A 65,038-nucleotide genomic window follows, 5' to 3' on the forward strand; every position below is an offset into this window, starting at 1 on the left:
ACCCATTTCATGTTCAGCTTTGATCACAAGTTTAGGACAGCAGTGCAAGGCTGGGATGCACCTGGCACTGTCATGATGCTGAAAGCTGCAACAGGCCTTAGAAAATTCTCTGTCAGACACCTACTGTAAACTGGAACAACACTGAGACACAATACCCACCCTTGTTCATTGGCATAGGGGGAGAAAAGATTAAATCACACTCGAGAGACATCTGTCTCCCTGCCTCAAAAAAATTCATTCTCACGCTAAGTCTGGTTTTAGAATGTCACCTTGAAAATGTGTGACATTTTAATGGGCTGATTGCCGAGATTCTCAAATCCTTTAATTAGCATATGAATCACAATGTTAAATATTGTGGGAAAAGCATAAGAAACCAGAATTATGAGAGAATGCCTTGCATTTCTCTTGGTTAAATGTGTCTTGGGAGGACTCATGGAAATCTAATATTACAAAGACAAATGAGCTTTAAAAAAAATACTGTGGTATTCCCATTTATACCATTAGCTGCTGGTGATTGCATGTTGGGATGGTTTTTTTCTTTTTTTATTTTACAGTTGCCTGTGAAAGCAGCCTGGGTGTTGCCTGTTCTTTCAATAACCCTCACAGCACCATTGCAGCACCACTGCAGTCACTACTGCAGCCCTGAGGATGGGTTGCATTCTCTTTTTCCACTTTTCTGATGCAGCTCCAAAAAAAAAAAATTCAGCGGGATTTCATCAATGCCTTTTGTTCATCTCTCTCCAGCAAACAATTTTTTGGTTGCTCCTAAAAATGGTGGAGGCCAAAACAAACCACCAACTCCCCCCAAATCCTTCATTTAGAGAAAGCCAAGGAGCCTGCACTGTGCAAAGCTCCTTTGTGCCAGGGTCCATGGCTCTGGTTGGAGCTGAGCACATGGATTAGGCTTTGTGGTTAGAGAAAAATCCTTCCAGCTGAAACAAAGCTTCCTGTAAGGATCAAACCCTTCAGAAGTTTTCATGGGAGGAGGGTGCAGTCAAGTTTGGACAGCAGGTTTTCTCATCTAATGTGAGCAGCTCCGTGCAGGAGCTGGCAGGACCTAAGCAATTGTTCACGGCTCATCTGCTCTGGGAGCTGATTTGTGACGGAAATCCGCCTGAGTGGAGATGGTAAAATTGATTTATTTGTGCCAAAGTAGTGAAGAACTCCACAGAGGAACAATCCAGGTCGCAACGTGCTTTGGGTTATAAGATTCAGGAAAGAAAAAGGGGCACAAACCACATAATTCAGATTCAACTTGCAAGCATCAGAAGTTTGAGGCTAATCAAAACTAGGCTGTAGTTCATCCATTCATGAAGATGTCTGTGTGAGTTGGAGCTGACCCTACACTTGGATCTTTCCATTTCCCTTGGGATCTGTTCAAATCCTGGGATCAGAGCCCTTTCCAGTTTGCAGCAGAAAGCCCAAAACCACACACAAAAAGCTGCTTAAAGGATGAGGCACCAGCAGACAGAACTAGCTGTGAGTCTGTCCTGGGTCTCTGGAAACTTCCAGGTAGGAAGAGAGTAGAGGGATGGAAGTTTTGAGGTAATTTGGATCTCCCTGAAGGACTGGAGAGTGACTGAAATAACAGTTTTGTGCTAATGAAAGAGACCAAACATGGGAAATGGCACTGGGGGAGAAACGAGAGTTAAACTCAGGATTAATGTGCAGAAACAACAGAAACAGGGCAGAAAGGTTGGCCCCCTCTTGCTCATCTTTCTGACAAACCAGCTGCAGCTTTGGGCTTTGCAGAGCTGGGGAGCCAAGGGGAACCTCAGCAACATCCATGGCTGTGGCTGCCAGTGTGGGAGATGCCAGCACACCACGGTGCAGGGAATCCCTGCTCCCAGCAGCCACACCACGATGGGAGAAACCAGGTGAGCAGCATGGCTGTGCCTTGGTTCTGGTGAGGGATTCATCCCAACCCTCCCTTTGGTGAGGTGATGCACAGGAATCAATCCCAGCACTGTCTGTTCACACAGCTGCAACACCCGGGTAGAGCCACATCACAAAACCATCAATGGAACTGAAGCTCTTCATGAAGTACCACAGGAATAATTTTAAGGCTTCTACTCCAAGGAAAACCATCCCTCCCCTCTCCTGTACAGCCCCTTCCCTTGTATCCATCATGGGACATTAGTCTTTAGGAATATGGGCAGTTCTCATGTCAACACATACACAAAATGAACCAATAACACCCATTTCTGTAGAAGAATATATTATTTAGCAGGTCGGTTTAAAAGTAATAATAATAATAATAAAAAAAAATTCTGTACATCTTGAAGGTGTCTCTTGTTGGGTGTTTTTTTGTTTTGTTTTGGGTTTGTTTTTTTTTTTGCATCAACAAGGATAAAAATGTGTTTGCACCATCGTTTTTTCAGCTTTGTGCTCCCTTCTCTGCTCATGCTGAAGGATCCCATGGTGTCCATCTGTACCAGGTCACAAAGTGACCCTGCAAACTCACTATGGTTTCTTCTGATTTCTTCTAGTGCAGGAGAAAAAAAAGAAAATTGCATCGCCTATGCTGGGCTTCTGAACGTACTGTGAACACTATAAAATTCAGGGAATAACGAGGAGAAATGTGTCACTAGGGCCGACCAGGCAAACAAAAATGTGTGCCAGGACCCTTGTCAGTGTATAAGCATCTGGTGAGCTATGCTGTCATTAGCATACTGCTGTACACATTTAGAGAGTATCTTGACTAAAGCAGCTCCTGGTGCCAGCGGATCATTTCCCAGAAAAGGCTCCTTAGCTAAATTCTGGTTTGTCTCTGCGGACTGCAGGCAGCTTGGTCACCAAGAAGGCAGATCTGCTGAAGGTTGGAGTGTCCACAGGGAGAATCCTGCCGGGAGGCTGTTGTGGGAATGCTGGAGCCTGGGGAATCCTGCCAGGAGGCTGTGGAGGGAATGCCAGAGTCTGGGGAGCGTGCAGTGTCCGACGGCAGCAGCACCTCTCTGAGGAGGCTGTGGATCCATCCCTGCCACCTCTCCCTGTATGGTCCCACTTGGAGTTTGACGTAGCCACCACCTCTGCTTGGCTAATACAGCGTTTCTCAAACCAGAGCAGAGCCTCGAGGCTTGTGGTTGATTTGTTCAAGGGCTGTTTGGTCTCACTTTTCGGTGCTGCCGGTCGTCAAACCTTCACTTTTCTGTTTCTGCAGCTGGAATGAAGAGCAGAGCAGGATTAATCCCCCCTGACTCACGCTCAGCTCTCCACAAGGCATGTGCAACATTTCCTGGGAAATAATAGGCAGCAGCTTGGAATATCACAGGCATTGTTCCAGCCAAACAGCTCTGGATGAATGTCCTGGGCAAACAGAACTCAGTCTTTCTCATCAGCAATTGTACTAGGCTCTCAAATTATTAATTAAGTCCTCTTGTTTCAGAATATTTCTGAATTCAAGCACCTCCTATTTTTTTTAAGACCTCTTGTGCCAATACACTGCAATTAAAGCTCTATCAGTTTGTATAAAAATGCTGTTTTGACAGCTTCTGTAAACCAGAAGTAAAATCTCAGCTCAGCTTGAAAGATGAGTAAGACTCAAAGTCTGGCAGTCGTATTTGAGTTCTTTTGCCCTCGTTTGAGAAATGCTCCTGTCTAAATGGAAAAATGCCTAAAAGACTTTGTTCTCCTTTAAAATATACTGCCCTCAGAGCCTGAGCTCTTTGATCAACAATACTTGAGCTGCTGAAGGACTTTTCCTCCAAAGCACTTGGGAGGAGATGGGAGCTACAGCAAAGCTCCTGTTCCACTCAATGGATGATCAAGTGAAGGAACCTTCATTACCCACACATCAAACAATATCAGCACAACTGGTGCTCCAGGGCACTTCCCAACTCACTCTAATGATGGAGTGGCTCACAGCACCCTGCCTGCATGATGAATTTCTTCATGTCAGAAATCTCCCTGCTCTGTGATTGCCCTTTGGTCAGGTCCTGCCATGGATCTTGGCAAGGAAAAGAAGCACTGGGAGAGGTGGGCAAGAAAGGAGTGCAGGGCCATTGTCACAGGGAGCTGGACCAGCACTGGCTGCTGCCCTGGGCACTGGTTCCTGCCCTGCCAGGCTCCTGAGGCAATGCAGACATGCTGAGAGACAGCAAATGCAGTTACCTGGACTTCCCTCCTCCCCTGAGCCATACAAAATGAGGGATGCTCTGTACATAGAAGTCCCCACTGGGCAATTAAAGGACTTCAGTGGTTGTGTGTTTAATCCTCCTGGGTGCTTTGCCATAACAGGGTGATTCCTCATAAAATGCCAAGCACATCCTTGATGACAAACGCGTGACTGGAAGCTCCATCCCAGAAAATAAACTCCTGCACTGAGGCTGCAGAGCCTCGAACTGCCCAGCCCCAGAACATTTTGCTGCAGTGCAACCCAGGCAAACTCCATCCCAAGGGAGGTCAGATCCCTCCAGGGAGTGGTGTTTGCCAACGTGCTCTCTTCAGGGGTTATCCCTGGGGTCTGTGCCTTGCAAGCAGCTGCTTTCCCATGTCCATTCTTGTGTGGTTCCTGGTGGACTCTGCAAGGACAAGCTTTTACTGCTCGTGGCACACACTCCTCTCTAGCCAGGTGTAATGAATGTGTTTCTCAAAATAATGATGACACCACAAGCATTCCCACTGTTACAGAATTAAGCTGCTGCTTGATTATAATGTTTGGCTTATTCAATTATAATGTTTGCTGTATCAAGGAGATAACTGGAATTTACCTCTTTCATAGCATCATCTATCTGTTTTAACCCCTCGTAGTGGTCCCTGGATTCCCACAGGGGCTGGAGCATCACCTCCTCCACTTCTGGGAATAGCTAAGTGGGAACAAGAGAGAGAATATCAGCATTTCCTTTTGCATTCCTTAACCTGTTGCATCATTTAGCTGTGCAGGCTGAAAAGGGGCTGGCAGGTGGGGTGTGGAAGGCACAGCCCCTTTTCCCTGGGTAACCAAACACTTGGTGGGGCAAACACCAAAGCTCTGCTCTCCCCCCTCTCTGGTTTCTGGCCTTACCTTGGTCACTGTCTCGAACATGGGGATGAGGACAAACTTGAGGAAGCCGATCTGCGCCGTTGGTTTGGTCACTTTGTCGCGGTCCATGAACGGGGCCACCGGGAGCCCCTCGGACTTTTCTCGGTCGCTCTGGAACAAACCCAGACACACCAAATGTTAATCCTGCCTAGGAGGCTGCCAGGTGCACCAAGGAGATCAGCAGCCCTCAGATACAGATCACAGAGGTGTTTGAAGATAGCACAGAATAGTGATGTGGTTCCCTCAGGCCAATGTCTGTGCTTTGTGGAGCGCAATGTCTGAATAAAGAGAATTCTGTTCAGTCATCTCTGCTCAGCACCAGCATCAAAGTGTTCACCTCCAGGCTTACAGGGCAGCTGATTCCCTTTGCAAACCCACTGGACTTGTGAGGTAAAATGTATCAGAGCATTCAGAAAGCTGGTAATGGCTCTTGCTGCTCTCAAAGAGAGGGAATAATTCTGTGGTTTCCTCATCCTTCTCCAGAGACTGATTATTTTCAGGTATTCAACCAGAAACTACATCTTCTTCTTTACTAATGATTAAAAGAAAAAAATCAGTTGCATCCACTTGCTTACTGAGCAGGGTCTTTTGCTGGCATCCTTCTTGGACTTTCTGGAGTAGAAGCTTTCCGTGGAAATGGAAATTCCATTTCCGTGGAGTAATAGAATTGTTTGGGTTAGAAAGGACCTTAAAGATCACCCAGTTCCATCCCCCTGCCATGGGCAGGGAGATTTCCATTAAACCAGGTAGTTCAGAGCTAGAACCAGACTGGGCTGTCAGACAGTGAAGCACACGTGGGATTTGAAAATAGCAGAAAATGGTGAAATTGTGCAATTGCATCTCTCCCTCACTCTTACCTGCATAAAATACTCCTCCAGTAAGCAATCTACCCAGGGCTCTGCTACTTCCATCGGGCGGACTTCGTTGGAGATGTCACAGCATTTTATCAGCACCATCTTCAGCTGAAAGAGGATAATACTTTAATGCTGCAGTCCTAAAGCCAGCCCTTTTCTCCCCATCCACAACCTTACAATGCAGTGGGAGGCAATGCTTTCAACCAGGAAGGGCAATTTCAGGATTAAACCAGGGGTTTTAAATGATCTGGATCCTTTTTCCCTCTCTCAGTTGCTCTGTGTAAATCACTTATCTCCTCTCTGCTTTGGTTTCCCCCTCTGCAGCACTGGGATGTGCCACAGTGGGACTTGCACTTATCTGCTGCATGAAGAGATTCAGTCACAAGTGACCATTAAGGTTTTTGTGGAGCACTCAGAGGCAGCTGGGAAGAGATTTCTCTGGAAATTAAAGACAACTGCACTGGGAAATAGAGGAGAGTAGAGGTTTTACTCTTAAGGTTTGGGTTGTTTTTGTTTGTGGTTTTTTTTTTTTTTTTTTTTTTTTTTTTTTTCCCACAGTAAAGAACAATAAGATTTTTTAGCCTAATAGAGCAAAATTTTTTTATTTTCCTGATGGGACTTCATGATTCCTAAAGCTGGAATAATTTATTTAATATAGAGCACTTCCAAATTCTAGTTATTCTTTGGTGGGGCAGAGAATATGGGAAGGATTCTTGTTTGATAATACATATTAAATCTTGGTTTTTAAACAAACAAATGCTAATCTACAAGCTTTCCCTCCACGCACAGAAAAATAACAATCCACAAAACCTCCTTACACAGGTCATGTGTTCTTCATTTGTGTAATCAAAGTTTTCCATTTTTTCCTTGAAAGAGTCCAGTATTTCTGCGTGTCTCGCCATGTCTGTAGCCAGGATTAACGTAATTATCCCCTAGCAAAGAAAACATGTTCACATATTAACTTGACATTCCTGACAAAGTCTGCTAATGCAAAGCCGAGCAGGGTCTGTCTTGCACACAAAATGCCTCAGATGCACTGAATTGCTCGTGCTGGAAAGGGAAATTTCTGACTTGGAACTGCCAAGGAAATGGGAAGAGGGTTATAAAGAGTTTGTGGTACATGAGGATCATGGTTTTATGTGATATTCCAGAGACACTGAGGTTTTGCCTCTCTGATTGACTAATTGTAGAAAAGCAAACTGTACAACAGGATGTTAAGAGCCACACTCTGGCTGCCAAGACCCACTTTCATCACTGTGGGTTTTGCTGCTGACTCTTAGTGGCCCTGAGACAAAAATCACGGTGTGGATGCCAGCTGTGCCCATCCTCTTTGGGATTAAGGGCTTTGAAACACTCAGATGTGGACAAGGAGCTCTGTATCCTCCTCCTGTGCAGAGTTTATGATGGGAAAACATGTGGTTAATTTAAAGTTGTGGGTTTTCATACAGAACAGTCCATTTTGAGCCCATGCCAGTTTCCCACACACTGGCAGAATCAGGAACTCCAGCCAGCCCTTATACTGCTTTTTCAGTGGGTGTGTAAGGAAGGTGTAACGTGGAAATTAAGGCTGAATCTTGGCCCTTAGAGCCCTAATGGGAATTGTGACATTGTTCAGTGCCTCAGAGATAACTGTGATGACTCCCAGTGCACCAGGGCCTCTTCCAACACTACCAGTGATCTGCTGTTGCAAATCTTTTCCCCCTTTGAAGCCCCTCTTAAAATTAATACAGTGCCCTCCTTAAAGCATATACTTCTGCCGAGAGAGCTTAATCCTTCCCCAGTCAGAGCTAATTGGCTCCTCCAACAATCTAAATATCTACCCCCAAAATGTCATAGGCTTTATTAGTCAGGGTGTACTCATTATTCCTCAGCAAAGCATTCCAGGGAGCGCTGCTGTGGAAATTTTCCAAGAATCCCTCTCGGATCTTTCCAGTGTGAGGGGCTTTTTCAGCCCTGCCCTCCAGGGAGGATGAAGTGGAACAAGGAGGTCCGTGAGTGTTAATAACCTCAGGGACAGCACGTGCAGGAGCAGCATTCCTGACCTGTCTGATCTGCTTGAACTGGTCCTGGTCCACGTTGGAGAAGATGTTGAACTCTGGCTGGGAGATGATCTGGAAGGCCACGGCGCAGTGGTGGTTCTCCAGCGGGGAGATGTCGTTGTAGCGCACGGCCAGCTCCGTCCGTGCGTTGATCTGGTACCTGAGGGCAGCAAAGCCGTGAGGAGAACGGAAAAAACTCCTGCAGACACCCTCCTGTCGTGGCACTTTTTGATATTTCTGCTCCTTTATGGGGGTGTGACACGTTCCCCTGGAGCCCTGTGTGTCCCAGGCAGTCACAGGTGGATCAGTGTAAAGAATGCGGGATGAGCCAACCTTGCAGCTCCGAGATTCGTTTATTATAAAAGCAAAACATAAAACACAACTCGAAGACACAGCAGAAGCTAGGACCTTAAAAAAAATCTCTAAATGAAAAGTGAAAGAAAAAGTTCTCTCTGAAAGAAAAATGAAAGCAAAAGCCTGTCCCTCAGGGCAGGATGGTGAGTTTTTAGGGACTCCTCTGGGGGCCGAGTTCAGGGTAAGAATCCAATAGGGAGAGGGGAACAAGGGGATTACAATACTGAAACCAATAAAGAAGCATAGAGGGAGGGGAACAATCTAAACTAACAAGGCATCAAAAATTGGGAGATTGGTAGGGAACAGTCTGGAAGAAAAGGCAGGATTAGGGAAGGATTGACAGCTGCATAGGTGAATGCAATCTAGTACTTACAGCACAGGGAAGGGAGGGGGATACAATTTAGGACTAAATTATTAATATAGCAAAACAACCCATTTAACATAAAAACATACTGCAATGCCCATCAGCTGCTCCAAACTGTGGAGTCCCTGGAACCTCTTGGGGGAATCCCCAGGGTTTTGCCTTGGAAGGATCTGCCACGGAGTTTCCCTGCCTAGGCTGAAAGAGAGGATTTCCCCCTTGGTGCCCTGCAGAACTACTGCCAACTCACCTTGGATTTCTTCCCCTTTTGGCCACTTAACCCTGCCCAGTCCAACTGTTCATCCATCTCTGTACGTCACTGACCTCTGCCTTGCCCTTTGTAGTCCCTCCATGCCCTTAGACCTTTGCTCCCTTTGGCTTCTTTTTTTCCCTTGCCAAAGTCAGGATGAATAACAAGGGGAACGTAGACGTCGAGTTTGGACTTGGAATGTTTATGGTCTCTTATCTATTTACGGTGTTTAGACTCATGTGCCATGAGCTCCAACTACCATGCTAAGAAAATGAGGCAAAATGGAGAGCTTCTCTATCTTTACCAGGTCTTTTTAAGGACAACGTGTCCAATTATGTAATGCCACCTAAATTATTTTTATTTTAAACCCAATAACTAACTATTTGAAGTCTGCAATGCAGACTCCATCAACCAGTTACAGAAAACCACTTAAACCCATGAAGAAGAAGGAAGAAGAAGGTGAAAAGGAAGGACTTAGACAACTCCCACAATCCTCCATGTTAACTCATGCGTATTACTATATACTAAAATCTTAAATCTAAGTTTCTGGCACTCCAACAGTCCCTGACCCCTATTTAAGCCTGTGCACACCACATGACCAAGTCTTTTTGTCCCTGAGCCATTGGTGTGCTGGAATAAACCTCGCTGGAATTTATCATCCAAAAAAGCCCTTGCAGCTTTGGATGTTTTTGGTAGTTGGTATTAAATTGGATTTTCAGAGAAAATAGATATCATTTTAATATAATCTCAGGCACTGATTCCCCTCAATGGATGATCATTCTCACAAAAGGGTTTTTTTTCCTTCTTTAAATTTTATCACATTTCTAATTTAAAATGACACAGAACAAAACCAAAAGGAACTTTTCATGTCTAATTCAACCCCCACTAATGGCAAATGCAGAGATTCTCACTGATTCTGGTCAGAACTGGCTTCTGCCTTCATTCAATGAATGGTTACAAATAAATGAGATTTTCTCTCTTTCACATGCACACAAAAGTGTCTGTGGGCCAACGGCAATAATTCTCTCACATGAAAATAAATAAAGTACACTTCATGATTTATAATTATGAAATAAAGTGTAAGCTAAATCCCCCTTTGCATTGTAGTGTAATTATTCCATTATAATCATTGCTAGCTCCGTTACCAGCTGTAAAGTATTTCATCTCCTTTTCTCAGGAATTGGGGGGAAAAGTGTTGGAATAGAAATCTGAAAATAACCATTTTCCTTACAGAACCAAGGGCAGCTGGCAAATCCCAACCCAGACCTGAGCTCTGCTTTGGCCCACGTGTGAGTGGCCAGCAGGGCCTTGGGAAAAGGTCAGGCTCTGAGAAGGAAAAATCTACCCCAAAAATGCCAACCAGTGTTACCTTCCCAATAAATTTTAAGGTAAGAGAAAGCAAGAGAAGAGACTCACGTATTGTTATAGCCAGGATGGTCCAAGTCATGGCACACTGCTGCAGTCATGAGAATCAAAATGTCAATTTGGGAAAATTTCTCCTGTAAAATACAAAACATGAGCATAGTATTACGATTTCTACTTCCCTTATCCCTGTAAATTAAAAGAAATAAAGAAATCAGATGTATTTACTTCTTAGAGAAGTGCAAATCTGAGCAAAACCAAGCATTTTTCCTTAGATGAATTTACTTCAGTCAAGAAAGAGAAATCTGCCTTCCCTTCCAGTAAAAATGACTCAGATTTGCCTTTGTTGCATTAAGTAACAGCAGCTCAGAGGAGGCAATTTCCTTGAAACTTGCTATTACTGCAGAGATCATATAAAAGCACTGAGACATTAGTACAGTCTCTTACACGTCATTTGAGCACCCTGACTAGTTAAAGGGAGGGCTGGAGGATGGCAAAGTTGCCATTCCATCCTGCATTAACTGAAGTTAGGAAAAGAGCAAGAAAAAAAATCAAATGTTGTGTTCCCACAGCTTTTGAATAGCATGGACTTACATTAAAGCAAATTTTTCTTCATACTGCTACTGGCAAAAAAAACAGACTTAGGCCAGTAACTGATACGTGTAACTATGGAGAAAAAAGGGGGTTTAAAAGTGAAAAAAAGCAGTTTTGCAAGGGAATGGAATGAATATACGAGTGCAGATTATCCAAGCAGTGAAATTAATTGATCCCTACAGTTTTGGACAAAATAAAGGTCAAATGTGTGTCCTGCACATAATACATGCCAGGCTACAGGACAAGCACTGGCGAAAACACACATCTGGAGAAAAACCTCTCGTGGGAACATTTTGTGTCCCAAACAAAAACATACTTACAGACCATAGTTCAGTAGGGGTTTGTCCATCATTCCCAAATGTTTCACCCCACCACAGTACAAACTGTGGACATCCAGGAGGTGAAGTCACCTTCCCAGCAGCCTCAGAAAGCTGTGCAGGTGCTTGTGGTCAGGAATGGGATGGCTGAGTGAGCAGCCAGAGGTGGAAATGCAACACCTCTCCTTGTGTGCCTGGGGACTGAGAAAGTGCAGCCCCCTCAAAGGCCACTGCTTGCCAGCAGCCTGGTGGCCCATTCTGCAGGAGAAGTGGCTGAGGTTTTAGGATGGAAAAGGAGTGGTGCCATGGAGGAGGAGTGGTACCTGGAGGTTGCAGAGGGAAATCATGCTGTACATCATCTGGGTCACGCAGAAGCAGTGCCGGAAATTGTGGAAGGGGTTGTTCCTATAGTTGTCATGAATACACAGCTGCAAAGAGAGGGAATGGAGCTGTCAGAGGTGGCAGAGCTGCTTTACCAATACTTTATATCCTTGAAGGAGTCCTAGGGGGCCCAGGATTATTCTCTGCTAGCACAGAGTGACAGCACAAGGCCTCTGACACTTTCTGCCTTCCTGGGGGAGATTTCTGTGTTCCAAGAACTCACCAGCAGGTAAAGCTCACAGAAATGGGCAGCCAGCAATGGGCAAACATCCCAGCAATGGGCAAACATCCCAGCAATGGGCAAACATCCCAGCACAGCTGCATCTCACTCCTTAAGAGATGGCTCTCTGCTCTCAGCTGAATTTCTATTTCGAACCTTGCAGTGGCTAGATGGTGACCTTGGGGACAGCAAAGGGCTCAGAGCCCACCCCTGGCCCCCTCTCTGCTGAATACAAACTGCAGCTCTGATACCTTGGGCGCTGAAACACGGCTGTCCTTCCATTTGCCAGTGCTCAGAGGTGGCACTTTGGGATGTGTTGCTTGGCAAAGAGAAGATATGAATGCACACCAGGCTGGAGCACACCTGGGTGGGTTTCCTACACCAGTCAGCCTTGGGAGAGATGAAGCTGTCATGGGCTCACAGGAGCCATTGTTGGGTGGTTTAACTTTCTACAGATGCTGGCTTGGTTGTCCTCATTCCACAGGCAGGATAAAGCCTCTCTGTCCCTGTGTCCTGGACCTGACCCAGTCCCAGCCTGGCTGAGGGAGACTGGCACAGCTGGCTTGACACATGCCACGGTCATTATTCCAATGCTCCTCTGGTTTCCTGTCCCTCACAAAGCAGCCAAGAGTCAGCAGCACTGCTGGACCCTTCTGCTGAATCCTCCTCCATGGCCTGGACCCCAGAGAGCCCTCATGCACATGCTTCAGTTACTGACTCTGAATTAATGACATAGAATTCCTGTCCCCTTCCCCAGCTAAATCAGGAATTTACTTCAGGAATCCTCACACCCAACAGGATCAAACACTTTAACCCATCACCTGACTTCCAGGCAACCTCAAAGCTTCAGATGAGGTCAAGAGAAATGTGGCATTTCAATGCTTATTCACTATTTGTGGGTTTCGTTGCAAGAGCTGCACAGATTGTTCTGCAGCCAGGATTTTAGAAACACGTTTCATTATTTTAAAACGACTTAGGAATGGCACGATGTGGTTGTCAGCTAGGCTCACAGCTGGTGAGTATCTCATAGCCTGCACATGGACACTCATGGCACTGCACAAACCTGCATGGATGTAATGCTCACATCCAGCACTGGAGCCCAGAGCATCCCTGGGGACTCCTGCCTCAGAGCACTGAAGGGATGGAGGGACTGAGTTGCATTAATCACTCTTTCCTCCTCTTTCTGAAAGACTTCAGCCAGTGGATGTGGGAGCAGGAAAGCCAGGATAAGCATGAGGTGGCTTTTTCTCTCCCACTTGAGTTCAGTGATGTCCATACTGTGCCTGGGGAAGTATCCCATTTTGGAGCAGAGCCCTTGAGGCTTTTAAAATTAACCTTTTTTTTTTCTGCAAGGAGACCTCACCTTGTCTTGCCTTTGTGGAAAACACACAACAAACTCCCCTTTTGTTGCTCAGAGTGAGGCTGTCTTAAATGTTAGTGGTGACAAATTGCTTGGAGACACGAGCTGGGGGAAGCTGCCTGCAGCAGTGTGTGTGGGTGGGCTGTTGGTGTGTGTTGACATATCACCTTCCTTTCCATGTTTTGGGGCTGTGAAACAGGAGGAGGAGATCTGGTTTATCTGCTCCGTGTTCCCCTTGTTTGTGTTGGGTTTCATCCCACCCCTTGCCTTCAGCTGCTTTGTAAGGTCAACACCACCCAGCTCTTCATCTGCCTCCTTCGGAGAGAGAGATTTAGCAGCTTTTGATCATTTCTGGTGTCTCTTTTAATGCAGTCGTATTATTTTTCTAAAAAAGGCTTCACCAGTGCTTGGAGTAAATTTCAGGTGAGCCTCCTGCCTTCTGTGGTGACATTTTATCCCTTATTCCAGGCTCTGCTCAGCCCTGTGCCTTGTCTCCTCCCTGCAGCAGGACACCGAGCAGTGACAGCCCCACGTGCCTCCTGCCATTGCTGTAATATGTGATGAACCCAGTCCTTTCTTTGTCCTTTCCAGTTTTTGTGACATTTTGAGGAGTCTGCATCCATCTAAATCGGTGCCCTCTACTCTCTGCAAGCTCCTCAGGGAATTAGAAGAGATTACTGAGATGTAAGTCTTTAGCAGAGGAATCCTATGAAACACCTCTATGATGAATTCACACCGAGAGGTTTGTAATTATTAATCAATTTGTGAGACACAGAGGTAAGTTTTTGCTAGTTATAATTCCTCAGGCTAACTCTAGATGCTTTTTAAACAATGGTTAAAATATTTACTGTTCTGTGGTTCTCTAGGAACATGATGGGCTTTTCCTAAGAAAGCCAATATGTTCTTCAGCTTTTTAGCAAACACTTTCTTATGCTTCTCCTTGGACCTGAAAACTCATTGCTTTTTAAATATTCAAGTGTTTCTTCCTTAGACATCTCACTTTTGGTATGATCTCAGCTTTCTCACATTTTGCATCTCTGCAACGTTCTCACATCAAAGACTGAAGCAAAGAAAGTTACCTTCTCAGCAATTCCTTTTCCTTCCTGACTTGCTCTTTTCTCTACTCCCTGTGATTTAGTACATTGACTGATCACTGCACATATTGGCACTTTTTAGCTGTATCTGAAGGCACTTGTCTTTGCCTCCATTTACAGTAGGTATCAAGAGCATTCAGCAGAAATGATCTGCTTTCAGTAACAGAAACCTCAGCAAATGAGTGCAAAAACAGTTAAAAAAGAGTCATTTGTGACCACAAGAACGCAAACGTTTTCTGAAGTACTTAAATTTTAAGAATTTGTATAGACTGACTGCTTTCATTGGGATTACTCATGCGAGTCATGTTAATTCCCTGACTAAATGCCTTGTTTATTGATTTTTGAATGGGAAAAATTGCAAACGCCAGTAACTTGAAATACTCACCAGCCACCTCTTCAACGTGATGGGATTGATGTTGAAGTCTTTCACCAGCCCAAGGTCATGGTACATGTGCTCCAAACAGCTCAGCATCTGCAGCCAGGAACAGGCAGGTTATTGTTGGCTCTGTAAATATCCCTTGAGGACACCCTGTGAAGTGAATTTCCCTCTTGCAATCATCAAATAATTGCAGAGCCCTCTTTAGATGAAAGAAAGGTCTTCAAAGATGGCATGATTAAAGACAGTGCAAGAGGGGAGACAAGAGAGAGTCTGAAAGCTTTTTGAAGCAGACACGCTGCCGTTGACTTCACAGGTTTTGTGCAGGGCTTTGAATATCACACCAGCGCTCTTCAATAACTGTGATTCGTGTGTGTCACAGCAATTCCTGCTCCCAAATAAAAAAGTATTGCCATTTTTCTAGTTCAGCTGGGATGTGTCCTATGGCTCAGTGAAACCTGTGGGAGCTTTTCCCTGGCTGTGCAGAGATGGATCAGGCTCTGGTTGAATAGAAAATGACAGCAGAATATAAGAGATCCCTAAAGAAACCTTTATTTCAGACATTTGTCAATGCCTTCTTTCTTTATGACTTCTTGTGAGCTCCTAACTCCACTATCTTAACTCATATTTCTTGTTTAAAAGATTTCCCATTTATAACCCTACAAAATTGCAGCAGTTTTGTGATTATCCCCCTCATGGAGACTGTGACTATGAGTCCCAATAGCTGAAATGCAAGGACAGGCACCTCTTTTGAGACAACACCTGCTCTGCAGTAGGCAAGCGGGATGCAAGTCATTTAGCATCACTCCTCACATCTAATCATCCCTCATATTTAACCATTTGGGCTTGAAAGAAGTGAAAAAAACAAAAGATACTGATAAGCTCAAGTGTTTGGGTTCTCAACAAGTCAGAAATGAACAGGTTTCCTGGGGTTCAGGAGTTTATGTGCACCTGCATTCCCATTTCTGAAGGCCACATCTGCAGGGGGATGGAATGTGGCCATTGTTAGAAATTGTTAAAAAATGCAGTTCTCAGACTGTAAAGACATCCAGGGGTTTCAACGTGATGAGTAGAATGTCACAAATACAGCCCTGGAGGCATTTCTAATTAGTTTTCTGTTATTTAGGCTCTTAGAAACTCACCAGAAAAAAATATATTTAATCTAATGAAACTTTATATTTATCCAGGGAATAAATATAAGTCATGGAATAACAACAGGGCTGACTTTGAGTAATCCAAACAAGAAGAGACTTTCCTGCAAGACCTGAGGGACAATGCCATGAGCTGAATGCTGCTCAGATCACACAGACAGCATTCTGCTGAAGATCCCCTTTGTCCTGGTAGGATATATGTTTTGCAATAGTTCCAAAAAAGACTTTCCAAGACAATAAACTTTATCCAGAAGTGCTGAATTACCCTTAGAAATGCAGCTGTTGCCAAGAGAGCTTTGGGTGAGTGACGAGGTGACTCTCTCAGCCCCGAAACTCCTGCCCCTGAGCACAGGGGAATCTCAGTTTTCATGTTTAGCTTTCTTGGTCAGCAGCAAGAGCTTGAACATGAGACCCTTGTAAGGCTCGAAAAGTGAGAGGGCATTTGAGAAGGAGGACCCAGGCTTGCTGCAAAGCTGTGTTTACTGAGATGCAGCAGAGCACATTATTCCCTGCCTTGCAGGTGTCTGTGACCTGCCTGTCCCACACTGAGCACTGAGTGGGCAAACACAGCACTAAACAAGCACTGACAGAACTGAAATATCCTCTGTAAACAAAAAGCAGAGCCGAGAGGGTGAGATAAACCCATATGGTGCTCGGCTTCACCGCAGCTTGTGTGGAATCTGAGCAGACTCCTCCTTGCAGGGCAAGTTTAATCTCCACATCCTCCTGTTTGCCTTGCTCAGTGCCACCAATAATGTTTCCCAGCCCTTTGAAGGAGTCACTGGGCTATAAAGTGCTGTCCCCCAGTCCACAGCAAACCCTGTGGATAGTGGGGTTTGTCTCTCCTCGTTCTTTCTGAATAGTCAGAGCAAGAATAATCCAGCAGCCTTGTGGTGCGCCTGTCAGACTGTCATTCCCTCTTGCTGCAAAGACCTGGCAGGCATTTATGGCCATGGAACAGAGAAAAAGGGCTGCAGAAGGGAAGCTCTGCCAGCCTCAGAGAATGGGAGATGGACCTAAAGCCACCAGAGAAGCCTTCTGCTGCTCCTCCAGACACAGGGAATGTCCTGAAGGGAATGTGCTCCTGTGGATGTGGTATGGGGTGTTTCTCCTTGTCATGCTGAGCCAGAATGACTCCGAGAAGTAATTAGGGTGCACAACCTCTGAGAAGGTAATTAGGGTGATTGCTGCTAATTAGGGGTGCAGCCAGAACTCCCCAAACCTTTCCCTGGGGAAAAAAAAAACCAGCACTAAACTCCTGGTTTAGTCCAGTCCTCCATTATGTTTTTCTTAAGCGAGATTTGCAATTATTTGCTAAATCTGGCTTTGCATTATATCATAAACTGTCCATTCTTTAACATCCTTCTCCTTCACACTCCTAGAGGTTTACACACAGACCTTCCAGAACTTTCTGCAGTACAAGTGATGAACCATGAACAACACTAAGAGCAGTAAGAAAAAGAAGAAAATGAAGCCATAAGGAGATAATTGGCTGTGAATGCAGCTTTGCAACCTCTCCAGAACAAACTGCAGAAAACACACTCAGCTGAAGGCGTGGGGATCAATGCCTGCACCTCTGCCTGCTGCTTTATTGATCTGAGTGCAGTTATTGATGATGTGCTTAAGCACACACTTCACTGGGGATTGATTTGCTCAGATAAAATGGTATGAGAGAACTCATGTGGCAGTAATGACAGTGCATCAGCGGAGGGACTTCACTAGGAAGAGATTAAACAGCAAATAAAGAGGAGCCGGGATAGGATAAGCAGCATAATCTACCCGGGCAGCTGCTAGGAAGAAGCACTGCGTTTATGGTGTGGTATGGAAAAAAAAAACCAAACCCAAAAAACCAACCCAAAACCAACCAACCAACCAAAACCCACAAAAACAAAAAACAACAACAACAAAAAAAAAACAAAAACAAAAACAAAAACAAAAACAAAAAAAACCCCAAAACAAAAAACAAAACAAACAAAAAAAACCAACCAAAAAAACCCCAAAGAAACCACACACACAAAAAAACCACACAAAAAACCCCCAAAAAACAAAACAAAACAAAAAACCAAAAACCCATCAAAAAACCCCCACAAAACCTAAAAAACCCCCCATAACCAAAACAAACAAACAAACAAAACACAAAAAAAACCCCAAAAACAAAAGCCTCAAAAAAAATCCACAAAAAAACCCCCCAACAACAAAAACAACAAAATAGAGAGTAAGGGGCAGAAAAGAGGGAAAACCCTGCAGACCGTCTCAAAAGGCTCTTGTGGCCTTTTTGGCTCTCAGGAAGTGCCAACCCAGCTGAAGTGACATCCTCACCTCGTTGGGCTCCCACAGCCAGACGTCAAAGGTTGGTTTCCTCAGGGCCTCGATGGTCTCCTGGGACAGCATGTACTGCAGACACAACGGCAGGAGGTGTCACAAAGGGTGTCCCTGCCATGGCAGTGCTATTGGCACATCCTTGGGGTGCCCAGGTTCCATTCCCGAGGGGTTTAGCCACTTTTCCCAAGGAGAGAGCAAATGATCTTCTCCCTCTGGCCACCCAACCCTCCTCACCCTTCCCAGCAGCTGGCAGCTGCTCACTGGGGCAGATCCTTGTGGAGCAGAACTTGGGAGAAAAGTGAGAGTGGAGGTGTTAAGGAGAGGGGTCATGGCTAAATCCAGCACAGGGAACCAAAGGCACAACCCCATCCCTGGCTGCACTGGTTCTGCTGCCTGCAGAGCATCAGTGGCACTCAAAGCTGCCACTTAGGGAGGGGTGGTGTGAAGTGTCTCTGCTCACAGTGCTAAATTAGCTGGTGGGGATGATATGTTTATTTTCAGATGATTTATGCTCTCGTTTTGAGTGGTTTTTTTTTTCAAGAGTGCCCACAGTTTCAAATTGGTTGTCAGCCTGCAAGATTCAAGTGATTTTTTATCGTTACGCTCGGAAGCCTAAAACAAAATCAAGCCCATTGACAGTTAGGGTTGCATACGAAATGAAAAGAAAAGGAAAGTGCAGGGTTAAAAGGCATGGGGGTATCAGGATTCTGCAGATTCATCTATTCATTGGTGGTTTTGGGACTCAAAATCCTTGTGGCTTCAAGAATTGGCCCATTTGCCATGGCTGTGTCTAGTTTGGGTTTACTCTCCTGAGCAGGTGAATGACAATTTCTGAGCTATCAAATTGTTTGATACTTAATCCAAAGAGGAACAACGCAGAAAATTAGTTTTTCTTCTTCAGAAGGCAAGGAGTTCTGTATTTCCATACACAATGCACATTTAGTGTGACTTTCTGCTAGAAAACTGCGAATTAGCAGTACAGATTTGGTGTTGCAGTGACATCTTCCTTCAGCCTCACTGACACTGGGCAAATCCAGCACCTGACAACTGATAATGAATTTTTCAAATCTCCAAAACTCCAAACTCCCATGAGTTTTGGTCAAGGAATAATGCAGAAATAAAAACTACCAATTTACTCTGCAGTGGGTCAGTGCAACACTTTGTAGCCTTTATTCTTAATTCATGATCCTAATGCAGCAGTCCATCAAAGTTTAATCTGACATATCTATTTATTAAGGGGAAAAAAAGAAAAAAAACTGGCTTAGAACTGATGTGTTCTGTGAAATCATGTGTTAGAGTCAGCAGCACAAGCCTCCTGGGCAAAAAGTTAATTAAAAGAAATGGAAGTCCCACAGTCTCTGCTCCAGTGGAGGTCACTTTTACCAGGCAGAGCAGAACAAACAGAATTTACTGCTCTGCTGGGCTCTGAAGATAGATGTGCACAGAGCCATGCCCATGCCATGCACCTGCATGACACGGGACTATGAGGATTCAGGAGGGCTGAGCCAGCTTTGGTGTGTGCAAGGAGATGCCCATGGCTAAACCATGATTTGCAAACGTGTGAGCTGGTGTTTTGTCAAGGTCTGAGCTGGGCACTGGTTCAGGCACAACCAGGCAGCTTTTTTAATAATTCTTGTGGGCAAAAGACTGCCAGTTCTGGGACCACAGACCCTGTGCTCTCCACGGTTTCAGCCCCATTCATCACTGTGGATTTGTACTTGCACTTGCCAGGGAGACATTTTTCTTCCAGCATTACTGTTTTCGCTAGCAAATGCACTAACTCATTTTCACAGGGACAATGAATCATTTTGGAGAGAATCCAATGTCGCATTTTCTCTTTGTTTCCCAAGGTGAAGCATCCCCATAAATTACTTTTTAAATTAAAAAAAAATAATCTATTAGGAGGAAACAGGCAGCAGCACAACTTTCAATCAGAACCCAGCGTTACAGGGTGTTTTTGATTGTTGCTACCAGCGTGGAGAATAAACAAATATAACTAGACAAAAGAGCGTTAAATGTTGATGAATGCACAATGCTCATTAACATTTCAAACACTAATGAACTTTCAAGCATTAAAGACTACTGAGAATTAAACTTCAAGTCACCGTGGGCTACTGACAGCTTTTTCCATTGGCTGGCAGGAGTTTTGGAGCAGACTTTGGGTTTAGAATGACCGGGAATTAATGGCTAAGGAGTCAGGCATTGTAAAGCAGCACTTGTCAGGGTGGCAGCCACCCAGTGGGAATGTGGGAAGAGCAAGGATCGTGTGGTACCTTGGGGTAGGTTGGTACATCCCGCCGGGGAGCTGGCCTCTTGTTTTCCTCCAAAAAGCTGTACTTGCAGGGACAGTTAGTCCTGGAATGAAACATTCAGCTCTTGGCATTGAGGGAACAGAAGTGCAGTGCCTTAAAAAGTACCAGAAGTGCTCTGGTCTCCCAGTGGCCACCCCTCAGAGAACCACCCCACTCACCACCTCTCCCTTTCTGATGCGGTGTTGTTCAAAACGCTTTAAAAGTGTGACCCCCTTTAGGATTTTCTCCCCTTGTGCAACAGCCCTGTTGCCCTTTCTCGGTCTATTTGCATTCAAAAGAGGAGCATCTGAGTTCAGGCATGTATCCATGGATACCCAACCACTTCTCCTTAAACCGAGTAACTTGCAGTGAGCAGCCTGCTGTCCATGGCAGGCATCCCTCTCCAGGGCTGCCAGGGACCCCGCTGGCTATGGGCACGGGCACATCAGTCCTCATTTTCTGCTGAAGGCACCCTCTGAGCCTTGCTGCAGCCCATGAGAACTTCCTCTTTGATGCTGTGACCTCCTTGGCTGCTGCCCCTCTTGTGGGACAACAGCAGAGAGACACGGACTTGGCAGATGCTTCTGCTTGGCTCCCTGATCCTGGGGAAAGGGAGTCACTGCCAGCAATTACAGGTCATTAACTCTTGCCTGGTTATTAACACAGCCAGTTATCTACTCTTCTTCCCTCTGCACATGGGAAAGCCAAGCTGATGCTTTCCCATCTGAGCAGAGGATCAGGGGAACCTTATCACTCTCCACAATTCCCTGATGATGCTGCAGCCAGGTGAGGGTCAGGTTCTCGTCTCAAATGACCTCAAACTGTGCCAGGGAAGGGACAGGCAGGGACATCAGGGAGAATTCCTTCACTGGAAGGGTGGTCAGGCATTGGAAGGGGCTGCCCAGGGAGGTGGTGGAGTCCCAATCCCTGGAAGTGTCCAAGGAAAGCCTGGATGTGGCACTCTGTGTCCTTGGGCTGGGTGATAAGGTGGGGATCAGTCACAGGTTGGACTCGATGGCCTTGCAGGGTTTTTGCCAGGTTGTCCACATGGACTTTATTAACTCTTGTGTGGGGCTGATCTTCCTGCATTTTGCATTAATTGAGTCATGGAATGGTTTGGGTTGGAAGGGACCTTAAAAACCATCCAGTTCCACCCACTCTGCCCTGGGCAGGGATGCTGCTCACTAGGTCAGGTTGCTCAGGGCCCCATCCAGTCTGGCCTTGAGCACTTCCAGGGATTTATCTCTGGAGTCCTATTTGGATTATCCTCTCTGAGTTTTCAAGCCCCCTGCCAAAGGAAGCAAAAAGAAACCTCCCAAAAGAAGCCAAGCAAAGCATTCCATTAACTCGGTTTGTGCATTTTTGATTATTGTATTTTGCACTGTATCTCTTTTGAGTGATTCTCTTCTCTGTTGGGAATTAGTCCAGGTCTCTGTTCTCCTCTTAACATTCATGCCTACTGTCATTTCTGGTGGCAATGACTGAATCCTCTGCAAGTTATGTCATTTTACAGCTCATGGTGGTCAGCTGACTTCAACCAGCTGCCTTTTCCTGCCCTGATTAAGAAGATTCTCAGCTGATGAAAAGCTGTCTTAATACTTTCTAAAGCTGTTTCCTCAAAACTCCACTGTGTGGGGTATTAGTAGGATAAAAATAGTGAGATTGGGGCATTCCTTGCCCTAATTGGAGCTGACTGCCAGGGTTAGCTGAGGGTCAGCCAGCTATCTCTAATTCCTGGCTGTAGCAGGATATTGAAGCCTTCATCCCAGCACACTGGGGAACACACCAGAGCCAGGATGCATCAGACCTTCACAAATGTGAAACTGTGTCTGCAAATGATCACGATTTTAAATGACACCATAATGCTATTAGCATCTGCCAGCGGTGAGTGCAAAAAGCAGACAAGCAAAAAAGCAAAAAAAAAAAAAAAAAAAAAAAGCAATTTGAGGAGGATGCAAATGGAGCTGGTTTGCTCTTCTGAACAGAGACATGCACAATTCACTGTGCTTTTATAAAGCTGGCTGCCCAGCCTTACCCCCTCATTTGGTAATGTAACAGCAAATATAAGACTAGGCAAACATCCTTACAGCTGTGTACACTGTGACCTTATTGAAGGAATAGAGCACTCACACATCTTTATGTACATTAATTACATTTAGGTGGGATCCCTAATTGCAGCCACAATGCATTATCTAGCAAATGACTCTGCACAATGGATGACAGGTCTAAATGAGAGCAAACACATTTCCACTTCCCTGGGATGCCTCTGTTCCAGCACATATCTCGTGCCAACAGGAGAGAACTTGCTCAGCCACCCAGAAGTGGAGCATCCCTAGGCTGGGGTCACCTCAGGCTGCTGACCTGGCTGCTGTGAGGCTTTGCTGGCTTGGGAATAAGGAATCTCAGCTCATTCCTCAGCAGCTCCTGATGGGAACCACAGAGCAGCATCCTCTCCTCAGCCTGTATCCACACCTAGCTGCTGCTTTGGGTCCTAAACCCACAATGTGCAGATAACCATGGGCAGAATTCTGGGCAAGCAGGAGGAGCTTTTGAGCAGCTGGGAGGAGGGAGATGCAGCTCGAGGTAACCAAGAGGAGCTGTGACAGAGCCAGATGGATGCAGCACCAAAGTGATGCTGAGCAGAGTGAGTGCCACTCCTGCTCCAGCCAGAGCAGCTGTGAGTGTGAGCTCAGAGCAAGCCAGGGTGGGTGTCTGTGCCCAGCTGAGCCCCACACCCATCTTTACACACAGCTTTTCCAGCCTCACACCCCATGCTGGAGTCTGGCTTTTGGAGCCTGTCACATGTCACCACGAGCCTCGGGTGAAGGTGACACCCCAGCTGGAGCTGGCTGCACTGAGCAGATGGAACACCCCCCACCCCGGTTTTTCTTGTTAACAGGTTGTTGTTTAGACCACAAAATATAGATTGGAAGGTGACAGGATCTGGGATGGGAGTTAGTCATGGCTGCTGGGACAGTCCTGATGTGGTGTGGTGGCAACTGAGCGAACACAAACTTGCCACGACTAACTTCTTTTTTTGGACCTAATTCCCCTCCACCCATCACTGTTCAGCTCTGCCAGCTCCCTGCCACAGCTGAAGGAAAGACACATGGGCACACACGTTTCTCACATCACACCCAGCACAAAGCAGCACACATTTGCTCTCACATTTGCTGCCAGCCTGGGCTTGGATTTTTTCTAATGAGATTTCTCCACACACCCCGACAAGAAATGATGCAAGTCACAGGGCAAACTGCGTTCCACCCTGCTGGGATAAATCTGAGGCACACATCTGAGGTTAATAATGTTACTCTGCATTTATGCTAATATGGCAGCTGAACTTGGCCTTGCACCTCACTGGGAATGAATTATCATTGTGCCTCCTGACATATCTGGGTGGCAACATTTATAAAAGCAAGGGATTAGAAAGCCTGAATCTTTTAGCACGTCTCCCATTGCCCTCAGTGGGAAACAGTTTCGATGAAAGGTCAGGCAATTTGACCCTAAGATGGTCAGGACAGGAGAAAAATCCCCATCACCCACATTTTGAGCAGCACGGTATATTCCTCTCCAGCAACCTTCCCAGAAGTATTCCCAACCTCACAGTGATGATTTGTTTGTCCTAGTGGGGCACTTCAGTGACACAGGGGGACATTTTCCAGCTGAGACCACGCACAGTACGAAATGCAATTTTTTTCTGCTGGTGTTTTAATTACAGCAAAACCGAGCTCCACCATCACAACAAGCCCTTGCATTAGAAAGCAAGTTCCCAATTTCTCGTTGGATTTGAAACGGATGATTTATAATAGCATGAGATCATAATTAGAGGAGCTGCTACATATTTATTTGGTAATTTCCCAGAATATATTGGAGCTGATTCGAGTGCTAACTGGTTCCCAACCAAAGGCTGTACTGTGCAGAAGTTATTTTCTCATTCTTTCTCTCCCCCAGTAAATCTGGATAAAGAATTCCCCATTCTGTATGGTGACAAATAACTCCCAAGACCTTTTTCTCTATTCCCATGGCCCAAGCTAATTTAACTGGTGAATGGCTATAAATCTTCAAATGGTGAATTAAAACCACTGCCCTTGACGGTTATTGGTCTCCTTGCTCTTTTACTTCTAAGCCCAGGAGATAATTCTGTGGAAATGTTGCATTAGGGTTTGAAACCAGACACTTTCTCCTGTGGTCCCAAGCAGAACTCACCTGCTGCTTCTTGCTGCCATTTCCTCCCTCATCTTTTTAATGTCGCGCTTGCATTTCTCAATCTCCACCACTTTCAGGCCTTCCACTGCCAACAGAGGGAAACAACAAGGGGTGTTACCACGGCGAAAAGTCGCAGGATCTCGTTTCACAAGGGCGCAGAATTTCAGAGAGCTCTTGCCAGTGGGGTTATCCAGCGAGGCAGCCAGCTCCCACGGGCAGGTGCTGCCAAAGCCAGAGATCCTGGAAACCCACGGGAATTCTCTGCTGCCAATGCAGATAACAGCCACTTTAAATTCACTTTAAACAGGCGTTTTAAATTCACCGAGTGGCTAAAAACACCTCGGCTTTTCCACCAGCTCTTCTTGGTGCCTTTGCTTCTGGGCTGCAGAGCACGAATTAGAGGAAATCCTGAGCAGGAAAAAAACAAAAAAAACCAAAACCTCCACTCCCGTGATGGGATGATAAGCGTGGCTATGCAAACACGTCCCGGTAGGATTAGAATTCCCATTAAGATAAAAGGTTTTAATTCGGAAGGAGTTCCTGCTGAGCATTAAGGAGCTCTGAGAGGCATTGCTGGATACGGAAAAAACCGAAGTGAGAATGCAGGAGGGAGATAAAAAAAATGTTGAAAACTCGGGTGTAATGATAGTTTTTTTTTTTTTAAACTATTGAAATCCTGTCACTCCTTTCTGCCGATCAATTCTGCAATCAAAAGTTATTTCTACATGCAGCACAGAAAATCCTATATTTCCCTTCTGCGCGTAATTGTGAGAGCCACGAGGCAAAAAAAGTTTGATTGCCTTTTTATGCAGCAGGGCACTTTATTCTCCTGTAACCGAGAGAGGCCGACGCAGTGAGAGTGTGAGAATAATTCTCCCTTTCCTTTCCCCCTCGTTGAACTTGTCAGCTTGATCAAGGACACGGCACCATTTATTACCTCCGTGTCATTCACATGCAATGATTTCACAGCTCATTTGTTTACTGAACTCGGGGTTTTGCATGGATGAGCCACGGGCTCAAGGGAACGTACAGTCGGAAAAATCAGTATTCAGCAACTTTCTCTGGAAAATCAGTCTGGATCACGCTTATCTGGAGAGCAGCATGTAAGTGATAAAACCCTGCCTCGAAGGGCACTGCTCTGGAGATAAGCAGAGACCTGGGGTTTGTTTTGCTTTAGGAGAGTAACAACAAAGATTGGAACTGGGAAAAGGGAGAAAAGGTGTGTATGAACTAAGCTCAGAATGCCACATATAAGAAGAGCAAAGGGAAAGGGAGTTGGTTTATGTTTCTTCACAGGGATGCCCTCCTCTTAAAAACCCCATTTAGACATTTATATTTATTTTTTTTGTCTGTCATCGTTACAGGCAATTTCTTTGGGTGCTCACAACGTGGTGATGCAAGCAAGCTGCTGTCCTGCTCACTGGATATCTTCGTTCTGGATACCTGCCTACACTTTTTTTGGGTGCTTTGTTCAACAGCTGATCATCAGCTGCAGATGCCGTGCTATACCTGAGCTGCTGTGTACCACACTGGAGCATTCAGCTGGGAGAAATTCCTGGCTAGCCCATTTGCCAAGATTGGTAGCCAGAGCCTATTTGAAGCAGTGGGAGCCAAGCAGAGTTATCAGAGTGACAGGGAACTGCAGGGAGGAGTTCTGGAGCAGAATGGCAGCCCTGAGCATTGTTTTGTGCTTCATCTCTTTGATTTTCATCCCAGATCTCTCCGGGAGGGAGCAGAGAATTTACACAATTATTTTCTTAAGGTAGATGTGAAGTGCTTATAAATTGCAAAGGGCTTTTTGCCAGCTTCCTTATTCTTGTGTGGGCTGCTGTGCAGAGTAAGTCAAGCCACGGGACAAAGGGACAAAGCATTCCCAGTGCTCTCTCTGCATGGATCCCATTTTCCAAGGGGAAGTGACAAGCTTTAGCTGGGATTTAAAAATCAGCTACAAGAGATTTGGCTCCCTGAAAACACATCTCTGGTGTGGTCTCTAGGCGGGAATGGGAAGGAAGCTGAGGACATTTCATGTGAGGTGCAGATGTGGTGCTGTCACAAGCACTTATCCCCACACACACACACGTCCCCTCTGGGGAAGAAATCCTGGAGAGCACATGTGAAAGTGGTGGAAAAGGGGATCTCTGAAGGAGGCAGGAGAAAAGGCAAAAAATAAAAGCCCAATTCTTTCCCCATTTGGCTTGCAAATGATAAATGGCCGTGTCATGTGCACTGATTAAGGGCCCATTACATTATTCCGCAGCGAGAAATGCCTCCTGAAAAGACCCTGTGCTGTCTAAAGAAATCCTTGGGCTGGATCCAGCAGTGAAACATGGCCATTAGAGCAACCTCTGGGAGCCCAGCTCAAGCAGGGAGGTTGGACACTCCCCTCTCTCCCACGGTTTTGCTTCTCAAACATGACAGCCCAGGGAATTATTTCAGAATGCTGCAGACTGGGCTCTGTTGCAAACTCTGGAAGTCTGACTGCCAGCAGATGGGTGCACTTGCAGACAGGCAGCCCAGAGAGCCCCTTCCCACAGATTTTGCTCCCTCAGCTGCTGGTTCTGTCAGCAGTGGGAGAACTCAGGGAGAGAACCCTCCTCTGGGCAGGTTGCCTTCCCTAAACCAGCAATAAAGTGCTGCAGTGGGCAGGTGCTCAGTTTTTTTCCCTGCCAGGAATGGCATGAATGCCTTGGTTATCTCCCCCTCTGCAATGAGCTGCTCGTGTTGAGAGGCAGAGTGTGTGCCAGGGATGCCAGGGGCTCAGCAGAGCCCAAAAGCAGCTCCTGGCTGGGATAGTTGCTTGCTTTGGGCTGCCAAAGACCCACAGCTTACCTCATTTGCTCTAACCCATGGCATTGAGCCCTAAGGAGGGGAGTTGATCAGGAGTTTCACTGAAAATGCAAAGTGACTTAGCTCATTTTTCTTTTCTCTCTCTTTTTTTTTTGGGGGGAGTCAAAGAGTGAACCAGCAGAGCCTGGGGAGAAGCAGCAGCCAAACACACAGGGAGGAATTCATACCTGGGTGCATTTTGGGGGGTAGGCAAGCTGTAGGTTGCCTCCTCCATGGACATCCCTCAGCACCAGCAGCCTGAGGCTGGGCTGGCCACAGGGAGAGGTTTCCTTGCAGCTGCTCTTCAAATAAGGACATTTCTTCCTCTCCCTGCTGACAGAGGGATCAGTCTCCCCAAGCAGCTGCAGGGTCAAGGTAGCTTCTGGTCAGGGGAAGTTTCAGGAAAACAACTTCTTCCATGAACCATGAATTTATTTTTTTTTTCTTCCCAGCCAGCCCTAGTGGGAAAGTCCTTTCTGGAGCTGTAGTGCTGGGAAAGGCTCTCCCTGCTCCTGACTTCAGCACTGAGGACTCTCAAGGATGTGGCCTTTGGAGGCACAACTGGATGGCAGCACCTTGTTCATATCCCTTCCCTGCCTCTCTGGGACCTGTGTTCTACATAATGTACTGAAACAGCTCAGAAGCTGCACAAGGGGAAACAAAACAACCCGAAAAAAAAACCCCAACAGACCTCCAAAAATATCCAAAAAAACCAGAAAAGGAGCTCATTAACCGGGTGAATTTAATTTGGCTGTTGCACTGTAACAATGTGGTTGTGTTATGGTGCAAGGAACCACTGAAGGAGCTGGGGTTGTTTATCCTGGAGAAAAGGAGACTCAGAGGTGACCTTATCACTCTTTACAACTCCCTGAAAGGTGGTTGTGTCAGGTGGGAGTTGGTCTCTTTCTCCAGGCAACAACTGGCAGAAAGACAGGACAGAGTCTCAGGCTGTGCCAAGGGAAATACAGGTTGGATATTAGGAAAAAGTTTTTTACAGAAAGGATGATAAAATATTGGAATGGTCTGCCCAGGGAGGTGCTGGAATCACCATCCCTGGATGTGTTTATAAAAAGATTGGATGTGGCACTGAGTGCCATGGTTTAGTTGAGATGTGAGGGCTGGGTTGGACTTAATGATCTTAAAGGTCTCTTCCAACCCAGTCATCCTGTCACCCTGTCACCCTGTCATCCTGTGAAGGATTGCACTGACAGCAGAAGGAGGGTGTTACCCCTGGAATTACAGACCAAGCTCCCCAGTGAGGGTGAGACCAGGGTTAGAGGATCAGGGAGTGCAGAGGGATGGGGGGTCACTGCTGGGTGCAGGGGGGTGACAGACACCTGGGCCATGGGGGACACAGTGGGGCTGGCCAGGGGTGCTGGAGACCTCTGCCACAGGGGCATGGGAACAGCAGGACGTGGCCCCAGACCCCAAAGCTCAGTGGGGCTCAGCAGCCCCCTAAAGGGAGGACAGGAGGAGCTCTGGATGCTGGCAGCACCACCTGGTCCCCACACTAGTGCCACCACAGGCTCCCACCACCCCACACCTCACCACGGGCTGACCTGTGGCCTTTGGGGCTCAAAGCTGGCCAAATTACAAGGAATTAGAGAAAGTGGAGGGGCTGTGAGGAGCAGGACAGGTCAGAGGGCCCAAGGCACCAGTTCCCACTGTGACAGGAAGGAAAGGACACTCACATTCAACTTTTTTCTCCAGCATTGCCAAGTGGTTAGCTACTTCTGTTTTCAGCTCATTGATTTTAAAAACCCTGGAAAGAAAACCCTCATGTATTAATGTTATACATTCAATGCTCCACCTACCCTAGGTGCTAAAAACTTCTGCCAGCAATGTCCCATGTTTGTGTCTCTATGATTTGATCTGCCCAGCCACATTTGTCATAAGGAAAAGCAAATTTTCCATGGAAACGCTAACATTGGGACACAGAAAATACACCTGGGTTTAATTTGCAGAAAAAAATTAACAAGTGATACATTTTTATGGCCCTGGGAACATACTGTGGCTTTACAACACTTCATCTCCCCCTCTCTCAGCAGTGACTTGCTACTGTACTCCCTCTGCCAGGGAAGCAAAGTTAAACTGATAATTGTTAAATTGATAATTCATAATTGTCCAAGAGCAGCGTCTTGGTGTCTGCACATTCTGAAAACCTCCTCCCCTCCTGTGGAGTCACACTGGTGATTTGCTGGGCTGTGGTGGGACTGATCTGTCTTATTGAAACCAGCTGGGATTAAATAAGCAGCAACACAGATGTTGAGAAATCCTCTCTGAAGAGAGACATTTTTGGGTGATAAAGGGGAAAATGAAACAAATCTGATGATTTGACTGCTCAATGAAGAAGCTTTTTTTTTTTTTTTTTTTTTTTTTTTTTTTTTTTTTTTTTTTCTGCCTACGAGGAAAGGAGCATTTACTACTTGGTCTCCTTTTTAGATCAAAGATAATCACAGAAATTGCTTTTGGTTTAAGCTACTGTATTGCTGTCAGCAGGAAATAACATGTCCCAGACCTAAATTTGGCAGACAGAGTGGGATTTGAAAGATCTCTTTCATGCCCCTCTGCCTCCTGTGAAAATTTCACTTCAGGCTGATAAAAGAAATAGCATTTTAAATTAATAATGCTTTGCAGTGTCTTACCTCGAGAACTGCTCAGCAATCTGTCCCAATAAATTCTGGAACAATTCTTCTTTCTCTGAAAAAAAAATAGAAGAGAGACATGATAGAAAAAAGAAAAGAAAGGAAAGAAGACACTCTTAACCCTTCTCCAAAGTTGTGTCCCAGGCTTCCAGTTCTGGTGGTGAGGGCAAAAAAATTGTGTTGGTTCTTTGAAGAGTGACAGTGTTTAGGAATGACTCCTTGCCTTACCTGCCTTCCTCTTCCTGCAGATTACAGTTTCTCAGAAGTTTTATTTTTGGGAGGCTGAGGCTCTGAGAGGTGGCTCGTTTTGAGGCAGCACTTTGTGGAGAGGAGACCCCTCTCACAGACCTTGGGACACCCAGAATCCCAGCTGGATTTTGGCAGTTCCTGCTCACAGCCAGTGTCTCTACACCAGCAGCACTCAGTGACAGAGTGCCCATGAGCAACAGCACAGCTCAGGACCACAAAATAAAACCCAAACTGGCCTTTCAGCTTTATCCTGGACACCAATACTTCTGGTGCTAATGCCTGAGGACTGTGCTGCCTCGCATTAAAAAAAAAAAAAAAGTGCTGTCCCTGCAGAATGAGGGCTGCCCTTCCTGGTCTGTGGGATGGACACAGCAGGGGACAAGTTTCCCAGCCCCTTTTCTCTTGAGAACACAACTCGGATGGAGCTACCACGGGGATCCTGTCCAGATCCCATTGTTCCCTGAGTTCCTGCAGCACTGGGGAGCAGCTCTGGCTCTCAGGATCATCTGCAGGCTCAGGAAAGTCAGGCTGATGGAGCCCCAGCCTCTCCCCAAGGTAATCACAGGATTGCAATCACCAACACAGGGAAAAGCAAACAATCCCTCGAAACAGGACCCGAGGTTTCAAGGGGCAGCGCACTTTGGGAGGGAAGAAGTATGATCGCAATGTTTTCCCATTTTTTAGCGTGACCACGCAGAAAGGGGAAACACAAACCACCGAGTCCTGAGATGATGGTTTGGGATTGTTCCCTCTTTTCCCCACCAGCTCATGCCAAGTGCCCCAAAGTGATCGCTGCACTGGGGGTATGTCAAGGCAAGGAAACACGGAGTGCACTCACAAACACACTGCGGATTACAGAGCACCTATTTATACCCCACACAGAAACACCCCAGTGCCATTTCTGCAGATATTTCTTGTCCTTCCCCCAAGGAACACGATGCCTCACGAGTGCAATCACCAGGGCAAAACACAACATCAGATAGAAAAAACAGCCCAGCGTTTACCATTCACTTCTGAATAATAGCTCTTGTACCTGTGCGAAGGATTTGCAGTTCCTGGGGTATTAGAGACGTCAGCAATACTTGTCAAGAGCGTTCACATCGCTGGTCAAAACAATTTGGCTGTTATCCCCTGAGTCTCAAAACTGGAGCAAGCATTCTGTGCTCTGAAAGTCTCAGATCTAATTCTTTTTTTTCCCTTTTTTTTTCCCCTCTCCCTAGCTCCTAGCGGAGTGGCTAGCAGAAAAAACAGATTTGTTCTTCTCTCAGGGACCCATTTTCCAGTTTTCTCGCAAAGCCCAAGAGCTGAAACAAAGCAAATGCTACGTCCAAATTTAAGAGAGGAGGAAAACTTACCGTGGGCAGCACCTGGGGTGGCACCGAGTCCGACAGTGAAAATAAGCAGAGAAAGCAGAGAAACCCGTGTCCTCTCCCTTCAATGCTGCTCAGCCCTCTGACAGTGGCTGAAGCGTGCCAGAGACTGACAAGTTCCCTATAAACACTGTTCCAGTAAAAAAAAAAAAAAAAAAAAATCCCAACAATCTTACTTTCATTCCCTCCCCCTGTCAAAACTCACTCGGAGTACTAGGAAATTCTCATCCAGGGAACAGTCAGCTGCAATCTGATGTTTATGGATGTAATAAAAGACTTTGAAAATGAAGATGTATGTTTTTATAACCCTAGGGTGCAGTAAAGATATATGACTAAGAGTGGCAGTTCGCCTCATCTTAAAGAGACAAAGATCCTTTTCTCTGCCCTGTTCCTTTCCGAGGGGAAGACCTCTGGTAACCCCTGTTTCTGAAGAAAATGAGACATTGCTCTGACATAATTTAGTCTTCTTTGTCCCTTCCTTTGTAGAACCAGAAGGTTTAAGTGTGTTCTTGCTCCCTTCATTACCCTCTGCCTTCTGGTGTTTTTTATACCTCTGGGCAGGGCTGAAGCCCCAGGTGCACACAGACACCTTTTCCCTCAGATTGCTTCATTTGTTTTGCTGTGATTCCCTCCCTGCAAAGGCAATCCTGCTGCAAGCAGCAATGGAAGCAGCTCTGGGCACTTTGCTGAGGGTCCTGTTGTAGCATCCCTGAGAAAACCCTTTCTTCTCCCCTTCCCTTCCACCCTGAATGTGCCACATTTACAGATGCAGGTGTTGAGCAAGTCAGGTTTTTGCACAACACTCCGAGTGTCTTCCAGTTGACAAATGACAATTAGAACCATCACCTCCAGAAGATGCTGCAGTGGTTAATGCTGGGCAGGGGCCAGGCCAGCTCAGGCTTCCCCAGGCTCCCCATGGCTCATTCCCCTGCTCTCTGCAGGCACAGGGACTGCTGCTCTTTGCCCTATGGCCTCTGCCAAGCCCAGCAGGGAGCTTGGCCAGGACACTGTGGAGAAAGGAGCAGCTCTGTCCCGTCTCCAGCAGGTTCTGGGAAGGAAGCAGGTGCAGGGGAATGTGGCAGCAGCGTTTTTCCCTGCGGGAGGCTGGCAGGGAGAACTCCCCTTTCCCTGCCAGACTGGCACCAAGGTGCACGCTGAGCAGCTCGGCTGACCCTGCACTGGCACAGATGGTTTATTACTCACTGGCAGGCACCCTCTGCCTCGCACCACCCTGCTCAGCAGTGCCTCTTCCTCCACCCTCTGACCCTCAGGGACCAGGGCCAGGGAGCCACCTCCATCCTCCCACTCTCCCTGGCTCCCTTTGCCACCCTGGCAGCCTCAACAGGCTGCAGGCAGGGAGTCTGTGGGGTTGGGGTTGGAGGGGTAGCTTGGCTTCCCCCTGTCTTTTCTGCTTTGGCCAAGCAAGGCTGGGAGGGCATGGGCATCTCCCTTTCCATGCCAGCATCAGGCTGGTGAATCCCTGCTCTGTTTCTCACAAATGCTTCTGCCTCTGGCTCAGGCTTCTGTCTGCAATTCTCTTTCTGTGGTTTGCTTGTATGGAGGCAGTCAGAGCAATTTAAAAACCCCACAAGCAGCCGGGTGGACAAAAGCCTCGGGAAGGGGCAAATTTCAAGCCCAAACCCATGAATCTGCCATACTGAGCCCCAGATTCATGTCATTCACAGCTCAGCTTAATTTGGGCTGTTGCATGCAAATTCCCCATCAGGTGAGCAATCCCAAAGTCACATCCCAATGCACGGATCCATGTGAGATGCACATAAGGAGCAGCACGTGGGAGGAGGATTTTTCTCTCCCAGTCTCTCCCTCCTCAGTCTTGGCTGAGCTGTGAGCATGAACAAGACTCCGAAAGGAGAAGGGAGAGATGCCAGAATGAGAAGATTTAGACACAGTGACAAGCTCCTGTCGTTTCACAAAAACCAAACTGCGCAAGACCTCGGGTATTGAATCATCCAGGAGGAAAAAGCATCCCTGCAGATCTCCAGGGCTTTGCTGCCCTGACTTTGGAGAAGTCCCTGTGAATGTTTTCCTGGCCTTTCAGGACCACAGTGGGTCAGGCTCACTTGACCTCCACACCAGCTCCTTTCTCTGCTCTGTAAGAAACTCAACAGACTTTCAATTTTATCCCTCGAGAGGGTGCTGCTAATAGGGTTTGCTCATTTAATTGTCACCTCTGTCAAATCTATAAGTGCCTGAACGCTACTAATTAGAGCAACAACAGAGCTGTCAATTTGTGAGTTTTGAGCCAGTTTCACCAGGAGGACACAGACCAGAGCCCTTCTGCTGTTGGGAGGGAGAAGATGCTCAGTCAATTGGCTTGCAGATTTAAAAACCACAGAGAAAAGAGTTTGCCACAGGGGTTTTGATGCTTTGCTTGGATAGCCATGTGTCTTCTGGTCCAGGGCTGTAAGAGGAGGGACAGGCTGTGATCCAGCAGCTTCAGAGGCTCAGAGCCAGCCAGCTCAGGCCTTCCCTAACCCTCACCCTGACCCTAACCCTGACCCTAATCCTAACACTTGCAGACAGCCGACCCCACACATTGATTGCTGCTGTATCCAGTACACTCTGGAATAATAATTCTTTTTTTTTATTTCCAACCCTCTCCCATGACTATGGGCAGGAAATGAAGAACTGTTTCCTAGCAGGACTCCAGTGGATATCTCCTCTGCTGGATAGAAGCCACTACTTATATTTTTCCTCCTGAAGGATTATATTTCCCACCTTTTACAGCCACTGTTCCCTGTGTCATTCTTCTGCAGCTGCCTGGGAGACTGCTGAAAAGAGGTGCATTACCTCCCAGCACTGTGAAAATTGGGGTGACCCCCTTTTTGGCCCATATTTGGATGAGTTGCTTTGGGAAGCAGAATCATGCAGGCAGAGTTGTCTGAGAAGTGAAGAACAGAATAGAGCTGAGTTGTTTTGGTTTTTTTTTTTTTCTTCTTTTAATGAAGAAGAACAATTTCCCACTCTGTTTATTCTTCCTACTGTCAGCAAAATGTCAGGAATGCTTAAGATTAATGACAAGCCATGTGAGAGAGAAAAAGATACCAAGGAACATTAGTTCCATCACACTCAGCTCAACTTTCCTCCTCTTTCCATAGCAGACTCTGTCTTATGTTTTGATAATCTATGGCCAGATTTTTTTTTTTTTTTTGCCCTTTTCAGCTCAGATCTTTGGAAATCCTTGTTTTATGAAATGCAGGGAGTGAAGAGAGATCTTGCTGACACAGTGAGCTGTGCTCTGCACAAAGCAGAGCCATGTGCTGTCAGCTGGGGATGAAAAATGAGGGCCTTAGGAGAGTGTGAAAAGTCATCCACCATCCTATAAAAATATACTGTTAGCTTCATGTTAGGAGAATAGAAAAAAACATACATTCAGAAAGGAGTCTATTTTCTAGAAAGCCCCTCAATCAGCTTCCCAGCTGGTAGAACTCAGTGGCATTCCCTGGTGGAGTCATGCTGGCCCCATTTCTCTGTCATGGGGCAGTTGGAGACTGGTTACTCACACCAGCTGGGACACAGAGCCTCATGCTCCACCCCACCTTTTCCCATGTGATAATGCAAACAGGGTACTCCCAGACCAGGAGAGTGATGCTGCTGCAGCAAGGGTTGCCACAATAAGGAAATAATTTGACAGACAGCTTCTTCTCCTTCTCAGTCACGTGTGCCTTGGCTGTGACTACCTCCTTCTGGCAATCACTGACCTGTTTATGGCTTGTTACAAATCTTACTGTGGGTAGGTTCATCCCTGTTCCTACCCTCTGTGTTCTCTTTGCTCTCTGTTCACCTTTGCTCCCTGCACACACAATCTCCCCGCTGTTGCCTCTCTGTTTTCCCCACATTCTCCTTTCCAGATGTTTCTGCCAATGCAGATGCCTCAGAGAACAGCCTCAGTTCCCCGTGCCTCCCCTTCTAGAGGAAGGCAGTGCTGTCAGACACTCTGTTTTCATCCTTAATTCAGGAGACCCTAAGCCAGAAGATGAGCTGGGACAACCAAAACATCATCTCTCCTTCCCAACAAACTCACCCACTCCTGCCTTTTCCAGCCCCAGGCTTTCTGCCTCACTCCTGTCCTGCCTGTGCACTCTGTGTTTTTCCAGCACAATCATAACCTCCTGCCCTTTGTCTCTTCCCATTTGACTGCTCCAAGGAGTGTCCCCAGCTGATGTCTCCTCTCCTGCTGCAGCCCCTGCCAGCCTCTCCCTGTGGCTCCAGAGTGTCCAGGCTGCCCTGATGTGGGTGGCAGGAGAAGCTGCAGCTGCACAGATGAAGGAAACCCTGGGCCAGATGCTCACAGGAATTGCTCCAGGGCAAAGTTCTGCTCCAGTGTCTGAGCTACCAGCCTGAGCATGAGACTGGCAGGCAAGGAGAAGTGGGAGGAGTGGCACTGCCTGTGGCTGAGGAATGTGCTCCAGATGTGTTCTTTCACTCAGGCCCTCTTTCATCCTGTCAGGTGAATTTAAATATTTATCGCACTTGGAGCTACTGTGCCCACAACAGAAATGATGTTGTCTCCTCAGCCATTTGGAAATAACACGAGGCTCAGATGTTGTGCTCAGCTTTCCAGCAGAGCTTTGCTGAGGAATGGGCAGGTTTAACAAAACACTGCAGGGCAAGCTTTCATTTGGCTTGCCTGAAAAACCCTCACTGCTCCATGCAAGGCTTTTCCCAGGGCATCAGGAGTGCTGAGTCAGACCAGACAGAGACACTGGGAATGTCCCCAGGACTCAGCCATTCACCTGATCCTCAATCCATTGAAATTTGGGCACATTTTTTAAGCTTTTCTACAGAACACTGTAATCAAACTCTTCTTATTCTGCTGCAGCTACAACCATGACACTGACATCTTCAGGTTTTTGCATCACGGCCACATCATTTCCACATGCAGATGTTTGCAGATTCAGCTTTAGTTAGTTCAGCTTTATTAGGTTCAGTTCAAATGGGTCATTTTACCTGAGAGCTGCTCAGTCATAACTGGTATCACTTTGTATGGAGACCTGGAAGAGTCAGAGAGGGGTGGATGTAAGCAACACTCCAAATGCAGTTTGTATTCCACATCTGTACTCCCTGAGAAATTGGAAGAAATATCTGAATATACTCTAAGGTCTCTTAAAAGCTGTGAGTTTGAATAAGCAATGAGCACTTTTTCTGAACACACAGCCCTGTGATTTACTAGGAACAGAATCCCAGAACCATAGAATGGTTTGGGTCAGAAGGGACTTGAAAAATCATCCAGTTCCAGCCTCTTGCCATGGGTAGGGACAACTTCCACCATCCCAAGTTTCTCAGAGTCCCATCCAACATTTCCTTGAACACTTGAACACATCCTTGAACACTTCCAGGGATCCAGGGGCAGCCACAACCTCTTTTTGCTCTGTGTTCATACATTGTCCTGTGCAGGAGCTCCCTCCCAGCTGCTGGGGCTCCACCACACAGTATCGATAGGAGCAATGGCAGTGATAAATCATGATGAAATATGGGCCAAAGCCAGCAATGAGGAGACCTAAACTCATCACAGGCTTTGAGTTTGCTCTTCAAGTAATCTACTGGTTGTCACCTAGCAGAACAATCAGGAATAAGGGAACAACAGAGCTCAGAGCTTTGACAGCAAACACGGAGGGATGGGAACAGATGTTCTACATCAAACACCTTAAAGCAGTATTATTTTTTTCCCCTCAAACAATCACTCCCACTTTAACAAGTAAAAACCTTCCAAACCAGCACTCGTGTTACAGGCCAGCACAATTTCTTACTGTCATCCCCCTCCCTCTGGGCAGCTGCTCACCTCCCACTGCCCAAAAAAAGGTTTCTGCAGGCAACCACCTCCCTTGCCCCAGGGCCTGAGCCTGTTTTAGGGGAGCAGGTGGCAGCAGGGCTTACCTCTCAGTGTTTGCAGGCATCGTGGGATCAATGGACACCATGCAGTTGTCTGCTGTCAAAAGGGAGATGGTCGTGTTCCTGAAAAGCAAGTCCCAAAGAGGATTATTTGACCCAGAAATGCCAGCTGGAATTCTGTGCTGCTGCACAGTCATCTTCTCTCCTGCAGATGAATGTTTTCTCCTTGCTCCTGGCCTGGCACCTCTTGTTACCTCAGAGCAGAAAGAGTCAAAGCCCAGCACAGGATAGGCTTGATGCTTCACCCATGTGAAATGTGAAGTGGGATCATTTTTGATCTCAGAGCAGACCTTGCTCCCTGCTAATTCATTTATTCTCTTGGCTCATTGAATAATAATTTCTGTTAAAAAGCTGGATTTTGTGATACATTGACTCAGCAGCTACATATTGACTCATACCATATAAATGACTTTTGGTGCTATGAATGTCTTGAAATTATTTAGTTACTCATTTACCAAAACAAACAAAACAAATATCATGCTGAATATGAGACAGAAAAAAAAAATCTTTTTAAAATACTGTGTTAAGGGTGATCTCATAGGCTCAGATGTAAACCTTGGAGGTTTACTTTGGCTCCAGGATCCTGGTTGAAATGCAGTTTCCCTTTGAAAATCTTATTATGAAAATAAAATGCTAAATTTGCTGTGAACACCCTGATTGTGAATGATTAAAACTGCTGAACAAAGTTTCCTGGGTGATGGAGTGGAAGTATTTGACATAATGGGGAAATGAAAGTTATTAACCTCTTTAATGTCAAAGGGGAGGAAATAGAACAAACAGCCAAGGGCTGCCCAGCAGTTTATGCAAATTCAGTTTTATCTTTCAATCCCCAGAGCTGGTGTCATGCAATAAAATCATGATTAAAAGACTGGCTTATTTTTCTCCTGCACTTTTCCTGTATTGCAAAGTTGTGTGTCCAGAGATAAAGACTTTGCCTTGTTGCATCCAGTCTTTGCTCCTCGAGGGCCTTATGCAGACAGCAGATTTCCCCCTTCTAGAGGTGATTTGGGTTCTAGAGATGATTTAGGGGCTTCCTCCCCCTGCTCCACTGCCTAGAGGTGTTGCAGAGGCTGGATGGATGGAAAGATGGAAGTGGGATGGATGGAAGATGGATGGATGGATGGATGGATGGATGGATGGATGGATGGATGGATGGATGGATGGATGGATGGATGGAGGGATGGATGGATGGATGGATGGGTGGATGGATGGATGGACGGGTGGATGGATGGATGGATGGGTGGAGGGATGGATGGATGGATGGATGGATGGATGGGTGGAGAGAGGGATGGATGGGTGGAAGGATGGATGGATGGATGGATGGATGGATGGATGGATGGATGGATGGATGGATGGATGGATGGATGGGTGGGTGGGTGGATGGATGGGTGGATGGATGGAGGGATGGATGGAGGGATGGATGGATGGATGGGTGGGTGGGTGGATGGATGGGTGGATGGATGGATGGATGGATGGATGGATGGATGGATGGATGGATGGATGGATGTGGGATAGATGGATGGATGGATGGAGGGATGGATGATGGATGGATGGATGTTACACTGTCCCTCCCTGCATCACATCCCAGCCTCTCCCACACACCCACCCATGACCCTGGACCCCCCTCAACACTGAGATTCCACCTGGATGCTGCTCTTGAGGTTGAAGGGAACAAATGCTATTTAGATTTTTCCCAAATGGAAAATTACAGCAGGAGGAACACATGGACTTTGCAGGACAACATAGATTAGAAAATACATGCCCTGGGCAATGGATTTGGAGATATTTATGGTCTATAAAATGGTTCAGCTGAAGTGCTTTTTGTTTGGCAATCCCAGACCTAGGATTAGATTTTAAAACACCTAAGGAGAAAGCTCATTACCTAGTGGCAATACTTCTTGTTGGCCCCATTTTCTGTGTAAAAACCAGGTTCCAAACACGTGGCTGCATTTCACTCAATATGGGCAAAAGTGTAGTACTGAGATGTAAGTGGTAGGTGTGCCCAAAGGGCTGGGCTTCTTCACTTGCTTTTGATTTAGATTCTTTCTCCTCTGTTCTACTCTATTCCACTCTGTTCCTCACGTGCAGCCAACACCAATTTGGCTCAATTCCCTGCCTCCGCACTTTTCCAGCTCTTGATTGCCCCAGTTTCTTCTTCCAGCAGACTGCAATGAGAGACAAGCCTGAATAGCAGCTAAATAAATCATTTGGGGCCTGTCTTTAACTTGTTCCCAAAGGAAAGAAACAAAAGTGAAATGAACGTCACAAATGACAGACCTACCTTGGTAACCCTGTTGCGATGCAGAAAAGGTCCATAATATCTTTGGAATTGCAGTATTTACTGAAGATCACCTTCCAAAGGAAACAGCAGCAGCAGAGGGGGAAAAAATGAAGAAAAAGAGATAGGATGGTTAGTTTCCAGTGAGATATGAATCCTGTTCAGGCATGCACTGGGCTAATTTTAAGGCACAGTCTGTGATTTCAATTATCTGATTTGACTTGTGAGCTGGAATATTTCTCTACTGCTGTGTAATACCTCTGTCTTTGTTGATAAAGCAAACAAGCTCTGGAGACCCAAGTGCTGTTCAGAAGCAGAGCAATAACATGTGTGAGCTGAGAGCATGGGGTTTCTCAAAATGCAGCGTTGCTACAGGATGACAACAACTGTAAATTTAAGAGCGTAAAAGCCTGGATTTCGGAAGAAAACTGCCCAGATTTGGGCAGGTCCTGGGATGGTATAAAAGGGCACAGCTTTTTGGACTATACCAGTTTATACTAGGTTTAAAGTGAGCAGAGCTTGCGCCAAAATTCCTACTGACTGTCAGATGTTCTTGTTGTTAGGTCAGAAGCCAGACCTGGAATTACAAACTTTGCCACTGTTACCATCCCATCTGCCCAAACACCTCTTCATCCCCCCACCCTTCCACACCAGGAATCCCCAATGCAGAGAAGACTGAGCAGCACATCCCTTGATCCCACTTTCCTATTCCTGCTATTCCTGTGCCTTCAGTGAGACAATCCCATGCCACAGTTTTCCCCAAGACTCCTGTGTCCATCTGGACTTGTAGGTCATGGTCCTCCCAGGACCATGCAGTTAAAAAACATTTTATTAATACCATTATAGTGCTTCCCATCAGTCTCACAATGCCCTTGTGCAATATTTAAACTCTGTAATCTGAAGCTTGTTTCTGTTAAATTACTTGCCCTGTATCTTATCACGGGTGAGTGGCAGCCCAGAAACAGAACCCAGGAGTCTTGATTTGGTGTCTTGTTGGGCTCAGAGACAGCACACTGCCTCTGAAAGAAAAACACTCAAGAATTCAACAGCAGCACTCTGCATGAGGACTGTCCCACTTCAATAAATGCAGTATTTATAGGATGTCTGTCCTTGTGACTGAGGTCCCTGAGGTTGCTTCCAGTCCAAACCCACATCTCCTCTGTTGGGTGCATGTGGCACTAACAAATCTTCCAGTGCTCTAAATCAAAATCTTGTTCCTAGTGGACTTATTGGGAAAAAAACATAGCCATTGAAAAGTATCTCTGCTGCCAGTAACAAAAGCAAGCGTGGGTGGAAGAAAAAGAAAGAGTAGACATGAGAATAAAGGATTGGGTTTGAATGCTTCTGCCAGTGTTGTGCCCCTTTTCTCAGAATAGCTCTGAGTTCCTTTGAGTGACTGTGGTGGAGGCTTTGAACCTGCCATAGAAATTAAATGTCTCATTGCAGCCAGACTCTCCTTCTTAAAGGCAGGAACAACAGCAGGCAGTGGGGATGGTTTGTCCAGAGGCTGCTGGTGTTGATGGGATGGCTGCAGGCTGCAGGGGCTGGCAGTGGGGGAGCAGAGGGGGCAGTTTCCCTGCCCAGCACTGCAGCCCTCTCCTCTCACATCCCACAGGGAACAGCCACAGAGCCTCTGCGTTCAGGATGCAGCAGCTCAAAGGCACTTGTGGAGATTGACCTAATGGCAGAACTCGGGAGGAACGAGAAACTTGCATTTTGCAGATGAACAGGGACATGAAGATCAAAATTCTCGTCTCCTTGCACATGGTGGAAATGTGATTTTTGTGCACCCCATATTCTCAGGCAGGGTTTCTGTTGCCACCCATCACGTGCATGAGGGATGTGCATGTCCACAGACCAGCCTCGAGGTTGGTGACCCAGGAAACAGGGAATGTGTCACTTGGGATGACAGCTGGGAGGAGGCAGAGGGGCTGCAGCCGTGTTCAGTGAGGTGAGGACCACGCTGATGAAAAATAACAAGTCATCATGTAATTAAAGACTCCTCTGAAAGGTGTAGGTGCCAGGAGCTAATTAAGCCTGCAGCCTCACTCTGTCAGCCTTGACTTCCGAGTGCTTTAATTCCTGAATTGTCACAGCACTGGTGTGACAGGGCTCCTCCAAGGCGCCTTTCAGAGGGCAGGGGAAATCCCTCTGCACCTGGAGGTGGCACACGGTGCCAACCAGACCTCTGCCACTGGAAATGGGGAAGTCATGGTGGATCCCAGGGTGTGCTCTGCTGCCAGTGCCTGCTCAGAGGTCAGGGCATGGGAGCCTGAAGTTCCAGGACAGTGTGGGCAGCACAGCAAGTCCTGGCCAGGCTGGTTTGCTCTGGTGGTGCACAGACACTTCAGCAAAGCTCCAGCCTTCAGTTTCCACTGGTGAGGAGGTGCCTTCTTACTCCTGAGGGGTTTTGTGGCAGAGAAGAGGATGATGAAGGTCACTTCAAGAGGTGGGTATGACCCACACCTACTCTCACACCCACCTTCCCTGTGCTCTGCCCCAGATGAAATTACTCCAGGCAATATCTTCACAAAACGTGATTGCTGAGGCAGGTAGTAACTGCTGCTGGGGAAATGGGTGTGTTTTCAAAGTTGCCCAATGATTGACCTTTGGTTATTAAAGCACAGAAGCAATCAAAGCAATAAAACATAGCCAATGGAGTTCAGAGAGGGCTGAAATCCTGCTCCCAGCAGAACCCAGCATCCTGACAGACTGATAGCTGCTAAAATTGGCTGGCAGAATATTGGAGAGTACAACATGCAGTAACTGGGCAGATGATGTTAATTGTGGCTGAACGGAGGCTGAAGGCTTGTGATCTGCCAGAAGTGCTATTTCAGGTATTGAAGTTTCTTATTCTGGAAATCAATTGTTATTGACCAGGGCAGACAACAGAGGGAAAAGATAAAAAAATTATTAGTGAACATTAAAGATAAGAAAGGTGGCCTGACTCATAGAAAGCAGTAGGAGCTCTCAATGCACTGAGGATGAATTTTAATGTTTCCTTTTACTCCATGCAGTAGTGAAAGAGTGGGAAGAGAAACAAAGGCTGTGATACTAGATCATGAGCCATCTTCATACATCCTTTTCAGTTTTCCATACTTGGCATTTTTACTTGGGTTTGCTAAAACTGGACTTGTGAATCACCCACTGCAGTTTTGTACTCATCTCAGGATGCTTGTCCTCAGCTGGTTGTTTTTTTTTTTTTTAAATCTAAAAGCACATGCTATTAAAGTTTCCTTCTTTTGCAGCACGCTGAGCTTTTCTGAGCATCTCCCTTCTGCTCTAAAACACAGCAGCCAGCCTCAGATGTTCTGTAGCCATGTGCAATTGTTCCTGTTATTGTCTGCAGGCTCGTGTTCCCAGCAAAGTCAATGCCAGTTGTGCTGATGGAACACAATTGGGATGTGCTTTAGAGGATGGGAGGACAGCACTGAGTACTATTGATGGCTCCAGCCCAGTATAGGAATCTTTTTTGCCCAGAGTCCATTAGCACTGGGGGGACATGAGCAGCAGGAAGGCAATGTGGGGACACTGGGCTGGTGGCCACGCTTTGGGGCACGTGGGTTCTCCTGTGACCTGCAGCTCTGAGGACAGGCAGCACTGGCACTGGCTGCAGGACAGAACATCTCACCCAGCCCTGAGGAGATGTCCCTGCTTGGACAGATGTCCCAAAACCTTTGCTGCTCAGCCTGAGTCTCCATGATCATACATTTCTGGGGGTCTGATGCACAAATGTCATCTCCCTTCAGACCTGTCTCAGCTGTCTCTGACCCACAATAATCTTTCTCAGGTCCCTGTGGATGAGAAACCACTGCTGAGATGTGTCTTCCAGCATTTCCTTCCCTGCATTAATGCCTGGTGCTGGAAGATATCCTTGTTTAGGAGAAGATTGAGATCTAATAGAGGCCAAAGTCAGGAGACCACAGCAGTTCTGACAGCTGGGGTTAGGATCATGTATGTCTAGGATTTCCTGTAATGAAATTCCAGGTTTCCTCACAATACACATTTAGAAAGTGCATAGTCATGCAAGTCAGCCAAAAAAAAAAACCAAACCCACCAGGGATGAAGCTCCAGGGATAAAGAAACAGAGGATACAGGGACTCTGATATTGCCTGGTGGCATGAAAGACTCCTGCAAGACCAGTCAACACAAGACACTCAATTTCTGAAAGCAAAGGCAGAACTGAAATCCTGTCTGAGCAGAGTCACAGCAGGGACAAACCACGTGGGAAAGGGAAGCAGAGACCTCTGCTTCAGCTCACAGATTGATGACTAATTGCCAAGAAGAAAATCAGCCGCATATAAACCCTGTTAACTGCATTTCCCTTGGATTTGTGCCAGGAGGAAAAGGCTGTGTTCCTGAAAAGTCATACAGCATCTGCAAACAGGTTTTTTTTTTCCCCTGAGAGTTAACATGATTTTATATTTCTGTCTTTGCTGTTGTCAAAACCTCTGAGATGGTGGATGGCCCATCCCTGGGAACATTCAAGGCGAGGCTGGATGTGTCTCTGAGAAACCTGATCAATTTGAAAATGCCCCTGCTCATTGCAGAGGGTTGAACTAGACCCTTAAGGGTCCCTTCCAACCCAATTCCGTGATTCTACCACGTGTAAAAAAAAATGACAGGAAAAATGAGAAAAAAAAAATATGACAGCCTTCTCTGAAAGTTTAACTTGTTTGTGTCAAGGAATTTCCATCAAGATCAAGGAGCAGCCATTCAATTTAAGTGGGCAATGTTCTGTCTGCCTTGGAAAGCAACGTGACGCAAATGGGGGAAAAGCAGAATGAATAATAACTGAGGCTTCTTGGAGTGGAAATAACATTTTGATGAGGCATGCAGGGACTGCAAAGTAGGACAGCGTGGCTCAGTGGGGATGCTGGTTCCTGGCCTGGCCCTCGATTCCGTGGGACTGGTTTCTTTCCTGGAAACAGTTCTGCATTTTTTTTTTTGGAAATGTTTTCTTCTGAAATAAGGAGCCATTGTCTCTTAATCCACAGTACCCACCTCTGGTCTAGGACAAGGATTAAAAACCCCTCTTGGGAAGAGCAGGGATTAAGAGCCCTGGTGCTCTGGGCTGGCTTTGCCACTTGGAGAGGAGTTCAGATTAAGGACTGTGATGGAGATTTTACTAAAGGACCATTGTGCACAGACTCTGCAGCCTACCAGTTTACAACTAATCACATTATAGTTTGCTTTCAGATAGGATAGGTAAAAACACAGCTTACAAATCCAATTTCTGTTCTATATTTGATCCTCAGAACAGCTAATCCTCTCTGTAAACAGTAAACTCTCTCCAGAACATTATCATGTTCTGATCTGCTGTCTGCAATTGAGTATTCTTCTGAGATTTTAACTTCTCTTTGATTATTTTTATTTTTCCCTAGTAAAATTTCTAAATAAATAATGTAAAAACAGTTTTGAAGCCAGTGTGCCGTCAGTTTCCCATTCTACTTCTTTCGTTCTGGTTTCAACCTACTGTCTTCAATACTTTAGCACTTGGTCATGTCTTTCATTCAGCTCAGTGAGCAATGTTCAGAGTCAAGGCTGAAATTGCAGAGTTTAAACAATCTAAATTGCAATCTTTCCCTAATGAGAATGGGGGATACGATGTTAGAAAACATTCTAGTAAAACTCAGTCATGTATCTTGCATGGACTAATAAAAATTGCTGCTGCTTCTGTAAGAGCAGCTTTAAGGGAGGATTTCTGAACTATTCAGGCAGAAGGTTCATATGAAATTTTTCATTGTGATTTTCCCTGTCTTTCCAGAGGTGGTTGTTGTCAAAAACAAAATCAAGAGCGATGCAGAAATTTTAGGTATCCCTCTGCAGGGATCACCAGAAGGAATTAATATTTCTCAACATGTGAGCAATATTTTTTCCTCAAAAAATATCCATAAATGTCCTCTCTGTCATAGTCCCCAGTATCCAAAACAAGCTTTCCCTGAAATCCTATATTTAAAAACATCCCAGCTTTCTCATTCTTTAAACTCAGATACAAACATAGTATCAACCCAGCTATACCCAAACTCCCCGTCTCCCTTTTTTATTTCTCACACTAATTAACAGCTGATATTCAGAAAAAAAAATCACTCATTTATCTGAGCTTCGAACGTTAGGCAGCATTAAAAATAGTCTGCCAGATTTGCCATCTGTTTGATACAGTGGGAGCTTTTCTAAGAGGAGAACAGAAAGGCAGTGCATGGCCATGTGTGGGGGAAAAAACACGAGAGCCCTCAGCTGAGGAGGGTCTGAGCAGAGATGAAAACTCCCCCGAGCTCCTCAGACACTGACAGAGGATGAGGAGTGTGGCAGACGTGTTGTCCCAAAAGCCACAGCTCTGTAATGCTGCTGATTCACACGGGTTTGGGCTTGAGGATGTTCATTTCAACACGAAATGCGCCTGTGGGGTTTGCCTGACGTAATTTCAGCCATGCACAGGCTCAGCATCTCTCAGTGTCTCTGCCAGGTGCCCTCCGTTGCCAGCAGAAAAGGAGGACAATCTCCAAATTAGCCCACATGTCCCCAAAAACCCCTTTTAGGATGGGATGAATCATCCCCTGGAGATGCCACCCGCCTCCCCAGTGAGGGCAGGGGAGCTGCATGACTCTGCTGGAGCAGTCATCACTCCCTTTGGGATGCCCGTGGTCAGCTGGGGTGAATCCCATTCCTTTCCTCATCATACATATTGCCTTCAAACAAGGAACAGGAGTTGCCAGACAGAGCTGATGCACCAGGATCCCCGAGGCATGTGTGCAATTCCCACCCCTGTAACATCCCTGAAAAGAGAGAGCTGTGGGAAAGGAGATTTTTTTCCTCTCTATAGGAAAGAAAGATGTCTATGATGCACTCATGGATGTGTGAGGCCAGGACAGTCTTGCAGGTTGTCCCCTGAGAGGGGCAGCAGGACAGAGGTTGGCTCGTTCACTGTGAGCAAAGAAGGATCTCAGTAATTTTTAGAGTCATTAGGGCTCATAGGAAAAGGGAGATTACCTTCAACAGAGACTTTGTGCGACCTACCGACTATATGAAGGGACATATTGCAAATATTCCATCTGTCAGGACTAATTATTAATGGCACAACACAACCAGGAACCAGCAAGGCTGATTGTGAGGGGCCAGGCTGAAAGTTTCCTATCCCCTGCAGCAGAAATACAAACATTCCATAACAGTATTTCGACCTTTAACAAACAACACAAATGTCTATATTCTGGCTTTTTGTAGCACAGAAGGGCACACGTTTGCTGCTAATGGAGTACTAAGTGCAATTAACCCTGCAGCACGCGAATGCACGAGGCTTGAAATGTTTTGTAAACTGGATAATAGGGATGCTTCAGCACCAAATGGTCTCAGTAGCTGTGAGTGAAGCTGCTTGTTTCCAAGCTGCTCACACGATTAAAGTCTGACATTGGAACTGGCTTGGTAATAGAGGACTGTTGGGAGGAAAGTGTTAATTGATGGAGTGAGGAAACGCAGGTTTGAGGAGAGACCAGTGAAAGGGTGACTTGAATCTATATAAGCAAGTTCTGATTCCTGGAGAGGCCACCTAGAACAGAGGCTAGACAGAGTTAAAGGAATAAAGTGTGTATTTATTAAGAAGGCCTTCAAAGGACACACCTTGGGCAGTACAAGAGTCTGGCAGAGGTTACACCCAGGATGGATGATGGGTCATGAGTTTTCACACTTTTATAAATTTTGGTCCATTTACAGATTGGGGTTAATTGTCCACTTACAGCTTCAGGTTATGAAGTTCCATCCTCCCAGATTGCTCTCCTCAATTCACTGATCAGACTTTGGGCCTGAAGCTGCAATGGCATCCTTGGTTCTCAGGCTGGAAAAGGATTGTTTTGTATGACTAAACTGTGAGGAGAACTTGCTAACACTTCTTATGAAGTTCAGAGTTACACACTAAAGAAGTACAGAATCTGGAAAATACGAAAGCTAAAACTGAAGGCATCAGTTCTAGAAAGAGAATGATTTTGTCCTGTTTGTGAGGAGCCAGAAGAATTGTATATGAGGAGAAAAAGCTATATTTGGCTGGTCTGAACCTGTAGGTAACGCCAGAGTTACCTATGAGGAAAGTGTTAGGCTGAGAGTGTTACACTTACACTTTGTCTGCACTGGTGTGAACATAAACTGTAATAAATATAATACACCGATGTGACTTCATCAAGATAAACAGCAGTAAACAAGCCTTGCTGGGTGAGAGGGGTATGGAAAAATTTTGGCTGGAATTACAGAGCTGTGCTTGGATTATGGATTGGACCCCTAAATGTTCTGAGGAGCCCCCGCTGGGGAGAAAGGAGAAGGGGGAGTAGATGAGAGAGATGCCCATGTGTAACATTATTTTTTCATGGTTTAAAAAGCATGGGTTACAGGCATTTTTACTCCTTAAAATGTTTATGTGGCAGAGTTCAAGGAACCTGCTGGTCATTTTGTGCTGCTTCACAAGAAGGAGCAGCCACCTCGAGCTCACCAGAGCCAGCTAAAGTGAGAAAGCCAAGCTTAGCCAAGACCTGGCCAAACTCAGGCTGTGCCACCTTTTACCCTCCCACAGCCACAGAGTCTGCCAGCACTAAGAAAATGGCCTTGATCCCGCAAAAACATTCCTGTGCCTCACCGTGCTAAAGCGGGATGTGGCCCAGAGCAGCCCAGAGAGGTGTCCGTGTCCTGACTGCCATGAACACCCACCCTGTGCACCCCTTTGGTGTTTGGCAGCTGAAGGGGTGTTCCCCCAAATCCTCAGCCCAAACAGACACAGGATGGGGTCCATGGGCTTGCCCTTGCTGTGTTGAAAGAGTCATCGAGATGCAAAAATACTTCATCGCCTTGAAGGGAACATTGCGCCATGATTTTTTCTGCTGTGTTTTGGTTTTCATCCGAAGCCAGTCTTGGAGGTTAAAAATAGCCTTGGTGAGCCTTGGAAAAATCTGTTGGCTTTGCTAGAATCAGGGCATTTATACCACAGATGCTGCTGCTGTAATTGAAAAGAAAAGCTCACGTGACAGAAGCGACTCCTGCGCGCTGACGTCTGGATGCAACAGCCACAGCACCAAAACTCATTCTGAGCCTTGTCCTGCTCTTTGGGGACCTCAGGCCGAGGGGAACAATGGCTGTGGATGGTTCAGTGTTCTGCAACACAAGTCAGGTCGGTAGGAAGCCAGAAAGCTTGGACTCAATGCATTTCTTTGAGGGGAAAAAAAAAAAAAAAGACAAATTTTCCGTTGAACAACCAGAATGACTCAGAAAACCAGCAAAATGACTCCAAAATTCTTTACTCACTTTCTGAGGAAAATACCACTGAGTGATTTCATAGAATCCTTGACAAAGGCAGGAGTCCTCCTCTCTTTTTCCAGTTACTTCAGGCTCTGTAGCCCTCTGATTTTCCATATTTGTTACAAATATGATGTTGATTAAGACACTGGAAACAGAAATCCTCTTGAAACAAGCATTTTTCTCAGAGGAACTCCTTAAAACTCTGCAAGCAAAGCCACTCCTGTGTGACATTTGAAAAGGAGAGCTGTGAAGCCATCTTGCTGGGAATAAGGCCACTGGCTGGTTCTGCTCTGCTACCATTTAAATCTCAAAGGTCAAAAGAAAATGTTCCCAGTAGTTTCTCCATGGAAAAAAAGATTGGGCATGAGCTGGGGAATGTGTTGGTTTTTTTTTTTGTTTGTTTGTTTTTTTTTTCCCTGGTGGATTTTTAATTCAAAACAGACTCAATGGGATTTTTTTTCTTCAAAATGCAGCCAAGGGGTTAATGACAGAAAATGAAGGAAAATAAGGCTCCAGATCTGGCTTAAGTTTTGGCGCCTCTCCGCTGATGTTGGGGGTTTGGGTGCTTGACCCCATCTAGTGGCACTCCAGGAACGAGGAGAAATCCCAGTCCATGGTGGTTTGTGGAGATCACCTCATCCTACATCAAACACAGCCACGGCTTCCCCTGGCCCTGCTGTCTTCTCCTGTGCCTGGCAGCAGAACAAGCTGTGGCAGGGCTGGCACAACCAGCGTTTCCCTGTGTGCTCAGCCCCAGGTGCTCCTCAGGTGTGTGTCCAAGCAAGTGGGTGATGGACTGCTGGCTGAGAAGTCCTTTAGAAAGAAATAAACTGGGCAGCACTTGTTTCCGGCAGGTGTGCACCCCTTGACATGGGTGTTGGATAGGAAGAGTTACACTGGAATTTCACTTTTCACTCAGCTCCAAGAATAAGTGACCCCTTTGAGGCTGGTTTGTGCACAGCCCTGGATCTGGAGTGTGGCTGTAATCCCACAGCCTTTGATCTTCCCCTTCCCACAGCCCCTGCACGACCATATCTCTGCCAGCTTGGGGTCCCACGGGACTCTGCTGGCCTGGGGAGGCCACCTCAGCTCCCTCCTAAAGCTCCCCCAGCTTGGAGAGGTGTTCAGCCAACTCTGCTCACTGGAGGAGAGCCCAGCACTGTGGTCAGGACCATTTTGTGCCTGGCTGTGCCTCTGGAAGGTCAGTTCACCTCAGTCCCCTCTTCTCCAGTCCAAACAGACCAAGACACCTCAGCTGCTCCTCATACAGCTTCCCCTCAAGGCCTTTCACCACCCTCACGGCCCTCCCTGGGACACTGTCTAATAGTTTAATGACTTTTTAATACTGTGATGGCCAAAACTGTTCCCAGCACTGGAGGTGAGGCTGCCCCAGCGCAGAGCAGAGCAGGACAATCCCCTCCCTTGCCTGGCTGGCCATGCTGTCCCTGGTGCCCCTCAGCACAGGGATGTCCCTCCTGGCTGCCAGGGCACTGCTAATTCATATTCAGATTTCTATGAAATGACCAGGACTCCCAGGTCCCATTCCTGGTGCTGGTCTTCAGCATCTCACCCTCCACTCTGTGCACACAGCCAGGGTTACCCCATCCCAGGTACTGAATTCTTCATTTTCCCTTGTTGAACTTCATACAGCTGGTGATTGCCCAGCCCTCAAACTTGTCAAGGTCTCTGCAGAGCCTCTCTGGCCTTGAGGGAGCCAACAGCTCCTCCCAGTTCAGTGTGATCACCAAACTTATTAGTATTCATTAGAGTCCTGTCTCCAGGTTGTCGATGAGGATGTTGAAAAGCACAAGAGCTCTCCAGAACCCCACCAGTGACCAGCCTAGTGTCACCCCATCCACCACATCCCTTTGTGCCTGACCTGTGAGCCAGCTGCTCATCCATCACTCCACACAGTTCTCCAGCTGTGGGCTGGCCACTTTGTCCAGAAGGAAATTGTGAGTGACAGATACGGACCTCAGCCCTTCCTCTGGGATGTGCTGGCACCAGCGTGGTCCTGCTTTCAACCAGGCTGAGGATGCCTCCTTTATTTTAATGACTCCTGGCAAGGATTTTAAAGCCAGCCAACTCTTCTTTCGTAACCAGCAGGTCCCTCCAGCCCTGCCTGCTGTGCCCCTCTGGACCTGCCAACACACAAACCTACTTAGCTTAATTCCACTCTCCTGCTGCAGAGCGCTGTGCCCGTCTGCAGGGCGCAGGGTCCCTGGGCAGGGTTTGTCCCTTCCTTCACCCCGGCGCCGAGGTGGAACAACTTCTCCCAAAGTGAACAGCACACCCTGTTTCCTGGCCACGGAAACACGAAAAATTGCCTCTGAAAAACAGCTGCAGCCACAAGCGGTGCTAGGGTAGGATGCCCAGTTCTATTGCAGGGCACTTCGCGTTGGAGCTGAGCCCTTTCGAACTCACCAAGCGCTGTCAGAGTGAAGCTGTACCTCTTTATTGGCTGGCAAGAAGCTTAGCATTGATTTAATGAGTTCCCTTTAGAAGCCTCCATTGCTGCATTCCTTGGAAGATTAAGGGCTGCTGCTTTTTCTTCCCCCCCCTCTCCCTTCTGCTTCTTTCTAATGATGTTCTGAGAAGGCAGGAGAATCTGAGATATGCCCTGCTTACCGCCGGGTGAACCCCATTTACACGGCATTTTTACTTCAGGAATCCTTCCAAACATTACACAGGCAGGATTTTACATCTGACAAAAGCAGCAGATAACATTTACCGAGATTACACTCCCTTAATGCTGCCTGAGCTTGCATTTGCTCGCTCATATGACTGTGCCTCTCCTGTGCCTTTAGTGTTAAAAGTACTCTCCAGAGGCTGGCTGGAGAAACGCTGTATTTTTGGTTTTTAAATCGAGCATAGATGACAAACACTGTGCATCGCCGACATCTATGGAAACACCGCCCTTTCGAAATGCCAAAATAATTTTTTTTTTTTTTTTTTTTTTTTTTTTGCACTGAACTGTACAGGTACCAGGAGGCTCCATTCAATCCGTGCTTCGGAGGGACGCAAAATAGGTTAATTTTTTTTAAACCTGGAAAAGGAGAATCAGTGCCCTCAGCTCAGCAGAGCCGGCAGGCACAACCTCCCAGCAGCAGAGGGACCATCATCGTCACGATGATGATAATAAAATGAAGGTGGATCAAGAGGAGCAGCTTTCTCTGGGGAATCCGGCACAGCTCTGGATTCTCCTTGTTGCTGAGGACACGACTTTGAGCGGTGACCGCGGGTCGCCGGGGCAGTGCTGGAGGGGACTGGAGGCGTGTGTGATGGGATGGGACTGTCATTCCACTCACCCAGCACAGGGCACGGGAGGGACACCGCCGCCTTGCTGATTCTTTACAAAGCAGCAACAAAAGGCGAGGCTTTAGAGCTGGAAGACCAGAGAGATTTGAATTTTTGCAAATCAGAGTTTACTCGCTCTGGAGCCTCGCGGCAGCTCTGTGTTACAGAAAAGGCGCTTGGTTTGCGGCCAAAGAGCTGCTGACAAAGAGAAGGGAGGGAGAAAAAAAAAAAAAAAAAAAGACTTGCAGAAAGGCGTCGGCATTGTTTGTGGTTTAAAGCTGTCAGCTCGGCAGCGTGCGAGCTCTCCCTTTGAGGCAGGACACATTTCTCCCGCAGCGCTGTGAGCCGTGCTGAACGCAACGAGGCAGGAGAACGGCGCTCTGAGTTTTAATTTAGGAGCATTTACGGGCAGCTCCGGCAGAAGCCGTGGGGTCTGCCCCAGAGGGCAGAGGGAGATACCCACGGCCAAACCCCCCCGGGCAGGTATCCCCGAGGAGCTCGGCTGTGCTTTCCCTGCTCCCACTGGCTGGGGGGAAAAGCTCGCCACCGGGGAAACTTTGTAAACACGGCGCGACGGGAGCGGCAGCCAAACGCGGCTGCGAAAACCGAGGATCCCCAGCGCCGGCAGGGAGAGCTGGCAGCGACTTGGTGTTGGCAGCGCCCAGCCCTCCCCTCTGCCAGCCTCCCCTTCCCCTCGAAATCAACATCCGTGTACAAAGCAGAAGGCACGCAGGAACCCCCCGCTTTCCCCTGGAAAAGGGATTCGGAGCCCGCTGGATGCGCGTCCGCCTCCGGCACCGGGGATGGGTCGGGGCGGCCAGCACCGCCCGCAGCCGCGTCCGGAGACGCCACTCGGTGAAAAACAGCAAAAGTACCTTTTGAATTCTTCCGTCAATGTCCAAATAAATACATTTGGGCCGGTAAGTCGAGGAGGCAGATCCCATCTTGCTACAGCTGGGCTCTCCCCGGACTTGTTTCCAGTGTCAATCAGAGCGGAAAATCAGGTTTATCCTAGCCGGCCGAGGCACCGCTGGCTGACAGTTTGGTGTCCCCGCTCTTCTGTATCCCACTGTACTCTCATTCTGGGAAGGTCCCTCCTCTAACATGCATGCATTTTGCTGTGCCTCTGTCTCTCTCTGCCACCTCCTTTTAGTTTTGCTTCCCTCCAAATCCAGCTGCCTCGGACTGGGAAAGACACAGGCTCCAGATGCTGCCTGCAAGCCCCCTCTCCATTCCCATAGCAACAACCCCTCTTGGCTTTAAGGCTGAGAGCTGCTGGGCATCCGCATTCGGGCTCTGACCCCGGGACTGACCGACTCCTGTTATGCACAAGATCAAGTGGCATTTGTCCCTCGGGGGGGGCTGCGGAGGGGAAAAACCCTCCTTCATCGGAGTGGTTAGAGATATAATTTGATTTTACGCTGAAATAGGACCGTGATTATTAGTTAGTGCCTCTCCCGGTGAGCCGCTTGCACAGTGACAGGTTCCCGTCTGGAAGTGTCCTGTGCTGGAAGTGTCCTTTCAGACACCCGCTGCCAGCCTGGGCTTGGACCGTCTCAATCCAAACTCAGCAGCTCCATTTCCACATCCCTCCCGTGATCATTACAAGGACAGAATGGAAAAGCAGAAGCTCTTTTTTTTTTCCCCTTCCCTTAAGCTCCAGCAGCACCAAGCAAACACAAAGCCCATGCTCTCGCCCACCGCCATCCGTGCCGCCCCCGGAGAGAAGGAATTTGTTATTTAGGGGAGCGAGAAGTCTCCTGGCAAAGGCAGGAGGAAGGCAGGAGGCAGCGAAGCCCCGGCGGTGTTCCCGGAGGAGATGCTGGATGCCGTGTCCGGGCTGTGCCGGTGACCCCGAGCGATGGGCGAGGCTGGGGCACGGCGGGGACGGAGTTTGGGGACAGCACAGAGGCTGCCCAGGCAGCACACAGCCTGTCCTGCCAGCATGAACCCTCCGGGTGTTCCGCGGCTTTTGATGGACGGGCTGCAAACGCCATTTATTTGCCTCTGGTGGGTGCTGCTCACTCTGCCCACCCCAAATCCTTTCTGCAGCCAGGGTGAGACAGAACTGACCCCAGCAGAGGCCAAAGGGCTTGGATGTGGCTTGTCCCTGGCTGTGGCTTGTCCTTGGCTGCCCCTGGGAGTGCAGACAGGGCTCTGCGGCTCTGCGAAGGGGATTTGTAGGGTGGGTCCAGAGCTGCCCAGGGGTCAGAGCCATGCTGACCTTTCAGGACAAAGGCTGTGGTACTTCCAAAGCTCTCAGAGCCAGCAGCAAGGAGCTTCTTTTGGGGAGTTCAAGCCTTTGCTTCACATCCTTCCTCTGCCAGCTTGGAGCAGGCACTGGAAGTCTTTCAGGAGAGGTATCCTGGGGGTGTCCTGTGCTACAGCCCATCCCATATCCCTCTGGCCACGCGTCTATCCTCGGGGCTGTACTGCAGTCCATCCCACAGACCATCCTGGGAACCATCCCAGAGGCTGATCCCTCAGATTACTCCACAGGGGATCCCCCATGGCTATTCTGAGCTACAGCTTCTCCCACTTCCCCAGCCCTTCCACACCAACCCCACTGCTTCTGTGCACCAGTCAGGACCTCTGTGACCCATCATTCCATACCCCGCTCTGCTAAGCACTGCCTTAATCCTGTTTGGCTGTGATTCAGTCCTAGAGTGACTTGATTGCCCCAGCAGGGTCCTGAGGAAGATGGCCATGACGACAAAAATGCAGCCATTTGGAATGAGACGACAAGAACACTCACTCTGGGGGATGTATGTGGGACATTTGGGATTGTAGAGGAGGATACTGAGCTCTTCCAGTGTGAACACTCACTCCAGGAGTGGTCAGACAACCTCACAGGTGCATTTCAGGATTTAATCTCACTGAGACATCCAATGATCAGTCTCACACTGGTGAGAATCTACTTTTGGATTTTTTTTTCTCTTTTTAAATGTAACCAGCTTCTCCAGCCAGCAAAAAGACAAGCTCTGAAATCCAGGTGATGATCCTAGTCCTGCCTCTCCACTGTCCTTGTCCGACCTACTCCCTGTGTATTTAAAATTGTCTCTTAAGCACACATCCCCCTCTCCCTAATTACATTAATACTTCGTGGAAAAACTGCTTTGCTGTAAAACTGCTGACTATTGCTCTTTTCAAGAACTTCATGCAGAAGTGAATCTTCAGAAGCTGAGCACTCAGAAATTATGACAAAAGCCTGATGCAATCGAAAGCTTAGTTCAAGCCCATGCCTGAAAGAAGATAACATTCATCAAAGAGAATGTGCAGCTCCAGCAGATCACTGCCTTGAGTTGGTTTAACCTTCCAGAGTCTCCTTATTTCAGTATACAGTGGGCAACGTGGGGCAAAAAGTTATTGGGAAGCATTTTCCTATCTCATCAACTCCTTCAAATCCAAGACCAAATGGAAGCAGTACAGTGCCAGACACTGATTTTCCATCATTTACCTCACAGGAATGTTCTTCCCAGCTCAGGGCAGCACCAGGCTCCTGTGCCCCTGACCACAGGGAGCGCATCAGGAGTTTCACAGCTCTCCCTGAGCTGTTTACTGAGGCCAACACTCTTCACTGCACACACTCACACCTTGGAAGGTGCCTTTTGGAGAGCTGCAGGGCTCAAGCCTTGGGCCCAGGGACCTGACAGTGCCCCAGCCAGATGTCACTTAGCCCGGGGGATGCTCCCAAGGAGAGAAAAAGGCACTTCAGCCTCCCAGCCCTGGCCTCAGCTCCGTGTGTGTGGCTCAGAGGCAGCTCTATGCGCGTTTCCAAGGTGTAACCGGAGGATGCTCAGCTCCCACGTTGCCCTCCCCTTGCGGAGGCACAGCTCAGCCAGGCTGGCTTTGCACGGGCTGAGATCTCCCCCTGCTGCAAACCCTGCTCAGAGGGCCAGGGGAAAGCTTTAATGGTGAAAAGGGCAGCTCAAGTCACCCTCCGTGCTGACCTGGGCTGGGAGTGGCATCATTCCTGTCCCCTCCCATGTCTTTCTCTAGCCCAGAGGTCACTGTGCTGACACGGTGGGAGCACAACCCTCAGCCTCTCTAAAACCTGGTGGGTTGTTTTTTGTTTGGTTGGTTTTTGTTTGGTTTTTTGGTTGGTTGGTTGGCTGGTTTTTAGGGGTTTTGGTTTTTTTGTTTGGGTTGTTTTTTTTGTTTTTTTTGTTTTTTTTTTTTTTTTTTCTGCTGTCAAGAAATTCAGCACCCCTTGCAACCTGCTGTGTGCACATCCAGAGCTGGGCAGTGCACAGCAGGGATCTTCAGAAGGATTGAGATTGGGGGGAAAGAGCCACAAAGTGTAAAACTTTCAGTGAAAGATTCTGTACTTCGAAAAAAATGTTTGCTTAGAATTAAAAAGAGAATACTATTTCTTGGAAATCAACTTTTTTTTTTCCTTACCTATTCCAAATCTAAGCCTTCAAGTGCTTTCTTTGCCCATTAATCCCTTGTCTTGCAGATCCCTTGCTTGTGTCTCTCTCCATGTCCCCACAGGGCCCTGACCTGCTGCTTTACCTCTGCCAAAATGCCAGATTGCCCCTGGAGCTGGGAAGGTTTCCCTCTCCCTCCCACAGCTCCTCTTCTCCCTACTTCCCTCAGCCTTCTCTCCCTCTTTTCACCCTCTTTGGTGTTTTGCCATTTTTGCCTCTAGGTGTTTTTTTTTTTTTTTTCTTTCCTGAAGCCATGCAGGCTTTCTGCAGGAATTAACTTTGGTGCTGTTAACAGCCAAATGATGGCTGTGGCAGTGGGAGCTCCTCCATGCAGAGCACGACTGACCTTTCCAGCCCAGCTCTCACTCCTCTCCAGAAACCCACAGAAAGAACACTGCATGCTGCACATGGAAATTTTACCTCACTTCTTTGCACATTTCTTTTACACCCTGCCACATTTCCACAGGCCCAGACCTGGAAGTGATCATATTGAATGTTAATTAGAGAATGACTGATTATTAATATGGGGATTTTTATAGGATTTGTCCACACAGGCCCTGAAAACCTTGGAAACACCTGAAAGTGGTGTTTGACTTCAGTGTTAAAAGTACTAAACTTTTAACACTAAAGGACACATTCCCCCTGTGTCCTGTCCCTCTAAACCCTTGTGAAACATCCCTCTCTATTCCTATGGTATAATACAACCATAAATTACAGGATCAGGGTGTTTATTCTTGTAGGGTTTTGGGTTTTTATAACTAATTAAACTGCCAGCTCTGTAAGGCTGGAGTAAATATACAACAGCATATTTAAAAATAATTATTTTATATATATATATATATATATATATGTACTATGGCTTTAAAAAAAGTTTTTGAGTTGTTTCTAAACTTCTGGAACATAGTTATTATGATTATTCTACTTGTAATTTTTTTTTTTTTTTTTTTTTTTTTTTTATTAAGGGGAGAAAAAGGTTGACCTCCCCACTCAACAGCACAGCTCTCCACCTCACTCCTGGCTCCAGCCCCGTTTTTTGGGTTCTGTTGCTCACCCCAGCCCTATTCCCAGTCCACACAGTACAGCCACACTCGCTGTCATCCTGGTTTCCATGGCAAAGCCCTGGGAACGTGGGCTGGAAGGGAGCTGTGACATCTGACGTGGCTGGTCTGGGGCACTGGGGTGCAGGAGCAGAGCTCTGTGGGTGGGAAATGTGGGATTACTCACTCAGGAACCAGCTCCTGCTCTTTAATCCAGCAGCCTCGGCCACCTCGCTGATAACTCTGCCTTCGTTCTCCTCACAGCTCCAGGGAAAATTCTGGTACCTACCAGGAATTCTCCCTGTGTCTCCACACTCTGAGCCAGTTAATGGGCTCAGATCTTGTGGAAGTGAGAACAGCCACCCCTGTGACTTCACAAATATCTCTGTGTGTGCAGTGCTGGCTTGGAGAAGAGCAGACTCTTGCATGGGCAATCCTTCCCTTCTAAAAAATACTTGTCCACTACAGCATCTGGCGCTTCTTGGCTTTTCTCTTTTGTCTGTTGAGGGAAAAAAAACCCTTTTTTCTCCTGCTCTATATTAGCAGTTTTTCCAGTGATCTGTTTTCTACAGCACTTGCAATACCTGGCAGGTCCCAGGTTGGTTTCCTGAAGGTGTCCCAGTGGTGCCTTTCCCTGCTGGGGGTGGAAGGAGCTCACTCTCCATTCACTGCAGCATTTCCTTTCACTATAGAAGAGGCACCAGCTCCTCAGCACAGCCCACCCTCCCTCCTGATTCCACTTTCCATCACCTCCAGGAGCTACAGGACCCCAGGAATCTGTGTGCCATGGTGTTCCTACGGAGAGTCTTGGCTGTCCTCCTTTCCACTGCAACCTCTCTGTTTGACTTTCAGCCTCCTTCCCTCTCTGCTTCCCATTCCTCTTTGTTTCCCACTGCCATCTCTTCAATCCAGCTCTCTGCTCCTAGGCTTTCATTTAAAGTAGGAGAGAGCCAAGAATCCTGTCCCAGGCACCTCTGCAGGGCTTGGAGCTTGCAAGGCAACACACACACACACACAGAGGGGACCCAAAGCCGGCTGCTAATGACCCTGCTGCATCCCTGGGACAGAGCTGCTGAGAAAGCCCAGCTCTGGGCTGTGTTTTCAGAGCTGTGTTTTCATAAGGTTATGGAGGGAATTAGAAGACCCAACTAGAACTTTCAAGAGCTGATGAGAAAAAAAAAAATTAAAAAAATGAAATTAAGTGTGCCTGGAGTCACCCACTAGATCATTTAGAGGGATGATGGCCAAGAAGTGGAAAAGATCAATTCCCTCCACTGGACAAGGTTGGCTCGTGCTCTTGGCAGCAAATTCTGAGCAGAGGCTGCAGCCCATGATCCCAGACTGGAGAGAAGGGATATATATGACCCGACTTAGAAGAAAGCTGCCTGGCATTTTCTGTGGTGCAGGAAAGTGGAGTTACTTCAGATGCCTGTTTTGGGAGGCTGCCATGTGAGCAGCTCGGAGCTGTGCAGTGACTCACTGTAAATCAGCTCCTCCATCTCCCTGACAAGCAGACCTCAGACATCCCAAACTCTTGGCAACCCAAAGATTAACCCAAAAAAGTGAAGGCTGCTGGTCCTGGTGCCAGCCTGATGCAATCTGCCCCACAGTTCACAGAGGGGACAGGGGCTGTCTGGGCCAAAAACCCGGCATGAGCAGCGCACAAGGTGATCATTGCTGCATCCCTGACTCATCCCTGGGAGCCTCCTTGTCTGCAAGCTGCTGATCAGCCCCTCCAGCAACATCAGGAGCAATGTCTGCAAAGCGTTTCACTGCTTGGGGCTGCTTTTCAGTGGGTGGGAGATTGTCCCTCAGCTGCATCACTCCAGAGAGAGTCACAAGGAATTCCTGGGGGGGGTCAAGCAGATTTTGCACAGTTCTTTGCAGTACGTTAAAAATTAGACTTTCTATGTCAACATTTTAAAAATACCAGTCTTCATAAAGAGCTAGGTAACCTCTCAGATACACGACATTTTCTCTGTGACGTAGGTATTTTCTCATATTCGTTCTCTTTGTGCAGGGCTGTTTCCATTAACAGGCAGAGGAACATTTTCTCAATAGAAGAGATTAAAGAGTCTCAGCTTTTAGGGAGGGAGGCCAAAAAATCCGCCACAGAATCCGTGTGAAAAAGATGACAAAAGCCTCCAGTAGCACTGAAAGTGTCTGATCTGCTCTGCCAGAACATTTTGAAGCCAACATGAAATGGGGACAATTTAAACTAAATTCCCAAAATTACGAGTACTTGAGTGTCACTTTTCCTGGGAGTCACACGACTCTTACCATCTCCAAAAACCACAGGTCATGACCAAAGGAACTCAGAAGATTGGGTGACAAATCATTAGTGCCTGCCTTCAAATAACACATTTGTGTCTCTTCTTTTTGGTTGTCTCCACTTTACTGAACCTGACTGTTCATCCATGTCAGGTACATAAGATTCCCTCTAGAACTTCGAGAGCCAGAAACTCTCACTGAGGAAAATTGAACTGAGATCTTCATGCAGTAAGACAATCCAATTTCCTGAGGAAACAGTAAGCATCACGGATTAATGGTACGGTCAGGAGAGAGGGCAGCACTGAAGAAATGCAGAAAATGAAATGGAAGTCGCTTATGAGAGGAGGGAATGCCTCACAGAGAACTTGAATTTTATTTTATTTTTGGATTATTTTTGACTCTGCTTTCTCCAGCCGCCAATTGGTTGGACACAGCCCAGGTTTTCACCCCAGTGCTGGGTTTCAGCCCCTGCATCCCCTTCCCTCCTGCACCCTCCTTTTCTTAGAGGTGGCCCCAGGCAAACCTTTTAGTGAGAAGCTTCTTCCAGAGGGGCTTTGTTAGAGGCTGGACCCCCTCCAGTCACACTCCAGCACAGCTGAAGCTGTCTCCTTCCTGGTCCTTCATCCTCCTCTTTCTCCTTTTCCTTCATCTTTAAACGGATTTCACCAGATTCCTATTTTTTTTTTTTTTTCCCCTCCTTTCCATAAATCCTGTTCTCTCACCTTCAGCTGCTTCCCCACAACCTGGACACTGCATGTCTGGATGTGAAGGCTTTCCTCTCCTTGGACCTTAGCCCCTGCCTAAAAGACTCCAGTAGGCAGCAAGGAGGTTTTCAGACAATAAACTGAGATCAAGGACGTACAGAAATAATCACACAAAAATAAAGTGAAAACCCAAGAGCCCTCCCCTAAAACAACTTTGTGCCCAGCTCTTTTTTTCTCCAACCCCACACCTTCTTCCTGCATTTTTACTCATTTGTTTTCCCCTGCTGCTGTTTCATCATCACCATCATCTCCTCTGGCCACTGCTCTGCTCCTCACTCTCTGCCTTGCTGTCTTCACCTGCCAGGGAGGAAGAGGCTCCACACTCTTCCCCACTTCATCCCAGGGGTGTAATCTCCCTGCCATTTGCCATCCAGCCCTTCTGCCAGCCGCAGCAGCAGCTCTCTGCCTCTCTCTGCCCCAGGAATTGTGCCCAGGGGCAGCAGCAAAGCCCCGGAGCCAGAATCACTCAGCAGCCCAACAGGATTCCTGCAGAGGAACCCAAGCCCTGCTTACTTTGGAGCCTGTGAGTGCCTGACCCTGGCGCTAGGGAGAAAGCCAAAGGCAACACAGCACTTTGTTTCTCTTAATAAAACGCTGCTTTTGGGCTGTTTTATTTCTCCACATTGCTCTTCCCTCCTCCCTCCTGAACGCTTCGCTTTCCCAGGGTGACTGACTGAGGCTGGAGTTGTGTTTGAAGAAGAGGAGCTGCTGCTAAGTGGAGTGCCTGGGTTGTGTGCAGGTCTGGGAGCACACCCGGGTCTGGGAGAGTCTCTGCACACCTGAAGGCAGAACCTGCACTATGAACAGGCTTCTTTCCTCGAAACACACCCACACCCACCACTGAGATTGGTGGTGGCCCCGTGAATTAAATATTGCTGGTGGGTTACAGCATCACATTGCAACAAACACCACAGTTAGCATTGCTGAATGTTGATTTTAGGAATTCCCACTGAGTCCTCTGCGAGGAGACACAGACCTCCAACAAGATTAAGATATCCCAAGAGGAGCCCCACGCTCTCCTTGTGTCTTTGGGATCCAGTTTTTCCCCAGTGCTGCCTCTGCTACTCCCTGTTTCTTTGGCCATGATCCCTTGGGAGCCTGCTGCCTGCAGAAACCAGCTCTGCCTCTCACTCCAAAGGTGAGGAGGTTTAAACTCCACCAAATCCTCCTGAGACACAAATCCCATCACTCAGGATCACTTTGTGAAAGCATCCTGCCCTTGGCATATCCCAGCCCAGCCTCCAGCACGAGCAGGAGCTGCTGCAAGGCAGCTCAGAGACCTGCACGGGAAGAGCCCAGCAAAGGCTGCTCCAAACCAACCCAGGATTTGACTCGGGGTGAATCGAACAGTAATTCACAAAGTAATTGCTTGGGCAAACTTGCTTGAAAGCAGACTCACACCACAGAATACTAAACCTGCACGGAAGGCATGCAGCACTACAGAATTTTTTTTTTTCCCTAAAAAATACGACCAGCAAGGCAGTTTATCATGGGGGTGTTTGTTTTTTGGTTTCTTTGCTGCTGTTCCAAGCAGAACCCATTTATGTGGACAATTCCAACTGTGCTTGAAAAACAGAGACAGCAAAAGCAATGCAGAAGGCAGCTCCTGATGTTTAGAGAGATGCAGAAGGTGAATGTAACAGAGCTGCTAATCATGCTTTTATGGGTCTGGGAGGAAAACCCTGGTCTCCTGAAAAAAACCCTGTGTATGGGAAGCAGTCTGCATTTTGGAATAACATTTCCCTTTTGATGACACAGAGGAATGACATTTGACAGATGCATTATTTCATTAGAGGATTTCAAGCAGGCAAACAGAGCTTGCTTTGTTTTCCCTGCTGTTACTGTAAGGCTTGCATCATCTGCAACCTTTCTACCGGGAGGTCTCATTTCAAATGACAGTGAATATTGTTCTGAGAAATGCATGTGTCAGTTCTGCTTCCCATACACAGATGCTCACAGGATTTCATCCATTCCAGCTCCATTTCTAGGTGCTTTGCTGGTGATGGACTTCACCGTCCTCAAAGGATTATTTGCTGACACCTGGGGTAAATTCAGAGCTACATGATGTGCCTGACAGGGATTTGTATGAGAATTTAATCTATCTAATTTAGGTCTAACACAGGTCTCAGTCCTAAACCAAACCTCCCTGGGCTTCTCTACCTGCACTCCAGATTTGTCAGTCACCCTGGTTCTGCCTTTTTTGGGCTAGTGACATCTATTTTGAGAACTGCCACTGTGAAAATCAGAGCAAGGAAACCCAAAGGTTTCTATTTTTCTCTGCTTTCAGCAACTGCAGAGACCTACAGGCAGACACACAAACCAGCTGTGATAGTGAATCTCCCTTGGTGGCAAGCGAGTAAAATTTGGAAGAGTATGATCCTGAGACATTTTTTGACCTCTTTTGTTCCTTTTTTACCGTATTTTCTTCCTTTCATGTAACTGAAAAGCTGCAGCCAGAGGGGGAGGAAGATTTTCTAAAGACTTTTAACAGCAATGGCTAAATTGAATCCCATTGTTACCTCTCAGTATAGAACTAAACCTGCAGATTCTGCCACAGGAGGACACAACATTCAGCTGCTTCCCACCGGATGATCCTAGCAATTTAAGAATAAAATTCAGAACCTGCTGTACTTACTAAGCTGAAGCCTCATGTGGCCTGTGGTGAAATTGGGTGACTCAGACTCGAATATAATACCCTGTCCTTGCAGCAGAAATAACAGCAGTGTGTTTGGTGGAAGATTCAGAGGGAACTCACCCCTTGCAAAGGTTTTGCCTGTGTCATTCAGCTGTGAAGTGCTGCCCACACCAAAAACCTTTTACATCACAGGGAAGAAAAAATGAGAACTCAGAAATTATTGATCACTTTTTGTTTCACCGCAGGAACTCAGGCTCCTGCTTCCAGTTCTGGCCCCAGCGCTGGAAGCAGCTGCTGCTTTCTGAATAATCCATGAAATTCAGACCACCTGTTCAGGGTTTAGGTAGCAGATAAACTGAAAATAACTCCGGCCTTGTAACAACGTTCCAAAGTTCATTCTTACATGGCAGCACATGTGAAGTGGGTTTAGTGTCCTCCTCTGCTGAAACAAACAACTGGACAAAAGGGAATTTTGTGGAACTGGGGGGTTTTGTCAGCTGCTCTGTAAGAGAAGGGAGAGAAACCCTACCCCAGTATCATAATGAGGTGAAGAAAACACCCTTGAAATCCTCAGTGTAAAGTACAGCATCAAGAGACTTGGCACACATTTTTTGTAGCTGATCTCCTGACGCAGGAGTTGAGCAGGATCCTGAAATACGCTGAAGAAAGTTTGGCTCTTGTATTCCCAGTTTACAGAGCAGTCAATGGTTCACTGCAGCCAAAGGGTAACTGGTATACAGAGGAATTACAGAGAAAAAAACCAAACAAATAAATCACCCCAGGCATCCTGAAATATGCTGAAGAAAATTTGGTTCTTGTTTCCCCGTTTACAGAGCAGTCAATGCTTCACTGCAGCCAAAGGGTAACCGATAGACAGAGAAATTACAGAGGGAAAAAAACAACCCCAAACACCCCAATTGATGCCAACTATCTTCTTATTCCAAACTGGAAAATAACCAAAAGAAGGGAGACAAAGGAGGAAAGAACTAACACTTTCTAACAACCCAGTTTAATAAACTCTTCAGCAGTGAGACACATAACCCACCACTTCAGGTCACTGGACATAAGGCTGGATTACATCACAGCTAAATCCTCCCCTTCCCTCTCCCCAGCCGTAAGGATGACGGTCACATTTTTAACTCAGCATGGCAGCAAATGTAGCTCAAGGTCCCCAGAGCAGCAGACACAACCCCCAGGAGTGTCTGCAGTCCCTGCAGGCTGTGACAGCAGGGCAGGACACATCCCCACCATCCCCTGGCTGGTTCAGCAGAGAGCAAAACAAAAGCCAACCAGCCTTGCTCCAAGGTGAAAAGGGCGTAGGTCAGCGATCAGAACATCCCATCAGAGCTGGGGACAAACCATGAAATTATCTCATCTAACCACTTACATAATGCACAGGCCAGAAATTTCCTTCAGACCAGAGGCCACCACTACTGATCCTGGATGGAATTGTAATCAATCCTCCCCAAATTAATTCCGTATGAAACCCATCAGCCTC

At 47.0% G+C, this 65,038-nt stretch overlaps 1 protein-coding gene across 3 annotated transcripts; it reads right to left on the reverse strand.

The window, feature by feature from the left end:
• Positions 1 to 2,308: 2,308 nt before the first annotated feature.
• Positions 2,309 to 53,390, reverse strand: PDE9A (phosphodiesterase 9A). 3 transcript variants are annotated; one of them, XM_066314117.1, is made up of 18 exons: positions 53,279 to 53,390; positions 39,837 to 39,907; positions 37,541 to 37,618; positions 36,614 to 36,657; positions 30,024 to 30,078; positions 29,070 to 29,140; positions 24,553 to 24,637; positions 20,329 to 20,410; positions 18,053 to 18,127; positions 14,592 to 14,678; positions 11,475 to 11,579; positions 10,295 to 10,377; positions 7,917 to 8,073; positions 6,693 to 6,806; positions 5,878 to 5,982; positions 5,003 to 5,131; positions 4,710 to 4,805; positions 2,309 to 3,160 (listed from the first exon to the last, which is right to left on the reverse strand). In XM_066314117.1, exons 1-18 carry the CDS (start codon positions 53,345 to 53,347, stop codon positions 3,110 to 3,112), a joined length of 1,557 nt encoding a protein of 518 aa, XP_066170214.1. In that variant the 5' UTR covers positions 53,348 to 53,390; the 3' UTR covers positions 2,309 to 3,109. The 3 variants fall into 3 exon arrangements, with proteins under 3 accessions (XP_066170214.1, XP_066170213.1, XP_066170212.1); XM_066314116.1 differs by lacking the exons at positions 36,614 to 36,657; positions 37,541 to 37,618; positions 39,837 to 39,907; positions 53,279 to 53,390 and adding an exon at positions 31,628 to 31,698; XM_066314115.1 differs by lacking the exons at positions 29,070 to 29,140; positions 36,614 to 36,657; positions 37,541 to 37,618; positions 39,837 to 39,907; positions 53,279 to 53,390 and having other exon boundaries at positions 30,024 to 30,056.
• Between the last annotated feature and the right edge of the window lie 11,648 nt (positions 53,391 to 65,038).

This window comes from Sylvia atricapilla, chromosome 2 (assembly GCF_009819655.1).
Source record: "Sylvia atricapilla isolate bSylAtr1 chromosome 2, bSylAtr1.pri, whole genome shotgun sequence".
NCBI lineage: Eukaryota > Metazoa > Chordata > Aves > Passeriformes > Sylviidae > Sylvia > Sylvia atricapilla.

Excerpts from the sequence above, each read along its gene's own strand:
- PDE9A (XM_066314117.1), bottom strand. The coding sequence starts at position 53,347 with ATGGGATCTGCCTCCTCGACTTACCGGCCCAAATGTATTTATTTGGAC. Across the intron at positions 11,580-14,591 it reads TCACGTTGAAGAGGTGGCTG|CTGTGTATTCATGACAACTA; the intron begins GTGAGTATTTCA and ends CTCTCTTTGCAG. Across the intron at positions 5,132-5,877 it reads TGGAGGAGTATTTTATGCAG|AGCGACCGAGAAAAGTCCGA; the intron begins GTAAGAGTGAGG and ends GGTTTGTTCCAG.